This window comes from Antechinus flavipes, chromosome 2 (genome assembly GCF_016432865.1).
Source record: "Antechinus flavipes isolate AdamAnt ecotype Samford, QLD, Australia chromosome 2, AdamAnt_v2, whole genome shotgun sequence".
Classification (NCBI taxonomy): domain Eukaryota; kingdom Metazoa; phylum Chordata; class Mammalia; order Dasyuromorphia; family Dasyuridae; genus Antechinus; species Antechinus flavipes.
In genome coordinates this window covers 253,341,141-253,413,229 of record NC_067399.1, presented here as the reverse complement: position 1 = coordinate 253,413,229, position 72,089 = coordinate 253,341,141, and the positions used below count along the sequence as shown (strand labels likewise).

The 72,089-nt window shown below is 36.6% G+C and overlaps 1 long non-coding RNA gene across 1 annotated transcript; it reads left to right on the top strand.

Annotated features, from left to right (window-relative positions):
- Positions 1-14,198: 14,198 nt before the first annotated feature.
- On the top strand, positions 14,199-48,019 carry LOC127549000 (uncharacterized). The gene is made up of 3 exons (XR_007950500.1): positions 14,199-14,295; positions 14,784-14,924; positions 47,491-48,019. It is a non-coding gene; the product is annotated as an uncharacterized LOC127549000 (long non-coding RNA).
- The last annotated feature ends 24,070 nt before the right edge of the window (positions 48,020-72,089 follow it).

The following is a 72,089-nucleotide window of genomic DNA, read 5'->3' as shown; positions in this document are numbered from 1 at the left end:
TTTCATTATTTCAAAGTCCATTTCTTCTTGTGCAGCAAAATAACTGTTTGGACATGTATACATATATTGTACTTAACTTATACTTTAACATAATTAACATGTATTGGTCAACCTGCCATCTGGGGGAGGGGGTGGAGAGAAGGAGGGGAAAAATTGGAACAAAAGATTTTGCAATTGTCAATGTTGAAAAATTACCCATGCATATATCTTGTAAATAAAAAGCTATAATAAAAAAATAATACCAATACCAAGGCATTTATAAAGAAAGGGCATTAACATTGGGTGGGAGGTGTGGATCAGCAAAGGCTTCATATAGAAAACAATGCTTGAACATTTTTTAAGTAAGAAGAAGAAGGGTTTTATTTGGTGGCAGAGGGGAGAATGGGCATTCTAATCACAGGAGAGAGCAAATGCAGGGAGATAGGAGATGGAGCTTCACATGTGAGAAACAAAGAAGGTAAATTTGGGTATAGTACAGTATGGGAAAGAAATACACAATAACACTGAAAAGATCATTTAATGCCGGGTTATGAAGGTTTTAAGAGCTCAATGGAGCAATTAACATTAATAGCCTTTAGAAACAAAAGAGAGTCACTGTAGTTCACTGAGTAGATGAGTGATATGGCCACTTAAGGAAAATCTCTTTGGCAAGTGTGTGCAGGATAAAATCTAATGGGGAAAGACTCAAGGCAAAGAAAAACAATTAGGCAATTATAATAATCTGGGAAATAGACAATGAGAGCTTGCACAATGTTGGTAGCTGGACGAGTAGTTAGAAGGAGCCATGTGTAAAGATATTTTGGAGATAAAGATGGCAAGATTTGATAACTGATTAGCTGTGTGGGATGAGGGCAAGTGAGGAGTTCAGAATAAGGCCAGAATTGTGAACTCAGGGAACTGGTGCTTTTGACAGAGAAATAGGGACGTTCAACAGAGTTTGGAGGGTTTGAAGAAATAGATAGTGAGTCACATACTGAGAATGGAAAGTAGGCCATTTGGCCTGATATGGAGAGCATTTGAAGGGTGGGATAGCAATGTAAAATCAATGAGATAAGGCTTGTTGAAGTTGGACTGTGAAGAGCCTTAAGTGCTGAAGTGAGAAGTTTGTATTCTTTTTCAAAAAGGCAGAAGAGATTCAAAAAAGTCTGAGCAAAGGAATGAGATGACCTGATCAGTTCTTTAACAATAACAATTTGGAAACTGAATGTGAGATCATTTGGAGAGAAGTTGTATGTAATGAGACCAATTAAGGAATTCTTGGAATAGTCTAGATGATATGAGAGGAAAGCTTGGACTAAGAGTGAAGAATATACAAATCTAGAGTTAATAGCTCTTTGGGCACAGTTCCAAATTCCCTCTCTTTGTAGTGGCCAGAAACTGGAAACTGAGTGGGTGCCCATCAATTGGAGAATGGCTGAATAAGTTATGGTATATGAATGTTGCGGAATATTATTGTTCGGTAAGAAATGACCAATAGGATGATTTCAGAAAGGCCTGGAGAGACATGAACTGATGCTGAGTGAAATGAGCAAGACCAGGAGATCATTATATACTTCAACAACAATACTATATGATGTTGGATCAGTTCACAACTACACCAACAATGTACTAGTGTCCCAATTTACCCACACCCCCTCAAACATTTATCATCTTTTCCTGTCACTTAGCCAATCTGAGAAGTGGGAGGCAGAATCTCCGAGTTGTTTTGATTTCTATTTCTCTAATCAACAATGTTCCTGATAAAGGCCTCATTTCTAAAATATATAGAGAACTGAGTCAAATTTATAAAAATACAAGTCATTCCACAATTGATAAATGGTCAAAGGATATGAACAGACAATTTTCAGATGAAGAAATTAAAGTCATCTATAGTCTTATGAAAAAATGCTCCAAATGGGGCAGCTAGGTGGTGCAGTAGATAGAGCACCAGTCCTGAAGTCAGGAGGACCTGAGTTCAAATCAGGTCTCAGACACTTAACACTTCCTTGTTGTGTGACCCTGGACAAGTCACTTAATCTCAATTGTCTCAGGGGGGAAAATACTCTAGATCACTGTTGATTAGAGAAATGAAAATTAAAACAACTCTGAAGTACCACCTCATACCTGTCATATTTGCTAAGATGACAGAAAAAGAAAGTGATAAATGTTGGAGGGGATATGGGAAATGTGGGACACATGCATTATTGGTGGAGTTGTGAACTGATCCAACCATTTTGGAGGGAAATTTGGAGCCCAAAGGGCTATTAAACTATACATACCCTTTGACCCAGCAGTGCCACCACTGAGTCTGTATCCCAAAGAAATCATAAAAGAGGGAAAAAGGACCCACATGTGCAAAAATATTTGTAGCAGCTCCTTTTGAAGTGTCAAGGAATCGGAAAATGAGTAAATGCCTATCAATTGTGGAATGGCTGAATAAGTTAGGCTTATGAAAGTAATGGAATATTATTATTCTGTATGAAATAATGAACAGTCTGATTTTAGAAAAGCCTGAAAAAATTTACATGGACTGATGCTGAGTGAAGCAAGCAGAACTAGGAAAACATTATACACAGAAACAATAAGATTGTATGATCAACTATGATAGACCTGGCTCTTCTCAGCAATTCGGTGATACGGGAATAAACTTTGGATGAAAATGCCATCTGGCTCCAGAGAGAGAACTATGAAGACCTACTGCAGATCGAAGAAGACCATTTTCACCTTTTATTTTCTTCTGTATTTTTTTCTCATGATTTTTTCATTTTGTTCTGATTTTTATCTCCTAACATAACTCATATAGAAAATGAAAAAAATGGATATACATGTAAACATTTTTTAAAATAAAAAGCACTACCAAAAGCAATTCTGTATCTTCTTCTGTTTGATTCTGGGACCAGTTCATTGCCCTCTGCCACATAAGTCTATAATTTGTGCTCTGCTAGACAAGTTCTATCCTTGTCCAACTGTCTATCATAGACACTTAAAATAGGTATTTGTCATCCACTTTTTTCTATGTGCCTATTTAGGTTAAACTCTCTTGAGTAATTATGAATTTCACTTAAGAGAATAAATACCAATTCATAGGGTTTAGTGCCATGAACACAATATCATCCTCAGAAGAAGAAGAGGGATCTCAGTTTCTATTGGAAACCTCTCTTCCACTTGAATTTTAGACCAGCCATTCTACATTAACAAATAATTAATCAGCAAATATTTATTAAGTACCTATAATGTGTCAAACACTGTTTTAGATGCTGATAATAAAAAGTAAAGAAAAAAAGAAATAATCCTTATAACCCAAGGACCATACATTCAATTAGGGAATACATGTAAATAAATAAGCATTATAGAATGTGTACAAGTTAAATCCATGAAAGAATGCTCTTGATCAATGAATAGATTATCATTACTAAAATTTTGTAGATGTGGGAAAAAGGCATATATATTGATACGAATTTATAATTTCTTGAGTTTTTTTGTAATGATAAAGTAACATAATATATTTTGGGGAGAATGATTTCTTCTTGCTTCCAAGAATTTAGTATTCTCTCTTCTTACATATATCTTGAGAACCAATTCCTCAGTGTTCTCCAATTTTTGTTGCCTCTAGCATTGTGCTAATGCCTGGGGATCCAAAGACAAAAACAAAACAGTCCTTACTCTCAATGAGTCTATGCAGCATATTTGGGGCTGTGACGTACAATTCAAACAGCATGCTTCTCTTGTCGTTGATAGAATTTATTATAAAAATCTTTAAAGATATTTTTAATGTTTCTATCTGTTGTTCTAGTTTCATCTTTAAATGCTCTAAAGATTATTTGACTTAATTTGGTCTTCCAAAAAATTCTGCAAATTTGTTTTTCCCTCATTTTTTTCTTGTTGCCTTATGAGATACTTTCACTAATAATCCTTCTTCCATCATCTTCTTCTATAAAATTTTGCAAATGAGTTTATATTTTAAACTGGTCCATACCTTGGCTGCTATATCTTCTACATGGCAAAAAGATCAAGTAATCACTGACTGAAGTGGTTTCCAGGCTCTCTGGCATCTGAGACAATTGACAAAATTGATGGTAGCCTTGAAATCTAGGAGACCTCGTTTCAAAGTCAAAGCTCTAATATAAACTGACTATGTTGTAAACACGGGAAACTCAGTCTTTCAGTGTCCAGCCAACTCTCTATGATTATAGGTTGTTGAACACTTGCTGATATTCATTAAGAAAGTTTGTTCAATAGGAATTCTCTATACCCAAGAAGTCACAGAAAAAAATGACAAAAAAGTTTTTCCTTTTAATCTAAGGAGTTCCCATTTTAAAAAGCTCCAAATAGACTGGCAAAAATTCTCTTAATACTATTGCCAGAATGCTTTTTTAAAAAGTTATACTATTTACCATGCTCTATTTCATTCAGAATTGTACTAATGTCTTGGTCATGCTAGAGTTTCTTGCAGTAGTATAACTTATTAATGATCAAAAATTTGACTATGTATCTAGAAATAACCCTGAATTGCTTCCCATCTAAGGAAAGGCTCAGGCACCTAGTTGGTATAATATTGCTTTTCATAGAAGTGCAGAAAAATGTAATTGGTATTTGTGATGTTCAGCAGTTCATGAAATAGGTCCTGTAAATACTGTGATAATGACTTCTTGAAAATGTAATGACTGGCAATCATTCATAAATCCCATACATTCTTTCTGTTAGATGTCATTGTTAATGATGACAGATGAAGGAGACAGAAGAGAGCTTAATTTTTCTAAACTAAGTGGAACCTCTAAATTCGAAAGAGGGCTCATTTGTATCAAAGGAAGTGGAGAATCATGACATGAAAGTCATAAAGTGCACAGACAGTGTAGATAGAGATGTAATGCATAACTAGTTTCTAATTCACTTTGTAGAAAATGAATTGAAATTGTAAACCATGGGAAAGCAACTTTCACCTGGATGAGATCCATTTTGGGTTACTGTGGAATTTACAGATAGGAAGTACAAAGGATCATAGATTTAGAGTTGGGAGGACCAGTAAAAGTCATCTGAGCCATGAGGATACTGAAACCCAGAAAAGCCCAAAGTCACAGAATTTGAGGTAGCGTTCAAAACTAAGTCCTTTGATTCTATTCTGACAATATTCTTTCCATTGCACCACAAAACCCCTCTCCCTAACCTGGAAAATTCCATTTGCTGCTGTCTCACAGAACTAAATGCTACCTTAAAGTAGAAATAGAGTTGTTTAATGGTAAAACCCAAAGACTATTTGTGTTTTAAAGGCATAATCCTCAACAATTTATAAACTTGTAAAAAGACAACATTCAAGAGGTCAAAGTTTGAGGTATAGCATTGATAGATCCTGATTTCTGTTAAATGTCAGTTGTAGAAACTGAATTCCGCAGAATTCTGGTAAGTCCCAGCCTGGAAATCATTGTTGATTTTAGTAAAATGATAAGCAAATATAGAAGGCCTATTAATGTAGAATAATAGCTTACTTTTGTCAGAATGAGGAAGAGGACATGGCAGAAAAAAAATAAAGGCATCAGGGAGGATTTACATCCTCAATTTATACATGCCAACCTTTTTAGTTCACAAAATTTCCAATAATTGTTATAGTCTAAACCACCCCTTTCAAGTAATCTACCTTGTATTGTTGATAGAGTGCTAGACTTGGGTTAAAGTAAAGGCTAACAAACTTGAATTCATATTCCAGTTCAGACACTTAATGTGTGTCCACGAGCAAGTTTTTCACCTTTCAATACAAAATTGTTTCCTCACCTGTAAAACAGGGAAAACAACAGCTTATTAACAAGTGAACTAGATCACATAGAAATATATTGTTTTGCCAGTTACAAGATACTTATCACAGTGCATCTCAGAGTAGGTAGGATCTTAGTAGGGCAGTTAGGTAGCACAATGGATAGAGGACAAGGCCTAGAATTAGGAAAACTGTTCTTTTTGAATTCAAATATGACCTCAGACACTTCCTGGCTATGTGATCCTGGGCAAATCCCTTAACCCTCTTTGTCCCAGTTTCCTCATGTAAACTGGAGAAGGAAATGGGAAAACCATTTTAGGATCTTTGCCAAGAAAACTCCAAATGGGGATTGGACATGAATGATTAACTAAAAGATCTTATCTTTAATTTTCCCTTTGCTAATTTTTTCTCTTATTACTCTCATGTTATTATTTTTACACTTTATTTTAACTCCATGAAAGCATCTTGACAGAAATCTTAAAAAAAAAACAAAAACAAAAAAACCAGACCTTGAACTTAACCCATATCAAATAAAGTGAGTAGAACTTAATCACATCAGATTTCCATATGCAGAACAAAAGAGAAAAAGTGAACTCTCTCTAAAGCCACATCTTGCTTTTTTTCCTTAAGCAGATAATACATTCAACATATCTTCAAAGCTGTCCTTTTTTTCTATTGATCTTCCATCCTGATCTTTTTTTTTTTTTTACACATTTTAAAATATCTCATTGACTCTTTTCTCATTTTTATCTTTAATTTTTGGCAACTTCAACACTAGTTCTTTCCCTCTATCATTTTCCCTCTACCTCCCACCAAAAGAAATAAAAAAAAATAAAACTCTTATATCAGATATGTAGTCAAGCAAAACAAATCCTCATGTTAGTCATATCCAAAAATGTTCCCTTCATTCTTCTCCTTATTGTGGTTGGTTGTTGATGAGATATTAATTAAAAGACCCTCTTCTTGACCAGTTTCTTCTTTAAAATGAGAGTTTTAGTCTTGTAGAGCAGAATGAGGGGAAATGACTTGAATTTGCAGAGGTAGATGTCTACTCTATGTAAAAAAAACATTCTAACAATTAAAGTTGTCCAAAAATGGTACAGGCTTGCTTTAGTAGGTAATGCGTTACTCTCACTGGAGGCCCTTGGACAAAGACTGAAAGATCATTTGGCAGGAACATTGTTGAATGAATTCTTTTCACATTGGATGAGATGTCTGAAATTTTCCAGCTTTAGCATTTTATGACTTGGTGACTAGATGATACCTTCTGGATCTGATTGGTTCTGACTTTTTTAAATTGCTTTTTTGTTATTATTAACAGAAAGAGCTCTTGGGAAGTATTTAATTAGGCTTTAATCTATGCTGTTTTATATCCTTTCTTTTTGGCTACTTCTATCTGATCTCCTGACCCTAAAGTCATTTGTGTATCTAACTTGGATGACATTTGACATGTAGGTTTTATGATGGAAAAGTAATTGATTCATAGTGACTCTCTGTTTCAGTTAGAAAATCCAGAAATATGGCTGGTAGTTTTCTCTCTATCTCTTTATCTCTCTCTATCTGTTTTTCTCTCTCCATATATCTCCATATATACGATAAAGATTTTTGTTTAAATTTTTCTACATATTTTTAAGAAAAAGAACCCTAGATATACAGATATACTATATTGGACCAGAAGATGGCAACAGTGACCATGGTTAGGAGCACTTGTTACTAGAAAGAAAAAATCCTTTTAAGGGCATTCGGAATAAAGGCACGGTGAAGAACAAGTATGATCTCTATGCTTCCAAAAGCAATTGCTCCCATGGAAGTGATGTTTTACAAATGGATAAAGTGTTATTGGCTGAATTTCTCAGCTAAAATGGAGAGTTTTATTGTTATCCTTAAATCAGATAAGTGTTGGCAAAAGAGTCTGAGATCTGGAGCCAAAAGTTATGGATTTGAATTCCTTCTCTGCTACTTAAGAGCTATTCGACTAATGTATATGTTGAAAAAATAAGATGCTGACTAAGTAATCTCTAAAATCTTCTCTAGTTCTAAATTGTTATCCTAAGAAAAAGGGACTTCCATGGATTACATATAGGTCTCCAACCTATAGCCATATAGAACTCATGAAGGGTGTGTGGAATGTAATGATTATTTCATGAAAGAACATAGTTGGAATTTCTTCCTTTCTCCTCTCCTTTCTTCTTTTTCTCTGTCCCTTCTCCTTCCTTCTTCAACATCCTCTCATCTTTTTTTCTTCTCCTGCCCTCCTCATCTCTCTACTTTTTTCTTCTCCATTCCTTTCTCTTTCCCTCCCCTCCCCTCTCTTTCTTTTCTTTTCTTCTCTCTTTCCCTTTCCTCTCCTCCCCTCTCCTCCCTCCCCTCTTCTCCCTTCTCCCCTCTCTCTCCTCCTGTCCCCTCCTGTCTCCTTTATATTTCCCTGCTCCCCTTTTTACAGATGCAATTCCTACAATGAAGAGGACTACATGAGCATTTTCTGGTTCAGGGGTCAGGCTTATTTAGGGAGATACAGAATCCCAGCAGTCAGGTATACTCTTCTCCGCTCAGATTGTTGAGACCAGGTAGGTAGTGCTTTGCTTCTATTTGAGTATCAACATTATTTTAGCATTTTATAATGGGTAGTCTTTTGAGCTTGGAGCCAGGAAGACCTGGAGCCAAATCTCACTTCACATTTTACTAGTGTGACCTTGAGATCATCACTTAACTTAGCTAAGCCTTAGTTTCTCTCAACACCCAAAGATGATATTCTTATTAAACTACTTCCTGCTATATTCCCATTACCAAGAATAAACCACTAAATTTTTTATTTATAAAATATTTTTCAATTTGTAAAATTTTCAATCTATAAATTATGGGGATGAATTTGATAGCATCCAAGGCAATTTCTATCTCTAAATCTATAGTCCTGTGCTTCCTTCTGGAACTTGTATTTCCTAGGAAACATGTTTAAGAGTCAAACTATTCCTTACTATATGGCTATGACAAGTAAACTTGCGAAAAAAAAAAGCATGTCTTTTTTTTACATCGCTTTTTTCTCTTCCCACAAGAGTTGATGGAATAATTTTCCACTCAGGAAGAGAGTAAATCTGTGTAGGACAATTGATTGCTTTGTATTGACCACAACCTTTTTTTAACCTCAGGAGGAATAACATCCCAACCCTATTTATTCCTCCATGATCTCAAGCTTCCTGTTTTTGGTTCCCCTTCCTTAATTCTTTCACCATTATTTCTCTAAATTCTTCAGAAGTTGCACAGCCAACAAGGAGGGAGAGGTATTCGATTGTTTGTCAGTCATGTCTGATTCATTATGACCCCATTTGGGTTTTACTTGGCAGAGATACTGGAACAGTTTGCCATTTCCTTCTCCAGCTCATTTTACAGAAGAGTAAACTGAGTCAAACAGGATGAAGTGATTTGTCCAGGATCACACAGCTAGTGTCTGAGACCAGATTTAAACTCAGGAAGATGGGCTTTCCCAACTCCAGATCTAGCACTCTATACACCATGTCACCTAGCTGTAGAGAACTATCTGCTGAATATTAGTGGGAAAGAAAGTCATCCCGTAGGCTTTTTCCTTTTCCTCCACCTAGGCAAACTTCCTGGTCAGAGTTCCTCTACTTTACTCAAATTCCTATACAATGCATTCATTATCAAACACACATGTGGACTTTAAGAACTTTCTTCACTACAGGGACAATCCAGTGGGATAAGGTAGAGGAAATGTTTTGCAGATGAGCAAGTTGAGGCTTGAAGATAGGAAATTACTTGCCCCAAAGTCACATAGTTGGTAAGTAACAAAACTGGGACCTGACCCCAGGACTTCTGATGGAGCTGTAACTTAGGGATACCCACATCATTTAGGGTCTTTCAGCTGATGGGAACCCCGGGGCTTAGCACACAGGTGGAAGGACTTCTCCCAGACTGGCTCACCCCAAGCCGGGCTCTTCTGATCTCTATCTGGCCTTGCCCTTGTATCTTCCCATAAGAGAGTTTTCTGCCTTTGCATCCAAGGTCTCTTCCCTCTCTTCCCTCAATTTGTCTTTTTTTAAAAAATGACTTGCGGTGCCTTTCCTACTGCTTTTCCTCCAGTTTGGAATCCCTGGTTACAGATCTGGTTTTAGATTCCAAGAATTTTCCATTTGACCACATTTTTCATGCCAGTTTATGAAGTCAATGCATTTTCCTTTACTTTCACATCTTTGCAGAAGTGTTACCGTGTTGTGAAAGCCATGATGGGTTTGGAGTCAGAAGACTTGGGTTCAAATTCTGCCTGTGATACTTAAACTCTGTGGGTCTCAGTTTTTGCAGCTATGAAATGAGGGACTAAGAAGACATAATTCTAAGGATCTATGAGCTATAAAGATCTCATCATCTTCAAAAGGGGCATCTTAACATATATGTGTATTGTGCATCTATGTGTATAATTGTATGTGTGCATATATGATCATATAAAAACATATAGCAATGCTATGTAATATTTTTATTTTATGTATCTATGTGTATACATATACATGTGAATATGTATATGTATGGTGTGTTTTCATGTGTTATGTTTTGTTAGGAATAATGTTATATAATAATATTGTATATGATGAAATATAATATAATATAAAATGTAATCATATACAATATTTTTATTTATATATGTGTGTGTGGGGGGCGGAGTGTTCCAAAAGTTTTAGTGCAATATTAAGCTATTATTGGGCAGCATGGCACACTGGGTAGAGTTCTGGGTCTTGTGTCAGGAAGACTTGAATTCCAATTGTGTTCCCTCACTATTTACTAGCTGTATGACTCTGGGCAAGTCAGTTAATCTCCTTACCTCAGCTTGCTCATCTGGAAAATGAGGATAATAATGTCACCTTCTTCCCAGGGTTGTGATGAGGGTCAAATGAGATAATAATTATAAAATGTTTAGCACAGTGTCTGGAATATAGTTAAGTGCTATGTAAATGTTAGCCATCATCGTTATGATTAATTATTAGCTATTAAAGCTTAACACTGCACTAAGATGTTTGCGACATCCCTCTTCTCCACCCACCTCACTACTTACTTTAGTTACATCACAGAGTTATTTTGGGAAAAATATACCAAACCCTTATGACACTATATAAATGCGAGTGGTGATAATCAGTTTTCCCAAGGCCTGGGCTTACATGGCCTTAATCCATCCTTGGAGGCTGCTGAAGGTAGATCAGACCAGCTCCTAGAAACAATTGTGAAATTTTCAGTGCAAGCATTTACAATTCAGAAATTGGCAAACACTACAAATCATAGCTTGATTTATTGTTTTGTTTATTTCTAGACTTGAGGAAGTAAGAGAAAAAAAAGATTAATGCAGATCAAACTTAAAAGTGTGATATATGTAATTTTTCTCCCCCATCCCCATCCAGAGCCAAATGTTAAACTTTTACCAGCATACCACAGAGGGCTACTCACCAAAAGCATTCTCTTTTTGGCTCATTTTCTTCTCAGACAGTTTTCCCCTGAGAAACCTCAAAATGCAAATCAAATATAGGTAATAAGGTTGAGATATAAATAAAGCAGCCAATTCTCAGACAATTGGTGGAGATAATAATGGACATAAAAGTCAGCCCTCTTTTCACTCTAGAGAAAATATCCAAATCCCATAAAACAGATTCACAGGAACCCACAAATAACTGGTGCAGTTCTTCACCTTTTCTAATGTACCCTTCCTTCTCCAGGAACTGGACTGTTCCCCAGACTCATTCTTGGCACTATCCTGTGGTTTGTGCTCTCCTCAGAAGAGAACACGAACTTGAGGTTGCAAAAGAGGCAATTTCCTTCTCATTGGATTTGCACTGTATCAATAACTAATAGTGGAAGCTAAGTTCCAAGTCTTTTATTTCCTGTATCATGGCTTACACCCTCCCACTGCTCCTTCAGCTTCAGGGATCATGTCTATAATTTTATTTTCCTTAGGAGGCTAGCATAACGCTTGGTTTTGTTAGGAGGAATCCTCAAACTCTCAAATCGGTGGTTATTATGGAAGCAACACCAAGGTTGGTACTGATCAGGGATTCCTCTCCTCTCTCTCCAGAAGACTTGAGTTTAGAAACTCCTTGGCTATATACCTCCCCCTCTCTTGGAATCATGTGGTTGGGAGCATGGCATCCTACATGTCCCCACCTTGGCCACTCCAAGGCTGGCAAGAGACATTCGGAACCTAGGAATCCAAGGTCCAAAAATTCTTGTTGCTGCCCCAATGCTGAGCTCCAGCTCTTATACCCAATATATAAATTGTTATTTTAGTAATTTGTTTGCATAGGGGGCTGGGGACATTTTTATCCATTTCTATATAATCCCTCAGGAGATTTTATTCAGGGCTAAGTTCTCCCTGGATCTCTTTGAAAAGGAGAAGAAGTAGGGCAAAACAGATTTCAACCTTGTCACAAAAGCCAAAACACAAGTGCTGTTCCCAACTCACAAGAATCTAAACAATTCATCCCAATCCCTATATTTTTGCCTGCCCGCATTTTGGATTTCCTTCACAAGCTAATTGTATAATATTTCAGAATCCAATTCTTTTTGTACAGCATGTTTAGTCATGTATACTTATTGTGTATCTAATTTATACTCTAATATATTTAACATCTACTGGTCATCCTGCCATCTAGGAGAGGGGGTGGGGGGAAGGAGGGGAAAAATTGGAACAAAAGATCTGGCAATTGTCAATGCTGTAAAATTACCCATGCATATAACTTGTAAATAAAAAGCTATTAAATAATAAAAAAAAGAATCTAAACAATTCAGTTCATCTTCCAATGATGATGATAATAATGATAATAATAAAACAACACTAACTAATATTTATAAGGCACTTTTATATAAGAGTAGCTAGGTGGTTGAACAGATAGAGTATCAGATCTGGAGTCAGGAAGATCTCAGTTAAAATTTACTACTTTATAAGTTTATCAAGTTGATCAGCGAATTCCTCTTATTTTACTATAATTAACTAACTAATGTTACATTAACTAACTCCTTCTATTGTTCTTCTAGAATAATTACCTTAACTTGGAAATAACATTCCTAAAGTCTAGCAAATGAACTCCTGACATCTATTCTTAGACTTGGGTAGAGAAGAGTAGAGGTTGGCTCTATACCTTCTTACTTTGCAGATGGATTACTATTCTTCAATTCAGCTAAGTGAACTTACCCATTTAACACTGAGGTATGGGTGTAGTAACCGTTGCAATAGAAGAGCTTCTAAGGGCAAGAATGCTTAACAGTAATAAAGAGAACATGTGATTTTTCAGGAGCAAAACTTTAGTAATATAATAAGGAAAAAAACAGATGAAATTGCAAGAACTTTCGACTTTTCACATTTCAGAGTTCTGTATAGCAGAATGAACATCCTTTATTATCTTTTTATTTTATTTTTATTACAGTCAGACTTCATTTTAATGCCAAGGTTTAGTTTGTAATTATATGGTCTAAGAACCATAAGCAGTGGGCAAAATGCTGGGTCCAGAGTCAGGAAAACTCATCTTCTTGAGTTCAAACCTGACCTAGCTGTGTGACCGTAGCCAAGTCATTTAATCCTTTTTGCCTCAGTTCTTCATCTATGAAATGAGTTGGAGAAGAAAATGGCAAATCACTCCAGAATCTCTGCCAAGAAAATCTCAAATGGGAGTTGGACAATTGAACAACGGAAAATCACTATAGAGTATTAGAATGGGAAGAAATCTCAAATGTCTTAGGTTCATAGATTTAGATTTGAAAGGGACTTTAGAGGTAATTTAATTCAACTCCTTCATTGTATAAATCAGAATATTAGGGAGCAGGGAGATTAGAGGATTTGTTCAAAGTCACATAGTTAATAAATGACAGAGCTTGGATGTGAATTAGGCTTTCTGACAAATTCAGGATTCTTTCCCTTGCTCTTTGCTATGTATTTGGTCATTTAGTCCAACCTATGTCTGAAGAATAGTCTCTAAAACATCATCAATCATTGGTTAACTATCCTTTGCCAGAAGACCATCATCTGTGAGAAACTCATTACATTCTGAGGTGGGACAGCCATAACTTAAGTTTTTCCTTAAAATCAAGCAGAAATAAGCTTCTTTGCAGCTTCCACCAATTGTTCCAAGTTATTTTCACTAAGGCTAAGCAGAATGAGTCTAATTTCTCTTCCAGATGACAGTCCTTAGATATTCAAAGATGACTATTATGTCTTTTCTAAGTCTTTTGTTCTTCATATTAAGCAACTCTGATATTAAACACTCCTTCACCTGATCTTTGCATGTCATGGTCTCAGTTCTCTAATGACCAAGCCTATTCCAATTCATAATATCTTTCCTAAAAGTTGTCATTCTAAATTGAATGAAATAATCCAGATATTGTGTAACTGGGACAGAAGAATGATAGGAACAGTGCTTGAAAACTTTAGGAAATCTTAAGAGAAGTATCTAATCCAATTTTCTCATTTTTTTGTAGATAAGAAAAAAATGATGCAAGAGGAAAAGCAACTTAAGAAGCTGTAAATGGATTCAAGCCAGGAATGTTCTAGGGTCATTCTGGGAGCTGGTTGTTAAATTTTTGGTGTGAGCATTTATATTCTAATATACCTCAGAAATCATCAATGACCTGATTTATTGTTTTGTTGATTGTCTAGATTTAAGAAAGTGATGGAGAAAATGTCAATGATGCAAATTATACTTAAAAGTATATAGAATATATAAAATATATAATATATATTTTTAGCACATCCTGATTTAGAGGCAATTCCTTTGCCTCCAAATCTAACATTTTATATTATATTAGGTGGCCTTTTATTATCATTTTCCTGATTTTGGACATTTATTTGCTTTTATGAATTACAAAGGACCTACATTGGGGTATGAAATCGATCAAGCAGACAGGCAATAGATGTATAAACAAAACTTACTTTAAACAAGAAGCTAATATTCTTAACATGGGAATGGCTAATGAAGATAACCTCAGCAGCCTCACCATTGATTGATTGGGGGGAGAGATATTCATTGATTCCACATCCGCAACTACTTTCCTCTTCTTTGCTTATTGTACCCAGGTTAAATTAAACAGACAACGGGCTGCTGCCGTCCATGCTAAAAAATCAGTGGGGATTGTTTTAATGGGGACCACTTTCAACTGGAAAATTGGTGCTTATATTTTTATAGCTCACCATGTGGAGTTCTTTCATCCAGCCAAGGTAGGTAGGTCACCTTTAATTATCAGGGGTGAAATCCAAATGGTGGGAACCTCATTCTATCTCATTAATAAAGCATGAATATGGAAATTCATGTCCTGGAATCTGGGACTATGGAAAACACCCCTGCATATGTGGAATGGTTTATTTAGATCTGAGGGCAAAGAACATTTTTAATTCTGAGAGCTAGGGAGATGGTTGTGAATTTCAAACACAGAGCATCATTGCATGACAGGCTGGTTAGCAACCCAACCAAGGAGGAATCAAGAATCTTTTCGACATGAGAATAGGGGGACTTGCCGCATCAGTAATGTTTATTAAACATTCTCTTTTAATATGGCTACTGAAAAACTGAGAGGATGCTCTATATTTTCCTCTTCTTTGAGCTATGACTTATAGAAAGTAATGAAAAAACATTAGACTTGAAATCAGAAAACCTCGGTTTGAATCTTAACTTAACTATTTAGTACCTAGTTTAAGTGTTTATAAAATGTAGTAATTGGATTTGATCAATCAATAATAAATATTTATTAAGTGTCTACTATATGCCAGGCACTTTACTAAGCAGAGGATTGCAAAAAGAGACAAAAGATATTCTAACCTCAAGGAGCTTACAATATAATGGGGGAAGATATTGAAATCAAGGCACTGGAGTCAAGAGAGATTGGGGAAGACTTTCTGTTTTACAATGAGATTTTCGTTAAGACTTAAAGGAAGCCAAGGAGATTAGTAGTTGGAGCAGAGGAGGGAGAGTGTTCCAGAAATATGAAATAGCCAGAGAAAATGCCTGGAGCAAAGAAATTGAGTGTTTTGCTTGTGCAAACTAAGGAGTCAGTATCCTTAGATCAAAGGGTCTGTGTCAGGGAGAAAAGTGTAAGAAGACTGGAAATGGAGATTTTGAAGGGCTTTGCCACATAGAACATTTTGTATTTGCTTCTAGAAGCACTACAATTAATTAAGGGGAGTAATATAGTTGGACCTCCTATAGGTCCAAAAAATCACATTAGTGACTTAATGGAGGATGGACTAGAATGGGGAAAGACTAGAGGCAGGCAGACTCACTAGCAGGCTATTTCAGTAATCAAGGCAAGAGGTGATGAGGGTCTGCAAAAAAGTGGTAACAGTGTAAGAGGAGAAAAGGGGACATATTTCAGAGATGTGACAAAAGAAAAATGTACAGGCCTGGGCAAAAGATTAGATATTAAAGATGAGAAACAGGAATCCAGAATGACTCCTAGGTTGTGAGCCTGAGGAAGGACAATGGTTCTGTCCTCTATAGTAATAGGGAATGTAGAAGAGCAGCAAAGTTTTGGGGAAATAAAATGAGTTCTATTTTTGGTCATATTGAGTTTAAGATGTCTACAGGACGTCCAGTTTGAAATGTCCAAATGTCCAACCCTCCACTTGGAGATGTGAGATTGGAAGTCAGCAGAGATTAAGGTAGGATGGGTAGATGTGAAAATCATCAGCACAGAGATAGTAATTAAATCCAGGGGAGCTAAGGAGATTGCAAAGTGAAGTAGTATAGAGGGAAAAGAGAAGGGGACAAAGGATGAAAGCCTGAGGGACACCTGGGTTAGAGGGTGTTATCTGGAGAAAGGTCCATCAAAGAAGACAGAGAAAGAGTGGTTAGTTAGGTAGAAGAACAAGGAGAGAGTGGTATCCCAAAGACCTAGAGAGAAGAAAGTATAAAGGAGAAGAGAGGAATCAATAGTGTCACAGGCTGCAGAGAGCTTACAAAGAATGGGGATTAAGAAGACATTAAATTTGGTAACTAAAATATCATTAGGAACTTTGGAGAGAACAATTTTGGTGGACTGATAAGGTCAGAAGAGAGTGAGAGGAGAGAAAGTGGAGTTAAGAGTGGAGTCAGAAAATGAGTCAGTAAAGAGGGAGATAAAAGTGGAAAAAGTAGCAATGGCAGAAGGGGCAGTCTGTTGGAGGAGATGGGATGGAAAGAGGAATAGCATGAATATTAAAGGGAAAAGTTTACTGAGTAAAGGAGGAGAGAGGGAGAGGGTTGACTGTTCTGCTTTGCACTGGAGATTCTCTACATCCTAGTTAGGATTTTGGGAGGGCAGCAGGAGGTGGAAGATGCCTTGTGGTATCACAAATGGAAGTAGTTGCTTGGGGCATATAGAAGATGCTGTCTAGCAGCCTTTCTTCAGGGGTTGCACTACACCCAGAAGGAGATGGAAGACATCAGGACACGATCTGAAGTCTTCTCACTTGAAAAAGCTGATTATGATGCAAAAACAAGAAGAGATGGACTGCCTGAGCAAATGGAAGAGACGCAGCTTGTTCATTAGCAGCCTTTCCTCAGGGGCTAGATCTCTAATGTCTTTTCCTGCTGTAAATCCAAATAACATATGGAAGATATATAAGCTTCGTCCTTTAATAGGCTGAGATGATCTCATCGTGGTACTTTCTGGAATCAAATGTATTCTGGATCAAAATTGTATTTACTTAAATTATTTGTAACCTTTGAAACAGCATCTAAGTGCTGGACTTAGAGGTTCACAGTTTTGATTTTTCCACAGTTGCTTTCTTCAGACATTTCTATTCCTTCTGCAAGACAATATTATAAGCTTGGATACGAAGAAAATAATATTGCAAGGGGCAGAAGAGCTGATCAAGAGAGGTCCTGACCAATTTGATAGTCTATAATCAGTCTGATGAATTTTGAGAGCTACTGATTCTTTCTCTTGGATCCCATCAGAAAGTGACCATTTGTATTGCCATTTTGTAGGAAGCTACAGTCAGCTTTGGACTGGTATCCAAGGTTATAGGCTGGTTGGAAGTCAGAATTTTTATCATATGAACCACCCCTCTCTGTGTTCTCTAAAAACAAGTTAATATGTAAAGAAGGGAAAGGGACCTGTATGTGCCAAAATGCTTGTGACAGCCCTGTTTGTAGTGGCTAGAGGCTGGAAATTGAATGGATGCCCATCAATTGGAGAATGGCTGGGTAAATTGTGGTATATGAATATTATGGAATATTATTGTTCTGTAAGAAATGACCAGCAGGATGAATACAGAAAGACCTGGAGAGACTTACATGAACTGATGCTAAATGAAATGAGTAGAACCAGGAGATCATTATACATGGCAACAAGATTATACGATGATCAATCCTGATGGACTTGGATATCTTTGGCAATGAGAGGATCCAAATCCGTTCCAATTGATCAATGATGAACAGAACCAGCTTCACCCAGAGAAAGAACACTGGGAAATGAGTGTGGACCACAACATAGCATTTACACTCTTTCTGTTATTGTTTGCTTGCATTTTTGTTTTTCTTCTTTCTTGTTCTTTTTACCTTCTTTCTAAATTCGATTTTTCTTGTGCAACAAGATAACTATATAAATATGTATACATATATTATATTTAACATATATTTTAACATGTTTAACATATATGAGACTACCTGAAATCCAGGGGAGGGGATGGGGGGAAGGAGGGGAAAAGTCGGAACAGAAGTTTTTGCAAGGGTCAATGTTGAAAAATTACCCATGCAAATGTTTTGTCAATACAAAGCTATAATTTTAAAAAACCAAGTTAATATAACAGCTTGTCCTTTTCCTTTTCCTCCCTACATTTTCCCTAGTTGGAGGACAGATTGGAGTTCAACCAGAGCCCAACTGATCAGGCCTTTGTTGTAAAGGAGGAGGACCCTGGGCAAACATCTTTCCCTCCCCTTCAATCCCACCCCCCTCCCCAACTCCATCCCATAATCTGGTAATGGCTGTTGTGGGGCAGACATACAGGCAAGCTCCATAAATTTACTTATATGACATGAGGAGAGCTTTTGACTGAACTTTCCAAGCCCAAGTGATGGCACTGCCAGGGCATAGACAGATTTCTTGCAATAGCTTGTGGAAACTGTGTATGTGCTCAGCCCCAAAGCAGCACTGCGGGACAGCACTTTCCTGAACTCCAGGCATCTGTATAGAGGGAGGGAATTTTAACCACTTTGTCACTGTGAATCAGAATCTAGTTGTCTAGATAAATAAAGTACCTTTCCTGAGTAGCAGCAGCCCTGAGGATTGCCTGGTGGGTGAGCAGAGAGTTCAGAGATTGGACATTCTGGAGGAAGAAAGGCATTTCCTGCTGCCTCCTGGGGAAAAAAAAGAATGGCCAGATGGTTCTCACTCTGGAGGAGCGGAGAAGGGGAACTCTGACCTGAGGAAAGGAGGGACTGAACTTGGCCCCATACTGTGACAGGGGGTTAGTCAAACCTTGTGGGTCTGGCAGGGAGTGCCCCCCCCACACGATTGTCTTTTAGAGACATTTTATTGCCACCACCGTTACTACTGCCAACTGCTACTACTACTATTGTTGCTGACACTACCACCATCACCACCAAAAACAATCAAAACCAGTTCTTCTTTTTCTTCTTTCTTTCTTTCTTTCTTTCTTTCTTTCTTTCTTTTTTCTTCTTTCTTTCTTTCTTTCTTCTTTCTTTCTTCTTCTTTCTTTCTTTCTTTCTTTCTTTCTTTCTTCTTTCTTTCTTTCTTTCTTTCTTTCTTTCTTTCTTTCTTTCTTTCTTTCTTCTTTATTTCTCCTTTCTTCTCTTTTTTCTTTCTTCTCTTCTCTTCTTCTTCTTCTCTTTTTTCTTTCTTTTCTTCCCTCCTCCTCCTCTTTTTTCTTTCTTTTCTTCCCTCCTCTTCCTCCTCCCCTCCTCCTCTTCCTCCTCCTCCTCTTCCTCCTCCTCCTCTTCCTCCTCCTCCTCTCCTCCTCCTCCTCTCCTCGTCCTCGTCCTCGTCCTCCTCCTCCTCCTCCTCCTCCTCCTCCTTCTCCTTCTCGTCCTCCTCCTCCTCCTCCTCCTCCTCCTCCTCCTCCTCCTCCTCCTCCTCCTCCTCCTCCTTCTTCTCCTTCTCGTCCTCGTCCTCCTCCTCGTCCTCCTCCTCCTCCTCCTCCTCCTCCTCTTCCTCCTCCTCCTCCTCCTTCTTCTTCTTTTCTTCCTTCTCCTTCTTCCTCTACTTCTACTTATAGTATATTTTTATATTTACAATGTACTTAAGATTTGCAAAGGTTCACAAACACATTTTACAAATATTATTTCATTTTATTTCCACAGCAACCCATAGTAGCGTAGGGGCTATTATTAACTCCATTTTGCAGGTGAGTAAACATCTTTTACCAACAAAGCCAAAAGATATTAAGGGACTTCCTTATAGTCACCCATATAGTAAGTATCTGAGGCAGGATTTGAATCCAGGTCTTCCTGACTCAAGGACCAGCACTATAATCTGGGGCCACCTAACCTTTATGCTTTCTCTAGGGTAAAATAAAGAGTATTCTGTTCATGAAGCTTTTCTGCTTCAGCTTTTTTTTTCTGACACTTTATTCCATTCCCTCAGCTTCTAGTGCCTCCTCTCACCAAACTACCCTGTATTTATTTTTATATACTTTGCATATGCTATTAGATAGACATGTTGTCTCTCCTAATAGAATGAAACCTCTTTGTGAGCAGGGACTGGTTCATTTGTCTTTGAAACAACTGCTAGAACAGTGCTAGAACAGTAGCTATTATTAAATGCACATTGCTTGATTAATTGATCCAAAGAGATGCACAATGCCTGAGATCTGTGCTTTGTGGGAAGTCACATTATTTCATCTTGTATTCATTGTGTCGTTGCATACTTGCATTTGCTCTCTCTACTTTAGATTTCTTCTCTTGCATTCCCCTAGTCATTCTATGACATAAGTACAGAGCATTAACCTCCTTACACTAGAAATCCCACCAAAGGATGAGCCCCAAGTCCCACTGTGATGTCCATAGCTGATGATGCATTATGTACTGGCTTCAAGTAGGTTCTCACTACAAAGTTTCAGTCCGCAAAACAGTGATTCAAGTGTCTTTAACTTAGTTTGGTCCCTGTACCAGGAACTCTTTAGGACTTAGTGGGCAATGAAAAACATTGCAAAATGTATTATAATTTGATTCCAATTAGAGTCACAAAGCATAGAAGATTATCTTCGATCTAGTCTAATTTAAGTCAGGCTACACTTTTGACTCTCAAAATGGCATTTTATCTAACATGCTATTACCCCTGAGCTTCTTATATTCAAAGTACTGTCTGCCTCTTCTTCCAACTGGCTGGTTCCTCCCTGAGCCCTTCCTTAAAGAATCATAGCCAGGCCAGCAGGAAATGCTCTGGACTTTCTGAATTTTCTCTCTACTATGCTCCCTACTGTCAGTCTTTTCTCCTCCCCTTCCAAATTTCATCTTCCTGTTATATGTTGTCTTCCTCTATAAAAATAGAAGCTCCTTGAGCATAGGGACTGTCTTTCTGTTTGTATTTGTAACTTGCTTTAATCACTAATTGGGCATTGCCTCAATCAACTTGAGACCTGTTAAGGACCTCAACTTTAAAAACCAAGGCCTTTCATTGCATCCAGGGTCATCTACAGTCATCCTGATCTATATCTGGCCATTGGACCCAGCTGGCTCTGAAGGAGAGAGTGAGGCTGGTGACTTTTCACAATCCTCCATCACTTAAATCCAATTCACTTCCATGTCATGGTATCACCTCCCTGATATCATAGAACAAACAACAGAAATTTTCCTTCTCTTTGTGGGATTAGGAGCATGGAAATCCTCCACCCTCTCTCTCTGGCAATCTGGAAAATCCATGTAAAATGTTTCGACCCTCCTTCAAGTCAGAGAAGTTTGAATTATTGTGATATGAAAAGATAAAACATGTTGATATCATACAACACTGTACATATCTATTATGCATTTCTGAGTTTCTAAACTTTTTTTGTGTCATCTGTGAGTCTTTTTTGCATCATAACAAAACTCTCCCAAAATTCCCATTTAGAATTCCCATTTAATTTCTTATGCTAACTCTCATCATATTGAAATGTGATGGGAAAAGGATAACTGCATTCCCAGTACTTAGCAAAGTGTCTTGAAGATAGTTACTTAATAAATGCTTCCTAAAGCTAAGAACATCCTGAAGTGGAACAGCTAGTGACCCAAGACTGGGGCCAATGTTTTTAATTCTAGTGTTCACTAAAAATGCATTAGTGATGAAAAGTGATTCATATTCTATATATACTACCAGTGCTATCCTCATTAGGTAACTTGGTGCAGAGGAAAGAGTGCTAGACTTGGAGTCAGAAAACTTCTAGTTTAGAAGACATCTAACACTATCTGTGTGGCTACTGGAAATTCTCTTCACCTGCCCATGAGCCTCACTCCCTTATTTGTAAAATGAAGTTAATAACTGCCATGTTTTCTTTCCAACTAAGATGATATATGCAAAGGATTTTTCAGTCCCTAAGGTGCTCTATTCTACTCTCAATGTATTTTTTCTTGATTTAGACAGCCTTACTCTATCCCCAATTTTTAGAATTCCTGGACAGCTCCTCTCAGCTCTCAGCCTCAAGCAGTGGGATGGTTAGTGGGGCACGACTTTATTTAGCTTTCCATCAGTTTATTTTCCTTTTTCCTCTTTGCCAAAGCAAATCCTTTAACCACAATGTTTTGGTAGATGGGAATAGCAGAGACATCATTGTTCTCTTTTCCAAATGCAGTTGATTTTTCATAAACTCCTTCTGTCAGTACTTATGAGCACCTGGACTAATTATTCTGCTTCTCTGATTAACAGTCTTACCCTCCAGTTTCTAGGGAATTAAAATTGAGGACTCCTAACAAACTGAGCCAATAATTTAGGGAGGTGACATAGTCACACAGCAGGATTTTAACATAGAAAGGAACATGCAAACAGGAAGAGCAGTGTGATATATGAAAGAAGGAAAGAAATAAGCCTTTCCTAAGCACCTGTGCTAAACATGATACAAATTTATCTGCATTTGATCCTCACAGCAACCTTGGAAGGCAGATGTTATTATCCCAGTTTTACAAGTGAGAACATGAGGCAGATAGAGATTAAGTGACTTGCCTAGAGTCACACAACTACTAAGTGTCTATGAGACTGGATTTGAACTCGTCTCCCTGACTCCAGGCCCACTGCTCAATCCACTGTGCATCTTAGCTGCCTCACAAAAAGCAGTAGTTGGGATTCAAAGCCCACTGGGCAAGATGACCTCGGATGTACATATCTGGGAGATAGTGTTCTTATTCTTTTTTAAAGGTAGAGAGGATTTGGACTTTTAATTTGTCATTTCCCTTCCACCTTTGCAATTTTATTAACGATATAAGCTTTTGCTATTAATCTTTGTTCTTGAGAACACCTTCACTTAGAGGAAGTATTTGAGGTGATTGCCTCCAGTCAGACGCTAAAATTCTTACCCATAGGCCTTCAGGGGACATTGAGGGGATTCTGGGTTCTAGGAAACATTCTACACCACCTTTTTTTTTTAAAATAATTTTTTATTGACAGAACCCATGCCAGGGTAATTTTTTACAACATTATCCCTTGCACTCACTTCTGTTCCGATTTTTCCCCTCCCTCCCTCCACCCCCTCCCCCAGATGGAAAGCAATCCTTTACATGTTAAATAGGTTACAGTACATCCTAGATACAATATATGCTACACCACCTTTTTTGCTATTTCTTTCCATTCCTCTCTTGAGGCTATCAAAAAAAGAATAAAACTACTCCAGGCCTTTTGTTTGTCCTATTTAATTTTGTTGGGGATCTTTAAACACATTAAGATTTTCAAGGTATACTGGTCTCTTTTCCCCCTTTAGCATGCAAGTGCTTGAGGTATAATTAGGGATAGTGACAGTTTCATTTTGGGAGTTTGAAAATTTGTTCTTTGGGAAGGAGTGGTCAAGAAGCATTAAGTTCTGAGTTCTAGAAGCTCCTACTAGCCTGGAGAGGCTTCAAGAATGGACTCTACAGTGGACTATATACTCTCATTTTTGGATTAATATTGGGGACTCTCATTACCAGGAGGCTGAATATCATGAGATTAATATTTTCTAGCCCTAGCAACCCATGCAAATAACCAATTAAATCAAGGAGGGGTTACCTGTGGAGGAGTGGCCACACCATTGTTAATATGGGAATTAATAAGTACATAACCAGGAATTAATTTGAGGGCAAAGACTGTTTTTCCTTTAGTCTTCAGGTCCACAGTATCTGCCAAAATACTTTTTCTATGCAGCCATACTTAATAAAAGCTTGCAGAGTAGAACTGAACTGAATGAAGTAAAACAACTTAACTCATAGGCCAGCAATGGGGTCACCAGATTTTGATTTCACCATAAATTTCAGAGCTATGTGGACCAGTGAGAGAGACCAGCCTGGGTCTCTACTCTCAGGATCAGGGTTAAAAAAATGTAGAAGATTACATTATTCTCATCATTCTAGCCATGGAACTTTCTCTAGAATCGCCAAGTCCAGGACAACAGAAAGCTTGTGTACAGATTCTCTGATTTTTTTTTCCTCCAGGATTGAAATCCTGAAACTGAATCATATTCTGATGCCTTTGCTTCTTTTTTGCATTTTAAACCTTCTTTTAATGTACAGAGTTCTGTTTTACTTTTATGTTTTTTTTCCTTGGCTTGGTAATTATTTGTTTTTCTCTGTCTCTCTAACCCAGACTCATTATATTTTACTGTGATCTATTAAATTCTGCCTCTATGTCCATTTAGCCCCTGTTTATATCAACAACCCTCACTACTAGTAGGCCTTTCTCTACACTTGGGGTCTTTCTTTACATAGGCACAAATATCTTCATGTTTTTAATGAGACTATTTGCTTTTTCATCTCTAAGTTATTGTGCATAAATTATTGGCCATTTCTTTCCTATTCTTTTGTTTTTTATTATAGTCTTTCCCCTTAAATTGCATTCACATCATTAACACAAATACTATACCAATACAGTGGGACCGCTATAATAATCAGTATTATATTGCATTTAATTTAAAAAAATGCTTCTACACTATTTTCTTTCTTTGATTCATCAAACTTTCTTTTGAAGTAATGTACATTTAATTCAATTCAACAACATGCTTCTTCTGTACCTAGTAGTATGTTAGGTGCTCTGGGGAAGATATTTCCTGCCTTCAAGAAGCTTGGTGGTATTCAGTTATTTCAGTCATATCTAACTCTTTGTCAAAGATAGTTGAGTTGTTTGCCATTTCCTTCTCAAGACATTTTATAGATGAGGAAACAGGTAAGTAACATTCCAGAGTCACAAAGCTAGTAAGGATCTAAAATATGATTTGAACTCATAAAGATGAGTCTTTCTGACTTAGGTTCCAGTTAAATACAGATGTTTAAACATTTGGTACAGAGACTTCCTGCCTCCTCGTATGCAGCTAAACTAGTAATGTGTCTATGAAGCAATAATTACTTCTATTTGACCTCATAGTATTTCATTGATAGGCATCTGTATGGCATAATACATATAATCCTGGACTTGAAGTTAGGAAGATTTGAGTTCAAATTCAGATTCTCTTAATAGCGGTGTAAACATAGGGGCAAGTGTAAACTTCTATCTCAGTTTCTTTTTTTGATAATAAAAATAGTGCTTGCCTCCCAGTTTGTTGGGAGGATAAAATGAAATAACATGTGCAAAGTGCTTTGTAAACTTTAAAGTGCTATAGAAATGCTAGCTATAAATGTTGGCAGTGGTGACGATGATGGTGATGATGGTGGAGGAGGACCAGGAGAAGGAGGAGGAGGAGGAGAAAGAAAAAGAAGAAGGATAAGAAGGAAAAAGAGGAAGGAGGAGGAGGAGAAAGAAGAAGAAAAAAGGAAAAAGAAGAAATAATAGTAATTGTAATAGTAACAGTAGTAGTAGTTGTCGTTGAGTCATATTTAAATTTATGTTTTGTTGGCAAAGACATTGGAGTAGTTTGTCATTTCCTCGAGTGTATTCCCATTTTATAGATGAGAAACGGAGGCAATTTTTTTGCAGTTATACAGCTACTAAGTATCTGAAATCACATTTGAACTCATATCTTCCAGCCTCCAAGTCTGATACTTTATCCATCTGCCTGCCCATAGCAGTGATGGTAGTGGTGGTGATAGTAAACAAAGTGTTCAGATCCCCACTTGCATAGATCCAACTAAGCGCCGAACAGGGAGTAACTGGCACATCAAGGTTAAGGGCCACATAAAGTGATCTCACTGACATGATGAAATCTTCCCCACATATACCCATCTGCCCACCTTCCTTTCTGCTAGTTGAATGACTCTTGCTTGGCCATTTGGATTTGTTTGCATTGATCAACTCTCAGACTTTAGTGTACATATTATTATGGCATCCTGGATGCCATAATTGTAATCAGGAAGACCTTGGTTCAAATCCTGCTTCTGATATTTTTTGGATGCCCTAGTCAACTTCCTTAACCTCTCAGCTTCCATCTCCTCATGTACAAGATACAGTATATAATAGCACCCATTTCAGGATTATTCTGAGAACCTGTTGGGATAATATATGTAAAGTGGCTCATAAATCTTAAAATATTATATAAACAACATCCATCACTAATACCCATTTGGATCACTACTTGGACCTTCTTCCCTTCCTCACCTCATCCCTTAGGCTTCTTTTTTTCTGCCACGTGCTCCAATCACCACATTACAAACCTGGGTTAGTAAAACTGCCTGAGGATCAGGGTTCTGGTCCATTTATTTTTCTAGGTAACTGAAGGTTAAACAAGATAAGCATTTTGTTTTCATGCTTCTTATTAAAAAACAAAACAAAGCAAAATCCTTTCCAAAATGTCTTTGTTCCCTTTCACTGAAGCCTCTTTAAGTCCGTCTGATGAATGCTCATGAATATGCCTTTGATGATTCAGGATCTTTGACACATGTTATTCTGGGAACAGAATATACCACATGCACTGTACATGCAATGCTGGGAAGAGAGCCTTGTTTGCTGGCCAGTAGTGGATGTTACAGGAGCACTGAATGTAAGTGATTTCTTGACCTCTGGTGCTTTTAAAGAAGCACTCATTCCAAGGGTTTCATTTTAAGCAAATAGATATTGGTTCCTCCATAAGATGATCCCAATCTGCTCTTCTCTCCTTGCTTCATTCATTTCTTTTCCTGAAGCTTTTCCAGCTATGTTAATCCCAAACACAACTCTGCATTCCCATTCCAAGGCTTGGAGTCATACTTTCTGTAATGGAACTCTCCTTCCTACCCCTTTCTGCTGCAATGGAGAGAGCCCTGAGCCTGAACTCAAGAAGACTTGGATTCAAACTTGGTCTCAGACTCTGACTTGCAGTGTGATTCTGGGCAAGTCACTTAATTAACTTCTGTCTACTTCAGTTTCTTCAGTTATAAAATAAAGATCATAATAGTACCTCCATCCCAGGGTGGTTATGAGAATCAAATAAGGTGATAATTATAAAGTGCTTAGCACAGTTGCAGATGCATAGTAGGCACTTAATAAATACTTATTTCCTTCCTTCCCTTCTTCTACAAAGTCCTGCAAAGAAATCACTTTTTAGGTTCCTTAAGAACTTACCTAATTATGTTGTAGTTATTAAGAGCAGAGAAACACAAAACCTCCTCTTCCATTTTCTTATGGACTGCACTTGATGGGTCATAGGGAGAAAGGATATTAAGGGAGAGGAAGAAAGTACAAGAATTAATAACCTTTGTGTCTTTGTGGCTATTTGGGGGATTACTGTGGAAAATACATTACACTTCTCATGGAAGAGGTTAATGATTTCCATACCGTAAGCTTGAAAACATTTTGTGTTAATGAGAACACTGTGTAGCATATGGAGGATAGCAATAACTTTGAATTCAAAAATTCATATGCCCTAATCAAATGTCAAAATGATGGATTCAAATAACTTGAACTTTTGAGGTTTTTTTCCTCCTTAAGTAAGGAAAAATAACAGGAAAGAGACCCAACTGACACCTTTGTCCCTCTTTGAGATAAATGCAATGGATTAGACAAAATCTCCATTATCACAGTAGAAATGCTAGTTCTTCTGTCTTTTTACCTGGTCAGGTCACATTTAGACTTTGTATTCAGTTCTGAGCATGATATTTTAGAGGATACCTTGATGTACCTTGCTGTTCTTTCTGCATGACACTCTAGTTCCAGTCTCCTTATTTGATTGCGCAAAAATTCCTAGGACTCCCTCTCTTCTTTTCTTTATCCCTTATCTCTATCTTTTCTGAAAGCTTGTATCAAGAATCACACAATATATTTGCTCAATTTAATAAGATAGGACAGAATTGTTTTTTCTAAAAGTAGATAGTTGTTTATCTGAAAATTAGTGACCAAGAATATATATTTTGAACTCAAAACTAAGCCAATGATTAATTTTCAGGCTTGGGTTCTGGTTGTACATTGTCTATTACCAAATAGATTTTGATTAAAATTTCAAAACAATTGGATAGCATTTTATTTAATGAAAATATCTTCATCATTTACATAGAATCATGGAAAATCTTTAATAACTTGCCTTCTAAATAACTTCAAGAACCTTCTAAAAAAGAATCACATGAGTCCTTTTCTGAAAGTTCTCCCCTAAAAACAAACAGTTTTCTCCCCAAATTATTTTGTGTTCATATATTTATTTCGGATATATTTTCTATGTAAAACAAATACATATTGTTGCTCCAATAGAATGTAACTCCTTGAGGGAAGGGAATTTTTTTAACATCCAGTGTTTACCACAGTGCCTGGCACAAGTTAATTGAATATGCTGAAAAGATGCAGAGAATCTAGAGAATGGTGACCATTTTAATTATAGGACATAAAACCTTGCCATATGAGACTCGTAAGAGATACCATGGTATAGGCAGGGCTTCTTCTTCTTTGTCTCCCCAATAGTATTTTGTTTTTCCAAACACATGCAAAGATAGTTTTCAATATTCATTTCTGCAAGATTTTGCATTCCAAATCTTTCTCTTTCCCTCTCTTATCTACCCCTTTTCCAAGACAGCAAGAAATCTGATATAGGTTAAACATGTACAATCCTCTTAAATATGTTTCCATATTTATTATGGAATTACATAAATGAATATGGGAGTCATGAAATCATGAATTATTATTAATAAATGTTTGATTTGTATACCTATATATTAGGGGTCATGTAAAAAATTATTGGGTAAAAAGGGATCTTGAGTGGAAAATTTTTAAGAAGCGCTGCTTATCTTCTCAGCAGTGTGGTGATTCAAAGCAATTCCAATAGAATTGGCCTGAAAAATGGTATCCCCTTGCAGAGAGAAAACTGTGAAGACCTATGATTGTGAATCAAAACTTACTTTTTCACCTTTTTTGTTTGTTTTTCTTTCTCTTTTTCTGATTTTTCTTGCATAGCATAACAAATTTGTCACATAAAATGGGGATGGCAAATAGCAGCTATCTCACAAGACTGCTATGATGATCAAATGGGATAACATAAAGATTGTATTTTGAAATGTTAAAGAGCAATATAAATGTAACCCATTAGTACTATTATTATAAGCTGAAGCAACAAAAGACAATTGCTGCTCTAGATTTTTAAAAGGTTATCACATAGAAGAAGGTTTGGAATTCTCTTGCTTGATGCCAGGGGGCAGAACTTAGATCACTGGGCCACAAAGGGATAAATTTCAACTCATAATGAAAACTCTTTCAATGGTTAGAGCTATCCAAAAATGAATAGAACTAGTGACGCCTCTATCACCAAAGGTCTTCAAAAAGATGCTGGGTGAAAATGTTTTAAGAAGGATTTTGTATTTGTTAGTTCTGTTGAGCTGCTTTTAATTTTTTTTAAAATTCCATTGTTATCAGACAGTAGCTCTCAAATATTTAAAGGATTGAGGATTTCCCTCCTCTAAAAGCTTTTGTTCCTTTAAGTTATCCCTATTGATATTTACTATACAGAAATTAAAACAGTATTACTATGAAAATAGTTTCAACTTTGTGCTCTCTCTGAAAGGGTTTCAGGAACTCCCTGAAGGTCTTCAAACTAAACTTTGAGAATTGTGATTATAAGGAATAGTTCTCTGGGTAAATACAAGAAAATATATTGGAAAATAAATGTGTTATAAAAACAAAAGTTCTCTTTTTTTTTTTTCAAGAAAAGGCTGTTGTAGAGGACATTTATACTTCAGTATAATGTGGACTAGATGAACTTAAATGTTCCTTCCTATTGTAAGATTCTTATTTGTTTTCTCTCAGTAAATCAGATAGTAGTTAAAGAATTGAAAAAATTTATCCTTGATGACAAGGAAATACTTAATATTCAAATATTCACATGGATCAAATAAATGACAGTTAGGTGGTACAGAACATAGAATGCTAGACCTATAATTTAGATTTAAAGAAATTAAACTAAAATCTGATCTCAGATACTACTTGTATGACTTTGGGAGAGTCATTTAACTTCTGTCTCAGGTTCCACATCTGTAAAATGAGTATTATAATAATATAATTTACCTCCTTGGATAGCTATGAAGATAAAATGAGAAAATATTTATAAAGTGCTATGCAAATTTTAAAATGCTATATAAATGCTAGCTGCTACTGGTATCATAATAGATTTCCTTGATTTGGGTATTCCCTTAATATTATAGATTACAATTTGCTCATATCTATACTTCCTGTGCAACTCTTATCCATCCATGTCTTCCCAAAAATTACCAAATGGGAATTTACCCAAAGAACTAGAGGTCCTTCTTGCTTTTTCTTAACATTTTAAGGTTATCAGTGGAGTTAGCTCTTGGGCAATCCACTGAGGATATCTACTATCATCGCCCACTTTTGTCACATGACTACACCATTTTCTCAGTCATTCATTTCCTTGCTTTACTAGTCTGCTTATATCCACCACACATCTCTTCTTGTTATCCTATTTGTTATTAATTTTCAGCTCTTTAGAGATGGTTGTGTTCCAAGATTCATAAACACACAATAACACTGATAGAATGTTGGTATGAACCATATTTTATAACTATTGATTGCCATTAGCTGCAGTCTTTCCCTGGTTGGGAAATATCCCCAAGTGTTTTCCAAGTAAGGATTGTTTTGGGCCTTCTTGTTATGGCAATTGATTTACACTGACTTCTTTTCCACATTTTCATTTTAAAGTATATGTCAAAATATATTTTGATTTAATTTGGATGGTGTTCTCAAGCTAATACTATCCACTTTATTTTTTTAAAAAGAAAAAATTTCATTATTTTTTATTTTGGGTTGTTTTTTCCCCTCATTGAGTATATTATTTTTCCAGGTTCTATTTATTTTATTTTGCATCAGTTTATGTTAATTTGTTCTATGCTTTTCTGGATTATTCATATTCATGGTTTTATATACTGCAGTAATATTCCATGATATGTCTGTATTATGTTTCATAAGTTTATCTGTCTCAGAGACTAGCACAACACACGTGTAGTCGGCATTCAATAAAAGTTTAATTGATTTTTTTGTTTACTTGAATCTATAATCCAGATTGCATTCATAGTCATGTGGTTATTTCTATGTACTTTATAACCAAATTTCCAGGATTCTCCAACCTTTAACTAAGGCCCTATTACTTTGGAAGAAAGTTGAGTTATACCTGGATGACCAGCATAGGAAAAATTACATATTTTGTGTTCACTTAGAAAAGACAGAAAGAGACATAAAGAAATATATTGTTCATTTACCTCTTCATCCATTCATTTGTTAAAATTATTTCTTCATCAATTTCAATCGTAAGGAAATTATTATACCCATTCTATTTTATGCTTTTCTGATTGTTTCTCCCACCTTTGTTATGCTAATTAACAATCTAGATTCTGATGGTAGCAGAAAGCATGATGTGTATCTTCATTAATCAGGATGTTTCCCTGTCTAGTTAAAGTGTATGATTTTTTGCATTATGATGTGAAATAATTCAATATAAAAGTAATCTGTAGAATAAAATCAATTGGTATAGAAAAAAGATTTATCAGCAAGTTGGCCAAAAGACTGACTGGTATATTTTATGAGAAAAAATTACAGTAAGAAATTTCATCATGGTTAATTGACTCAACTTATATTTATTTAGTTCATAGCTAAAGATGAAGAACAATAATTCTGTACACTTACATAGCGCCTTTTCATCAAGGGTTTCTGAACTCCCAATACAAATTACTTGCTTAAATAATTAATTGAGCACTTCATAGTCTGTGGAAACATGTGAACAGCCTTTTCCATGAAACGCACATGTGGAAAGTGATCAAATGGATTGGAAAGAAATTAAAACATTATTTCCTCTGTCCCTTAAAAAACCTCAAACCAAACAAACAAACAAACAAACAAACAAAAAAACCCCTCAAATTGTTCTTTCCATGAAAACCATGGAAATCACATGTGTTTATGTAGGTATGGGTGGGTGGTACATGAGCTAATACTTTAATTCCTCTAATTCCTTTGGGGTTCATTAAATATCCTCTAGGGATCCTTTAAGGATCCTCTTGATTTCTTTAATTGGGGAGGGGGGGGTATATTCTGTCCACATGGAGGCAGTATAGTATAATGGAAAGATCACGGGCTTCAAATCTTGCTTCTGATGCTTACTCCCTGTGGCCCCTCGGAAATGCCATTCATCACCCTTGAGTCTCAGCTACTTCACGGGCTAAACAAAATGGTCAGATTTTGTGCTCTAAGAGCCATTCCAGCTCTAGCTCCAACCTAGCTCACAGTTCTCCTGTGCCTAAGTGTGTGTATGTGTGTGTACTTTTACCAAAAACAATCCCTGCCCAGTTGTCTTTTTTGACGATGACTCTTTTTGAACTCAGCTAGATTGCTCAACTAAAGATATGTTAAAAATATACAAGGTATTGTACTTGGCACTGGGGATACAGTGAAAACAAACAGACAAAACAAAAGAGTTCTGATATCAAGGGGACTTGCATTCTTCTGGTCTTTGTATAGCATGTGTACAGTACAGTTATCCCTTCCACATTGTGACTTTCCCCAACTCGGTTTTTCTATATGGTAGATCAACATAAGAGAATGGGAATTTTGGGAGAGATATTCAGAAGCCATAGATGACATATGAAGGTCAGAAGTCACAGAAAAAGTATTTTTACTTTTATTGACCTACATATAGTCTAATATCAAATACTTAATCCAGAATTTACAAAACAGTTACTGTAAACACTATATAGAAGAAAAAAAATCTAACTTTTTTCTGGTATGAAGTTAAAATATTTAATATATATTTTCCACACCATGGGAGCATGATTACTCTTCATGATGTGGAAGGAATATTTGTTTATCACTGACCTTGCACTTTAAGCCTTTCCCACTTGGTAGGAACTATCAAAACTTGAACTCTGACACAGCCCATGAGAGCTCAAGGTCGTCTCCATACCATAAAAAGATGCATTGCCACACCCCATTTTGGCTAATCACATAAATAATAGGATAAATGTTTGCTAAACAAATCTGTAAATATTGTGGACTTCCCTTGAATCTTGGGGTGCAAACCTGCCCTGCTTTCTAAAGAAGGGCTCTTAAAAAAGTCCTTCTCTGAGTTCTTCATTATGCATGGACTACACAAAAAAGAAGTGACTTGTGGAATTTCATAAATCAAGAGTATTTTAGTTTCAAGGATTGAAAATTGATTAAAGCCTGAACCATCACCCATATTATAGATCTGTAAGACCTGTCTTTCTCATATTCTCTTTCCCAAGATAGTTCCACATGTCAGCAGTTTTACCGGAAAGCAATCTTTTCATGTTTAGCATCATCGCAACCTATTACAGTAATGATACTCTGCCTGCCACTGTTTGGCAGCTGTAGGATGGGGCAGGGTAGTGGTTTTGGCTGAACTCAGAGCTAGAGAGCTGGATTCCTGCCAGACAAGTAAATTGGAAAGGGAAAGCGTTCAGATTTTGGCTTCTCTATTGCTCCAGGTACCACCTTCTACTAAAAGTCTGTGTTGCCTTGAGGCTATTCAATCTCATTCTGTGATTATTTCAGGGAGGAGTCAGGGATAATTCTCTTCTGGAGACCTCTTATTTTTAAGTCAGGTTGGATCTCTTCTACCTTAATGTTATGACAAAGAAGGCTGTTACTTCGAGTCAAGTCCTCCAAGAAACATTCCTTAGTCCTTGATCTATCCTGGCCATTTCCTTATGCCTAGGTGGTGTTTCCTTTTTATATCTGCCTCATAAAAATCTCTTGCTTCCTTTTCAGATATAGCTTCAGTATCATGCCCTCCTTCCCTCACAATTTTGTAGGAAGGAAGAAAACAGGCGTATATTAAACACTTACAATATCCCACTGTGGTAGGTACTATTTTCCACCCCCTACCCCATTTAATAGTTGAGAAAATTGAGACGTCAATTGACTTGCCCAAGATGACTAGTCAATAAATCCTTAACCCCAGATCCAGTGTTCTGATAATGTGCCATCCAGCTGACTAACTACATTATAGTTACTTCCAATCTAATTCCAGGGCTATTTATTCTGCATATACTTGTGTGTGTGTGTGTGTGTGTGTGTGTGTGTGTGTGTGTGTGTGTGTGTGATCACATACCACATTAGAATACAAGATCCTTGAGAGCAGGGATTACTTCCTTTATATTTATGCCCAACAATTCTGAGCTTCCACAGCAGACACCTAAAAAGTATTTACTAATTAACTGATAGACCCTCCTCCTCACTCCTGAAAAATCTCCCTCTCTCCCTCTCCTTCCCCCCCCCCCCACTTATGAAAGAATTACACGTGTTTCATGTGGTTTCAGAGGACAGAGCTTAGAGAAATAGAAAAATTGAAAAAATGATAAATTTGGACTTGATTTAGGGAGAAAACAAATTTTCTAACAATTAGGACTTCCTCAAAAATGGAATGGATTCCTTGAAAGAAAGTGAGATTTTCCTCATCTAAAATCTACAAGCAAAGGTCGTGTGCTTTTTCATGTATGAGTTTGATTAGATCACTTCTGGGGTCCCTTCCAAACCTGAAATTCTATGATTCTACACACTTACTTCTTTACTTCTTACTTCTTGTCACTTACTTTCTCTGTAACACTGAGAAATCATATGTTCTTTCTAGGTTTCATATCCATAAGATAAGGGTCCTTCCAACTCTAAATCTATTATATTAGGAAACTTCAGCTCCCCATTGGTGTATGGATAAAGTGCAAACTTAATTAGTCTGGCATCAATAAACTGGTTCCCAACTGCCTTTGTAGCTTTATTTAACTCTTCACACTTCATGTGCTTCATATTGCAGCCAAACTTTTTTATTCTCTCTTTACCTCTCCTCTGTGCATTTTTCAGGATGCACCCCTTCTCATATCTGTCTATTAAAATCTTTTCTCCTTCAACAAAGAGTTCAGGAACCTCTTTCTCCATAAAGTTTCACTTTTTTTCTGAGTTAATGGTAATTTTCCCCTTTCCCAACCCAGCCATATTTTCTTCATATTTTGTAGCACTGGAAAGAGCATTGACTCTGGAGCTAAAGGATCTCACTTCAAAACCTGCCTCTGATACTTTCTACTTGTGGGAAATGAGGCAGGTCACTTAACTTCCCTGGACCTCTGTTACCACAATTATAAAATTAAGAAGCTGCCCCAGGTGGCTTTTGAAGGCTCTTCCAGTCTATTGGATCTTGTCTACCCCTACAGCATTCAACCTGTCAGGTTGACTGTCAAGTGACTCCTATTATATTCTGAGCTCTGTGAGAGCAGAGACTTTGTATATTTGTATTTGTATATAGTAAATACTTAATAAATATTTGTTGAATTAAATTGGTGGAAGTTGCCGGGAGAGAAACTTGGGATTAATATAAGAAGAATCTTCTAAGCTATCAAGTGGTAGTTTCTTGATAATAAAAGCATTTAAAAATTTTTTGATTTTACATCCCCATTATCTAACATGGACCCGAAACACCAGATGTTTAATCAATGTATATTGAATAGATGAGTGAATAAGCAACAAATAACCTGAGTTCTCGAAAAGTAGAAAGAATTGTTGTAGGAGTTCTTGGAAAAAAGATTGGCTAGTAACTTGTTGGGTATATTGAAGAGGAAGTTTTTAGGTATGAAGAGGACTAAGATTTTCTTCTGGAATCTCTTCCAATACTGAAATTTTGTGAGTGAAGTTTTGTTGGATATATTGTAGAGGAAGTTTTTAAAAATTTTTTTTAAGTATGAAGAGGAATAAGGTTTTGTTCTAGAATCCCTTCCAACTCTGAAATTTTGTGAATCTGAGTTTTTGTGCTTGGTTCTGCTTTATTCTTATCTGTAAAATAAAGATCATAATTCCCATAAAATTCAGCTGTACTCTTTGAAAGCTTAATAATCACTGATAAAAAACAAATGACCAAAATTGACATATTAAAATTAACATGATCAATACATACAATAATATACTCAAAAATATACAAAAATAGACATATAACATAAGAAGCAAAATAGAAAAAATTTCTAGCCCATTGAGAAGGCAAAAGGGAAACTAACATGTAGAAATGCAAACAAAAATGATTTGGGGTTCACAGACCTACCCACATTCTTACTGTCTTTACCTGGTTTTCTTTCTTCCTTTTATTTTATCAAAATATAAATATATGTGTATAAATATATATACATATTTCTAAACAGTTTTAATTCTGCCTATTTAGTATCATTTCATATATATACACTTGTATGCTTAATTGTCCTTTTTCAGTCAATCAACAAGCATTGATTTACGCACTATATTATCTGTGTATATGTTTATGTATGTTTTTGTAATTTCAGTGTGGAAAACTCTCTCCACAATAAGAAATCATCCATAACTTATAATCTTCTAGAATTGCCTTTGGGTTTTGAGAGGTTATATGATTCACCCATGTTCACAGAGCCAGTATTCATGGGAAGTAGGCTCTGAAACTGACTCTTCCTGTACTCAAAACTGGCTTGTTTCATTATTTTTCTAAATTAACCAAATTAAGTAATTAACTTAATACCATAATTTATTCAGCCAATCTGCACTATTAGTTTTATGGAATGTTTCTTGGTAGGCAGTGGGTTCACCCTTACTGGTAAGATTGGTTTAAACAGATGTTGAATGACCACTTGTAGGGTTTATGATATCAAAAATTCTTTTTCAGGTGTGGTGGGGGTTAGGAGGTCTGCTCTAACCCTAAAATTCTTTGATTTTGTGGTCCCCAACCACATCACAGAGTTGTTATGAAGATCAAAGGATATAATATATATGATAAGACTGTATTTATACATGCATTGTAAGCATTATGAAAATGTAAGTATCATTTTGAGCCAATGCTGATTGAGCATATAAATTGTTTACCTTAGAAATGATCTATTAACTAAGGACTCAGAAATCTTCACTTCAGGAAGATGAGATGCAGATCTCATGGGATTACAGAGGGAGTACCATTGACCTTAGCTGAGCAAAGAAAATTTGGCCTGGAACCTAATATTTCCCTCTGGAGAAAGTAAAGATCACTTACTTTATTTGTCCTTTAGAGAAAGGGCTGATCTTACAGTATTGAACATTCGCCCAAACTACCAAATAGTAGAAAAGCTGCCTGCCCTTCACCCAGGTGAGGCTTTAAAAGGAGAACCAGGCTGTCTACTCTGGGCAAAAGATGTATCATTCTTCCATGCTAGAGTCATATGATTCTGAAACTTCTTAATTTGAGACTACTAAATTGTAGTGTCTTTAGAGCCTCATCTTTTCCCTGAAACTTTGTCTAATTATGCCTCTGGGTTATGAACAAAAATTATTAGTCTTTACTCTTTGCTCTCACTTGGTCAAACAATGTGGATATGACTTTTGAGCCAACTGGGAAGGACCAAGTTAGATTCTGAAGAAAACTGTCATGAGGCTATCATCGGGAACCACTTAATTTCTTTCAACAAATATCCACTAAGCATCTACTGTATACTCAGAGGTTTAAAAGATTCTAAAAAGCCAAAAAGTCTTAGTTCCTGCCTTCAAGGAGATTATATTCTGGCGGAGATAAGTTACATGTTATTAGAACTAGAGCAGTAATCAAGTCAACAAATCAACATTTATTAAGTTTTTATTATTATATTATTATATAGTATTAATTACTATATGCTGGGCACTGAATTAAATTCTGGGGATACAAAGAAAGTAAAAAATAGTCTCTGTTCTCGAAGAGTTTACATTTTGATAATGGAGACAACAGAGAAGTAGAATTTGGAAGCAATTTCAGAAGGAAAACCGTAGCATTAAGGGGGACCCAGGAAGATTTTTGTTGAAGAGACATTTTAGCTGAAGTATTAAATGTTCTAGGAGAAATAAGAACAAAGTTCTGTGAGACAGACAAGCTTGTGAGGGACAAAAACAAAAACAAAAGACCCTTAAGTGTCATTTATTTATAAGAATTAGATCCCACATTTCTAGCAAATATTTAAAAATTGTTTCCTCATATAATTGGGATTATCAGGGGCCAATTATTATGCAAATTTCCTAATATGTGGACAAGAATGTGTGTGTATGTACATAAGTTGGGGAAGAAGAGAGGTGATTGAATATATTAAAGAAACAGCATAGTTGGGAGGAGAAAAAGTTTAAAACAAAGTCAGAGCACGTTAGACATCAGGATATCTATAAGAATTCCATCACCCAAGGAGTTATAGGTGATAAAACTGGTTCTTAGAGTAAGGATTAGACGAGCATGATAGAATAGAAAGGGCATGAGTCTGAATGGGAGCCAGGAGATCTGGTTCTGACAATGGTGCCATCCAAACCAGATTGCAAACCCCTTTTTGATTTCATATTCCCTCTCCAACCTCTGTGCAATTATGCAGTTCAGTCCTATATCTGAAGTGTACCTCCTCTGTACTGAAATCCTTCTAGATCCAGGTCTGGTATGCCCACTTCTATGAAATTTTCCCTAATTTTCCCCAGCTTAGAGTCTTTTCTTTACAAATTTCATATTCTTCTCTGTCACATTTTAATTGTTTTAAAGTTGTGTATATATTTTACCAAGCTACCACTTCTCACAACCATCATCTTCTTCCCCTCCTCATAACTATATAAAAAGCTATAGGGTTTGCAAGGTGTTTTACATATATAATCTTAGGTAAGATAGGTATTAGCATTATATTTATTTTTCATGCCAGGAAATTAAGAGTAAAAAAGGTCAATGTGATTTGCTCAGTCACACAGATAAGGGGGAAACTGAACACAGATTTCCCTGATTCCAATCCCAGTACTACTATAGCAAACAGAGACTTTACCATCTTCCAGATTTTATTCCCAGTCAAGCACAGTACACTTTACATACAAAGGACACAAATGTTTGATTGAACTAAGTTAAGTTGAGTCTATGTTTTTGTCAAATGGCATTTTCTATTAGCACACTCTTTGATACTAAGTAAATCATTTTCCCTCTCAAGGTTTTAGTTTCCTTATCTGTAAATTGGGGGTAAGATGGGGTATTGGGCTAGATGATTCCTAATGCCCCATGTCATTGTCATTCTGAAAACAAATTGCATAGTAAAATACCCCTGACTTTGATCTTTGGGCTTCAATTTCTTCACCAATAAAATAAAAGGTTGAGCTTTGGGTTCATTTTTGGTAATAGATCTTATGAGGATCACTAGTCACATTTCACTTAATCTAGAGAAATCAAATGCATTAAATAAAAAGACATCTATAATCTTTGATTTGGTTATACTCAGTCAAAATCTGTCTTTGGAGTAAAACATATATTTATGGAAATCTATATGTTGTAGTAGTGTTGGGTAGCAGGGTATAGTGCAAAAAGCCTGTGCTCTGTTGAGTAGGTAGTCCATTGTGACCTATAAAAGAGGTTCTATAATATTTAGCAACTTTAGCATTATATCAAAGTTAGTTCAGAGAATCTTGAGAGAAACAATTTGAGTTTTCAAAAGAAATATTTTCCATTCTTTCAATTCATCTTTCTTTTCCAAAGAGAATGTATATTAGAAATTAAAGTCCTAGGATAAAGACTTAGGAGAAATCTTGAAGATCATTTAGATCAGCCTTTTATAATATTTTTGTGTGTCATGAACAATGTTTTTTTTAAAGTCACAATGGGAAGAAATGCTAAAATTTCAGTTAGGTGTTAGTAAAAATAAAGATATAATTTATTTTTCATCCAAAATTCACAGTTCCCCACTGCCTCCAAAAAACAAACAAACAAACAAACAAAAACCTAGTTAAGAAGGTCTGATCTAGGCCAACCTCTTCATTTTACAGATGAAAAAGCTGAAGCCTGAAAGGTTAAGGCAATTTGGCCAAATTGCTAGTTAAGGATGGGGCTGGGATTTGAACTCCACTCTTTTCTAAGTCTCACTCTCTAATAATTCTTGCAATTAGTAGCTTTCTCAGTAGTTGGGCCACAAACTACAGTAACAGCTGAGAATCCTCCAAAGTTCTTAAGCCTGTTTTTCTGAGGGGCTCTTAAGAAGAAAGAGAGGCTGGTACTCATATCATTTTGTTTCTTAGAGCTTGTCTTTGATCTTTTTTGGTGTTCTTAGGCTGTATTTTATTCTTTGTGCAGTGACAGTGGGGCCAGATCAGAGAAATACTTGATCTGATTCCAGGGAGTAATTTGTAAGTACAGTTAGCTCTCAGAGCTCTGACATGTATCCTGGATTGCTCAGGTGCAAGGGAGACCAACCACCTCATTCCATCTTTGCAGAGCAGTTACAAAAGAAGTCCCAGAGCTCCCTTTACACTTTGAACAGGATTTCCCTTCCCCCAACCTCACCACTGAGATACTCATGATGATATCAGAATGCAGGGAGCATCCTCCCCCAAGGGAGAGAATGAAACCGGCAGGGAATTCTGATGTTCATTCTTGTTCCAGCTTACTCAGAGTGAGATTGAATTTCCTTCTGCCTCTGGGTCTGAGGTGCCCCAGCTGATTTGTGTGGCTGCCTTATCCCCTTTCCCAGTGGGGCAACTTGAGTGGGAATTGCAATTCTTTCTCAGTTTCAATCTCTGCTGTTATGTGCATTTTTTTATTTTGAGGCAGTGGAAGGTGCCTCTATGTGTATATGTGAGTTGGGGTCAGGAATGAGGAAATGAGATAATTGAGATTCTAGGGCTAGAGAAAGACTGATACCTTCCTCAGGCTTGTTCCTGATCTCAAATACCTCCCCCTTCCCATCTTGCTGCTAACAACAGCAGCCCTTTGGAAGCAGGAACCTTCAAGCCTCCATTCTTCTAGATAGAAAAGAAGGGTTGTTGCAGCTGATGATTTTAGTATCATTCCCCTCCTAAAAGAATCTAGTTCTTCTACTGAGTCCCTGAAAGCTATTCCAATAGAATATCATCACTGGCAAGTTATAGAAACTTTTGGGTGTTGTACTAGTGATAGGTTGAGAGTCTCTTTATCTGAGGACAAGTCTGACTAAGCAGAGAAAGGCTGATTGTTGGAAGGGTCATCACTGGGAGGTAGATTTATTTTTGGCCATAGCAACTCACACAGATAGATAGAACAGTTGGAAGGAAAAAAAGGAAGGAGGGAAGAAAGGAAGGAAGGCAGGGAGAGAGGAAGGAAGGAAGGAAGATAGGAAAGAAGGAAAGGAGAGAGGGAGGGAAAAAGAGAGAGAGAGGGTAGGGAAGAAGAGAAGAAGGGAGGGAAAGAGGGAGGGAGAAGGAAGAAAGAAAGGAGGGAGGAAGGGAAAGAGGGAATAATTTATTTAGTGCCTACTATGTGCCAGGCACTATGCTAAGCATTTAATAAATCTTATCTCATTCAATACTCACAACAGTCCTGGAAGACAGATTTTATTATTATCCTTATTTTATAGTTAAGGAAATTAAGATAGGCAGTGTTCAAATGACTTGTCCAGGGTCACACAGCTAATAAGGTCAAAGTCAGATTTAGACAAGGGTTTCCTGACTCCAGATTCAGCATTCTGATGTTAGACTTTAAGGGAAGAAGACTTGAATTCATCGTCAGCCTAGCTATCTGCAAACTACACAATCTTGAGAAAACCACTTAACCTCTATCTCATTTTTCTCATCTGTAAAATGGAGATAATGGTATTACTAAATGCCTGGGATATTATGAGGATAGTAAAATGATATATTTCTAAAAGGATTTGAAAACCTGAATGCATTCTAGAAATGCTATTATCATTGTCTACTCAGGATGGTCTTTAATTTGCTTCAGTGGAGGGGTTGTCTATCCTGATGATATCACAGATCTTTTGAAATACTTAAGTATCACTCTTTTGATATCATGCATATTCTCAGCTGGCCATGCTCATACCCCAGGAGACTGATTATCATAGGGTGGAGCCATTAACCATTCACCCCCAAACATGAGGCTCTCTCAGTGCTTTGAGCTTACAGGGCATATCCTTGGCTGCCAAATATCAGGACCCTCTCTCTTTTATAAACTCTGGGGTCTTGGTTCCCTCAAATTGATAGGATTTTGAAATTTTAAAATTAAATAGTGCATTTCAGTTCCCAGATCATGCACAATGGAAGTGCTGCTGATGGGATTTTTACCTCCAGGTTTTTGACTTTCCTCCCAATTTGCCACTAGGATTTCTATCACTTATGCTGGTCTTCCCATTATTTCTCAAAGGGAACAAATACACACCCACCTTGTCAGAAATCAAAGCATTGGGTAAGATTAAAATGTAAATGTTATAGTTCACGTTTCCAAAATGCATTTTATACTTTTGACTGTCTAAGGAAATAGAATTTTTATAACCCCATGAAATGGCTGCCACCCAGACCCTTCAGTAAATGCCTAAAAACCTTAATAAATAAATCTCATGTCAGCTACAGCTGCAGTGAGAGGTGCTCCTATGATTTGGAAACCAGTCTGGGATGAGGATTTATGATTAAGGTAATCATTTCCAACACTTAGTTTTCTTTTCTGGGGGTGGTGGCTAGTGGTAGGAAATCTCTAAAAGAAAGATGACCCAAACTCAATTTCATTAGTGTGTTATCAAGCAATACATTTATGGTGCATATACTATGTTTTAGGTCTGCACTAAACACTGAGGATACAAATCAAAAATAAAATAGTTCCTGCTCTCAAGGGGCTTACATTTTACCAGGAACATCACTTTTTTTGGGGGGGGGCTAAAGAATACTTTTATTTATCAAACAAACTAGAGAGGCAATATTGTACAGGGAGAGTGCTGCTACATTTGAAGTCAATGGACATGAATTCAAAGCCCAACTCCTCTGCTATGAAATACAACAGACAGCATTTTTACTGATATCCTCTTGGGTAGATGTAAATTTTGGAGCCATCCAGATTTGTCTTAGTACTTGAAGTGCCATTCATACTCCTTGCATCTGTGCAGTTAATGTTTGTGTTCACTTCTGCAGAAGATCATGGATAAGCATTTTCTTTTGTGATCTTTGGGTATTTGATTACACGAAGGTCTGAAGAGCAAATCCATGCACCTTCATGCCCCACTGCAATATAAATATCCAATGATTATTATACCATCAAAAATATGGGTGGTGAGGAAATGAGATGAGATGGTCCCATAGTAAAAGTAAGGGGGGAATATGCCCAAGCACTACATTGATACTCATTCAATATTAAACAAAACCAGAGGAACGCCTCCAGCTGATTGAGTGAAGGAAGATGGATGGAACAATAGACAAAAATTGTATAAAATAAAAAAGTGTAGCGTGGATACCATGTGTATTTGTAGGGAGAGTCCCCTCACCTTGTGTTCACAATATATTTTCCAGTGGAATGGAAGCTCCCTGAGGGTGACAACTCTCTGGTTATTGTTGTTGTTTTGTATCTCCAGTGCCTAGTGTAGTATCTTGTGCATTATTGATGCTTAAGAAATATTTGTTGAATTGAGTTCAATTGTGTACAGGGGATTATTGAGTGAACAGACAGGTCACGTTTTAACCACCAATGATTCTATAATTCTAAATAGCCAACCTTTTGTTCAGGATGAAAATTAGCCATGTGTTCAGTAATTTCTTCATCTCCAATATAGAAGGCGTGGTTTCTTTATGCAACTTAATATATACACAGATGCAAAGGGTAGAAAGTAACAGCCCCATAAATAAATCTCAAGTCTCTCTGTCTGTCTTTGTGTCTCTATGTGTCTTTCTCTGTTTCTGTCTCTCTGCTCCCCTCCCTCTCTCTCTCTTTGTCTCTCTTTCTCTCTTTGTCTCTGTTTTTGCCTCTTCTTATTCTTCTCCTTTCTCTTCTTCTATATATTCTTTCTTACAGTTTTTTTCTCCCCTAGAATGTAAGGTCAGTCCATGTTGGTTCCAATGATCTTCTTAGAATTAAGTTCCTAGAATTAAAATACCTTCTTCATTTCCTCTCTTGGCTTAGAGTCTCAGTTTTTGTCTCATTGCTGTGGGGAAGAACCCCATGTGTCTTCCTGTCACCAATGGATGATTGGGGTCTTTCTCTCCTTCCATCCATTTGAATTTCTGTTGACTATTTTATTCCTTTATATAGATTGTTTAGCTCCCTTCTCCTTGGGATGGCAAATGCAGTGATGCCCATTTTCATTTTTTTAAACCACTTTTCCCCATGTATCCTGGATTTTACTACTAAAATATTGTTCTTGAGCTTGAAATAATAAAATCATATGAATCTTTTTCAAAAGTAAAATCTAACATCTTTAATATAATAAGACCTCTGATTCTAGAAAGCATTTTTGGAAGAGAAACAGCATGTCTTATAGTTATAGAACTGGACTTGTAGTCAAAAATATTTGAGTCAAAGATTCTTTCTGATATATACCTAAGGAAGTCATGCAAACTTTATGTGCTCTTAAGCAAATCTCTCAGATTTTAAACAACAGATAAGCTATCAGTCTACATTGGGGTGGAGAATTTCTATATCCATAAAATCATAAAATCTTTTTGGATCTGGTTAAAATCATAGGATCATAGAACTAGAGGAAAACTTAGGTATCCTCAGAGATAATTTCTTCATGTTACAGATGAATAAACTGAGTCACAGAGAGACTAAATGATTGCTCAAAGACATATAGCTAAAAATATTTGAGGCAGAATTTGAAACCCAGGCTTTTTTTGATAACCAGTTTATAACTCTATCCATTACATCATGCTGTCTTTTACTATGCCATTGTATTTCCATATACCCTGTTCAACTTTTTCTTTACATAGTAATATAATTTTGCATCTGAAAGAGACCTTGGAGATCATTTGAGCCAATCCCTCATTTTTTTTCGCAGAAAACTGAGGCCCAGAGCTCTTTTTCTCTCTTTCTATCCCTTCCTTCCTCCCTCCCTCTGTTCCCCCCTCCTCTTTCTCTCCTTTCTTCTTTCCCTCCCTCCCTTCCTCCCTCTCTCTGTCTCTCTTTCTCTTTCTCTCTCTTCCTCCCCCCTCCTTCTTTCCCCCTTGCCTCTCTCTCTTCTCCCCTCTCTCCCCCTTCTTTCTCCTTTCCTCTCTCTCCCCCTCTCTTTCCTTCCTTCTTTCCTTGTATCCTCCCTTTCTCTCTCCCTCCCTTGCTCCACTCCTCTCTCCCTCCCTCTCTTCCTCCCCTCTTTCTCCCTCTTTCATTTATTTTCTTACTATAAAGAGTACTTGTCTGGAATTCCAGGTCCAAAAGAAGCATAGGATGAAAACAGTCAAAAAGGAAATATTCACTTTTTCTTTGTTGTTTGTTTTGTTGTGTTTGCTTCTTTTTTTTCATTGGCTGATGCCTATACTGATTGGCATGAAAAGTTTTACTTGTTCCATATTTTTTTTTCTGATCTGGTCTTATTTATCTTTCCTTAGGCAACCTGGTGGTTTTCTTCCCCTGGATATTCACCATATTTATGCCAGACTTAGTTTGGATACCCAAATAACTTTAGTCTTACTACAACTCAGAACTCTTGAACTCATTATCAGCCTCAGTTTTCCCTAATGGAAGGGATTATGAGCCTGTACCACCACATTACAATACAAGTTTATTTTGAAGACTCCTGGATTATATTAAAAGAGCTGGGACCAGACCCCTTAGGTCTTTAAAATTCTCATTCAGTCCACTTTCCATGACATCACATTGCCTCCCAAAAGCAGAGATCTATTAATATTATAAGTGATAACTAAGTGTATGAACTGGCATGTGCCCCTGGAAACCCTGAACAATTTCATGCAGGCTAAATGATCACTCTGACACGTGGAACATATGGAGCAGTAGAGATGACCATAGGCATAACATAGACCCAGAAAAGAAATCCCTCAATAGATACTCCTTTTTTTGCTGTTTTCATCCTGTGTTTTTGGACCTGGAATTATAGGCAAGTGCTCTATATGGTCAGAAGAGAAACTAATATTATTGAAGCATCTCTTCTAGATTTATGGGACATTTTATTAGGTCACTCTCTGATAATTATATGGCTTGGGCAGCAGTTTGTTGAGTTTTCACTATAATTTTCTGTCTAGGGGCAATAAAGTCTCTTGGGCTTAGAAATGATAGTGTAATCCTCCTTGTTTTAAGGAAACCACTTGATTTTTAGACTTAGGTGACAGAATGCACATTAAGAATATAATTGGCAATATGGGCAATGCTGCTTTCAGAGGTTGCTCTCTGAGCACCATTTTAATACATCATGCCTTTTTCCTTTTAAGCAGTGACAGTTTTCTAGTTCCCTTGGATGGTTCTCCCAGGGAATGCCATATTACCTAGAATTAGTCCAGATGGGAAAGGACATACTCTAGACAGCAATTCAGTACTCTCTTCTCTAAGAGCATCAGAGAATCATAGAATGAGAGTTAAAAGGGCCCTTTGAGGCCGTTTACTACAACTCTTTCACTTTACAAATGAGAATATTGAAACCCAGATCTCTTAAGTGACTTACCCAAAATCACATGGAAAATATACAAGACAATCTGAGATTTAAACTCCTGATTCTTGGATACCAAATGCAGTGTATGTTTTTGCTGCTGGACACATTTTGAACTGTATTTAGTCAGGATTAGTTTTAAAGCACAATTTGCAACATTTGATCATGTGTCTAGTGCTGATCTGGTAAGAATTTGTATTAGCCAGGGTTGAGCTGTTTTAACAAATGTGGCTTTTCTAGTGGAATCAGGCAGACTGTGAGAGATGGCTCCATGTTTCAGCAAATTGTCAAGGGTTTCTTGACCTTTGAAACTAGTGCAAATGTTATTATACCAGCTTTACTCTCTCCTTCAACTTAAAATTAACCTGGAAAACTCATGGATATGGCAAGTGCCTTGATCATGATATGAAGCTAATAGTATTCCGTTAAGCTGGGAAAGATTGCAGATTCACAGAAACAATGAAGAGGGACTCCAACAGTCCTATGGGATTGGTGAAATTCTTCCAGAAATCCTCTTTCCCAGAACACTAATAAGGAAGAGTGATGTGTTTATGGTGAACTCAGATTTGATAATGCATTTTAAACAGGTAAATATCAATGATTTGGGGAATCATGCAGAAAGCACCATATTATTCTAAGTGGGAAGGCTAACCCAAGTCTTGGTGGACTGCCAACTAGCTGAATAAAATTGCTAATGAAATAACACCAGTTACAAAATGGGCCTACTATCAACTTGGGAGAGTGCTTTTCTGGCCCTAGGCCCAGATTTTGCCAGCACAAGGTCACTGATTGGACCCTTAGAGCTTGAGTAGCTCCTGGCATCCTTGGCTGCCCCTCCCACACATTTTGCTTTGAACATGGTTCTTTTCTTTTTTGCTGCTGTTTGCTTTTCTTCTGATATATTTTTTTAAAGGATGTGTTTGTGGTTTTTTTTTTTTTTCCTAGAGAGGAGAAATCTCATCAGGTTCAAGGTTCCTGTTTTTCTCTGTGGTTCACACATCCAGCATAATGTTTCTTCTCCTCCTCCTCCTCCACCCCATGGAATTGAAGATGACTCTGCTGCATTTGAATTAAAACCAAATGAGTTAATCATCACTTTAAAATTAAGGTGTCATTCGTAAATGCTTTATTCATTATTAATGAAATGATTTATGCTTGCAGTAATATCCTTTATTTGTGCATGAAAAAGTAAGTTATGAAAAGCAACAGAGGAAAACTTTAGCAGATAAGGGTATGTTCATTTCTTCCCAAAAGCTGCTCCAAAATATATCTTGCAGAAAAGTTACTATGCAAATGTCTATGGGGAGAGCGGAACCAATTATTCATCAGGCCATAAAGTGACATATGAGGAAGTTGTTAATAATAAATAATAAGATAATATTGTTAATACTAATGATGATCATGTACTTTGCCAATGGCCCATTAATAATAAACGCTATCATTAATACAATGAATAATAAAGTATTACAATTAGTCATTTGTAGATCTCACCCAGGAAGCTACAGAACAAAGAACCAGAGCTGAAATACACTTGCCACTGAGCTGTCCATGTACCAAACAAAAGTAGAACCTAAAGAAAAATACATATTTAGATTTTGTCATCAAAAATAGAAGACCCTGAATTATAAGATAATATTGTGGGTTTTTTTAAGTCTTTTGTTTTCATATCACAATTATTTATGATATGCTATATACTGACTCATTTCCATCACCATCCAGTAAATGAATATTTTCTTTCTTAAAGGAAAACACATTTGCAAAACTACAATGCAGGCATGTAAGTATACTTATAGTACTATCTTGGTTTTGTTGACTGCAATCCATATCTGTTTATACAAGTTGTAAGAGTAAGTTTTAGAGCTGTTGGGCAACTTCTCTGCTCTCCACAAAACTACTCCCAGCCACATAGGAGAAGTTGTTTTCAAAAGTGAAGGGCATTCTTTCTTTCTCCTTCTATATTGTTCTTTCTTTTTCACTTAATTTTCTGGAGGATTTTTATTTTCACTAGGGTAGGAGATTTATGTTTTCTTTCACAATTTGACTTTTATGGAAATGTTTTGCATAACTCCACATGTGATTTCTTAATTGTGGGTGGGAATAAGGGAGAGAACTTAGAACTCAAAAATTTTGAAAACAAATGTCAAAAAATTATTTTTTAAATGCAACTGGGGAAAATATTAAATAAAAAAGAATGAAGGGCCTGATTTCTATTTTCTGTTCTTAGAGTATAATATGCACTCTTCTATTTTTGGAGAGCAAAGGATTGATGCTAGATCTTGAAGAACCCCAGGAATCAAAGCTATCCCTGAAATGGGAATATAGAATCTGTGGGACCAAACAAATAGAAGGCTGATGTCCCTTTAGCAGCTTAAGCATCATAGGGAGTGTGCTTTCATTTATGGTAGAGATTTCAAGTATCAGGTATTCAGCCTCCTTAAGTGTCCCTCCCCAACTATCCATCAGGCTGCTTTGAAATTCCTCCCTCTCCCCACAAAAACTTATGTGTATTTAAGTAAGATTTCTAAAATGAATATTATAAATATATCATGTATGGATAAAGTTAGGAGCTTCTGTGTCATGATATCAAATAAAGCCTAAGGACAGATGAAAGAGAAAAGAAGATTCCCTTCCCAGATCTGCTCTGACTTTGTTTCTGACATTCAGCAAACCCCTTTCCCCTCTCTGGTCCTTGGATTTCTTATCAGTAAAATGAGTGGGTTGAATTATATGATTTAAAAAAAACCCGAAAAATTTTATCAATACTGTTTGTTTGTATATCATCAAAACATCTCCCTTCATTTCTTTCCCTTCCCCTATCCTATCCCCAGAACCATTCCATATAACACATACTATTTTAAAGGAAAAGAAGAAATGGGAAGGAAAGAAACAAACATTTATTAAGCACCAACTATGTACAAGGGACTTTGCTAAGCACTTTACAAATATTATTTCATTTGATCCTCATAACAGCCCAGGAAATAGGTATTATCATTCTCCCCATTTTACAGTTGAGGGACAATTAGATTGCTCAGTGGCTACAGTCCTGGACCTGGAGTCAGGAATATCTGAGTTCAAATTTAGCCTCAAATACTTTACTAGCTGTGTAATCATGGACAAGTCATTTAACCCTGTTTCCCTCAGTTCCTCATTTCCAAAATGTGCTAGAGAAGGAAATAGCAAACTACTCCAGAATCTTTAATTAGATCTACTAGAATCTTGAAGAATTGAACACAACTGAATACTCAACAATAAGAACAAAAATTTTGCAGTTGAGAAAACTGAAACAGGTAGAAGACTTTCCCAGGATCTCAAAACTAGTAAATGTTTGAGGCTGTATTTGAAAAAAGGAAAGAGGGGAAATCAAAAAACGCTTAAATTATATGCAATATTTCTCACCTGAAGACTTCTCCCCTCTGCAAATGTGTGTGTGTGGGGAGAATTTTTTCATAAATCTCTTTGGGGGGCACACTAATTCTTTGCAATGTTGCAACAATAACTTTTGACAGCTTTGTTGTGGTCGTTTTTTCTGCTTAGATTGTTGAATTCCATTATTTCTAATGTTGCAGCCAGCTCCGAAGTTCTAGGAACAGTGGGTTAATATGACTTGAGAAAGAATGGGCATCTATGAGGCTTTATCTTAAGAGAATGCCTGAGACTTTAAACTGCTGTGAACTTGTCTGATATCAGCCTCTTAGACTTCCAACTAAGTTATGTGAGTTGAGAACTAGGTTGGTGTAGACAATGAAACAGCCTTAATAACAAAGAATATAGTAGAGTCTCTCACATCCCACTTCCTACTGGCAGCCTCTGTGGGAGCAATAATAATTTTACGAGATCAATTTAAACTAGGTTATAGGAGAACAAACAGTTCTGCAAAGGTCCTTAGAGACCAACAAATTCAATCTCTTCATTTTACAGAAAAAGAAACTGAGACCTATGCTAAGTGACTTTCACCGGGTCATAAAAGTAGCAAGTTTCTCCAGCAAGGATTTGAATCTAACTCATCCTGACTCCAGGCATATATTGTAGAATCCCAGGTTTATTGATCTTTTTTCCTTTCCTGTATTTTTTCTTTTCACATGGAGAATGTTAGGGAATTTAAAAAAATGAAGTTCTCATTGTACACAGTGGCAACAAAATTACATGATGATCATCTCTGATGGACATGGCTCTTTTCAACAATTAGGTGATTCAGGCCAATTCCAATAGACTTGGGATGGAGAAAGCCAGAGAGAGGATTGTGGGGACTGAATGTAGATCACAACATAGTATTTTCACCTTTTTATTATTGTTTGCTTGCTTGTTTTTTTTTTCTCATATTTTTTTTGGCTTTTTGATCTGATTTTTCTTGAGCAGCATGATAAATGTGGAAATGTGTATAGAAAAATTGCATATGTTTAACATATATTGGATTATCGCTTGCTATCTAGGGAAGGAGGTGGGAAGAAAGGAGGGAGGAAAACTTGGGACACAGTTTACAAGGATGAATGTTGAAAACTATTTTTGCATGTATTTTGAAAATTAAAAGCTATTATTAAAAATAAAAGGAAAAATGAAGTTTTCAAGGAATGTTAATGAAGTAATGGTGTCTTTATGAAAAGACTGGTTGAATCAGAGATTAGTTAATTTGTCATTGAAGACAATTGGTTGGAAACAGAGTAGAGTTGGAGAAAGATTCAGACTGAGTTTAAACAGGGAGAACACTTTCTGTAGCCTAAAGAACCCTCTGTAAGGAGTCAGGTATACCTGAGCTCTATTTGCTATTGAATCACTTTCTTTGTGACCTGCAATGTTCTTCCTTCCTGAACCTTAGTTTTTTTCTGGTCAAAATAAGGACATTATATAAAAGATCCCATAAGGCTTTTCTAGTAATAAGGGAAGATGATTTGATGTCTGTTCAAAGCTATTCCAGCAGGGTACAAGCAGTTGGAGCCAGGTGCAGATTCGCAAAGAGGTAGGTGGATACTGGCATATGTTGGGCTTAGAGAGCACACATTAGATCCTCTGTCCCTCCCAATTTAGGCTGTCTCCAGGCCAAGACCATTTGGCACTTCATTAATGTATGCTGGTGATTTCAGAGTACTCAAAGCAAGTACAGGTGATCCTTATTTTTCAGGGATGAGTTAACTCTACCACAGGAATATTGATTACCATCTAAGAGAGGATTTAAAAAAATAATACTTTTTATTTTCAAAATATATGCAAAGATACTTTTCAACATTCACTCTTGCAAAACCTTGCATTCTAAATTTTCTCCCTCCCTTTCTCCCACTCCCTCCCCACATAGCAAGTAATCCAATCTACGTTAAATATGTGCAGTTCTTCTACACATATTTCCACATTTATCATGCTGAACAAGAAAAATCAAATCAAAAAGGAAAAAAAAATCAGAGGAGAAAAAAGCAAGTAAACAACAACAAAAAGATGAAAATAATATGTTGGGATCCACATTCAGTCCCCACAATCCTAAAAGAGGGATTCTTAATTTTTTTTTGTCTTTTTGGTTTTTGTTTTTTTGTCATAGATCTCCATGACAATCTGGTAAAACCTGTGAAATCCTCAGAATAATGTTTTTAGATAATTGAAGGAAATGCTAAATTTTAGCCAGAGGTTCATGAAAATAAAGAAGCATTTTTTTTTCTCATCCAAATTCACAGACTGCCTGAAATCTATTCACGGGCCCCAGGTGAAGGATGTTCAGTCTAAAACGACTAGCAAAAAGTGATCCATAAGAAATAAAAGAATTAAGGTCTGAGCCCAGGAGAACTCCCCTGGTTTACTTTGCCATAGCTGAATCCTTTGATCCCATTTCTGCATCCCAGTTCTATAAATGAATCCATCATCTCCACTGTCACAAGACCAGTTAGTGCTAGTGATAGCTTAGCTCTCAAAGTGTGCAAGACTGCCTGTATGCATGTGTGTATTCTGGGGATCAAAACAAGGGGATGATTATTTAGGATTAAAACAGACCGAAGAAAGCTCATGGTCTCATCCCTTTATTTTATAGACAGAGAAACTGAGACCAAGAGAAGGGAAAGGATTTAAGTACATACATAAAAACAAATAATGTTTAAATACATTGTTTAAATAAATACATACACACAGAGAGAGACATACAGTGGTAGTAAGTATAGCAAAGGGACATTTCCAACACAGAAGATTCAAGTTCAAATTCAGAGTCCCCCCCCATTCTGTCTATGTTAAATTATGAACTCCTTGAGAGAAGGAACTAATATTTGCTTTTCTTCCCCAGTACTTAGCACAGTACTTGGACATAGGAGGTACTTAATAAATGTTTGTTGATTATTAACTAACTTCACCCTCTTTCTCAAATACATGCTGAGCAAACACTATACAGATATTCTTTTTTTTTTCTTTTAAAAAGAGAGGACAAAATTACATGACTTTAATTATGCACACAACTTGCATCATTAATGAATATATATACAGATAGGCCTTTTCCTTCTGAAATTCCTATTGTCTCTAGAATTTGTCAGGCTGAGGCATTTAAATTTGTCAATTTGACTCATTTCAATGAAAATTCAAGAAATATTCAGTAAGTAGTTACTGTGTGAAGGACACTCTTCTGGGAACTAAGGGGAAAACAAAATTTGATTAGGATCTTTGTTGTCAGGGCTAGCTAGGTGGCAAGTTGATAGAGAACTAGCCCTGGAGTCAGGATACCCTGAGATCAAATCTGGCCTCAGACATATGTCACTTACTAGGTGTGTGACCTTGGGCAAGTCACTTAACCCTGATGGCCTAGCAAAAAATCAAACAAGTTTAAATCTCTTTCCAAGGTAGCTTTAAAATTTCTTGCTTGTTTCTTTACATGCTTATGCTACTTCTATGATCTTAGGTACTAAAGGGTATATCCTTTGATCTAGATACCCCTCTTCCCACATACACACTCATTGCTCCTACTCTTACCTTCAGGGCCAAGCAGAACTCTTGTCCCATCATAGAAATGAGAATGTATCATGGAACTCAGGATCTGAGAGAATTCAGCAAGTTGAATTCAAATTTTAAAAAAAGATGCAAAGCCTCAGTCCTTCACTTTTCTGGTCTCTGGCTGCTGCCCAGTGACGTTCTATGCACCTGCAATAAAGTCCTGGGAAGACTTACAGAAGAAAGAAAAGGAGATATTTGAGGTATGGAGGGTGGAAGTGGGAAGAAAATAATGGAACACTGGCAGTATTTTGGGAAAGGGCTTAAGAGCAAGCATCCCTTGGCCATTAGGAGCCTGGTCCAGGCCAGGTATAGTCTCATTTGGAGCTCAGCCCAGACAGAAGGGCAGGAGACGCTCTCTCCACCCAACCCCCCCTTCCTTCCTGTCCTAGTCCAATATCTCTGTCTGAGTGCTTTGGCATTACAGTACAAGGCGCCACACAAATGCCCCCTCTGAATAGAAATGAACGGATGCATTTCTCTCTTGCAGCTCGTAAGTTGTGCACAGAGCTCAGTCTCTGCCCCCCAATGCCTATGGAGACTTCCACAGGAAAGAGTAATTGTAGGACCTTCTCCACTTAGAGCTTCTCCCTCTCCCTAGCAAATTTAGAAAATCTTTTAACCCAACACCATTAAGCTGTCATGCCCCATACCTTTCACTGGCTTGCTCTCCTCCCTGCTATTCATTACCAAATGGGCTGTGTTTAAGCATGAGCTCCCTGGCTTCTTCCTCCCAACCAAGCCACTGGCCCAACCACATGGCAGCCTCTGAGCTCATGCACATTATGATTAATTATTTATATTCAGAAATAATTCTTCTTAGAGCAGGAACTAAAAGAAAAGAAAGTTTTGATCTTTTTCTAGGATGGGGGGCTTAGCATAGGACTTACTTGGATGCCTTTATCTAATTTCAGTTCTACTATCAATTTACCATATTAGGACATTATGGCACAAAAGATGGAGTATTGAATTTGGTGTTTGCTAGCTCTGGATTCCATTCTTTCCTCAGTCATTTTCTAGCTGTGTGATCCTAATTAAGTTACTTAACCTCTCCCAGAACCTTAGGATAAGTAGGAAATAATTAATAGAGAAATAGTATTAAAAATAAAAGAGATAAGGAAGGAAGGAAGGAAAGAAGGAGGGAAGGAAGGAAGGGAAGGGAAGGAGGGAGGGGAGGGAAGAAGAAGAGAAGGAGGAAGGAAGGAAGGAAAGGAAAGGAAAGGAAAGAAGGAAGGAAGGAAAGTAGAAAGGAAGGAAGGAGGGAAGAGCAAGCTGTGTTGCTCAACTGACCACTTGGGTGGCTCTACTTACAGTGATTAGAATCCCATTTGGCAATAGTTTTAATCCCTCTTCCACATGACAATCTTTCAAATACTTGAAGATGGTTTTCAAATACCCATCACCCTTTCTCCTCATCATCCCAGACCAAATCATCTCTTCTCCAAACTAAACATTACTTGTTCATTCAATTGATTCTCTTGTATATGCCTACACAGATTCATATTGTCTCTCCCATTGGAATTTGATGTCCTTGATAGGTGAGACTATTTTTACCTTATCTTTGTGCTTATCACAATACCTGGAACATAGTAGTTACTTAATAAATATCTGTTAGTTCATTGATTATGCCACAGTATTCCCATTAGATCCTGGTCATACTCCAAAACAGTTGTGTTCTTCCAAAAATATGACACCAAAACTAAATACAATTCACCACCATGGATTGACTATGGGTAGAGTGCTGTGGGACTATCTCCTCCATTCTGGACACTATACTTCTGTTATTGATATCATCATATTTGATTGTTTCCCTCCTATGTCACATTTGACTCATATTAAGCTTGCAATTTACTAAAAATTCCAGCTTTTTTATATAAACATTTGTTTAGCAATGTCTCTCCAATCCTATGCCTATGAAAACAAATATAATAATTTGCATTAATTCTTATTACATTCCATCTTTTTGTATTCACTTCATTCTTATAATTTATCAAGGAAATGTTGAATTCCATCTCTGTGATCCAATATTTTATTTAACTAACCCTCCAGACTTGCATTATCTTCCAATAGAGTAAGTATGACATCTATGATGTTTATTCAAAATGCTGAGAGATATATTATATATTTTGATATCAGAACCAAGGACAGATCCTGCAGGCATTCCACTAGAAATTTTAATCTATTATGACTATTCTTTGGGTCTGGTTATCCAGACCCTCTACTCTCATCTGTCCCCTATCTTTCCAGCTTGACCATTAGGATAACACAGTAGACTTTGTTAAAAGGCTTGCTAAAATTTGTGTATGCTGTATGTGTGGTGTTCTACTACTAGTCTATTAATCCTGACCAAAAAAGAAAATAGTCATTTTCAAATTTTCTTCCTAACATCTTGATGCTAGTCACTCTTACTAAAAAGTGTTTTCTCTAAAAAGTGGTAGCAATAGCCAGCCCAGCTTAGAATCCTAGATAGAATCAGCAGTATTGGGACATAGAAAAGTGAAAGCATAGGGAGGACAAGTGTATAGGGTAACTGAGTAATCATAGATGCTTAGTTATACTTAAAGAATACTTTTAGGACATCTAGTCAAAACCCACTCATTTTACATATGAAAAAACTGAGATTGTGAGAGGCTAAACTTTTTGAGATAATATTTGTAAAGCACTTAGCACAGTGCCTAACACATAGTAGGCCTTAGCACATACCTCTATCTGTCCTTCCTTTTCCAGAGATACACAGGAAGAAGAGGAAGGGGTTTTGCTCCCTTCCCCATTTCTAAAAAGAGTGTTTCACCTCCCAGAAAATTGAGCAAAATAATCTTTAAGGTTCCTTCTCCTTAGAAAACTTATTTGATTATTCTTTATTTTTCTCTATGGATTGTCTGCTTTTTCAGCTCCTTTCTTCTAGTTTCTCTGAGTAAGGGGCAGATAGTTGCTTTTTCACTGTATGACTTAGGAGACACTTTTGAGTCAATACGGAATAGGTGACTGCTATCAGAGAACAAATACTGGCTCTATCCTTGACTCTGTAGAGAAAGACTTTGAGCCACTTAAAAGACTTTGTCCTGCTTAACTCCTTTCAGACTCCAGAAAGAGGAAGAGTTTTAGTGAGTGCTCAAACTAATCTTTAATAGGAATTCTTATCCAGGTGTTCATCTCCCTTCTTTATTCAACAAATATTTACAGAGCCTTTGTGATTACACAGCACTATATTAGGCAAGAAACTGCTATTTCAACATTTTCTTACTCTGTGGTTTTTAGTAAGTCACTAAACCTCTCTGAAACCTTATTTCTCTTACCTTAAACATGAGAGATAAAAATACTTTCATGACCTAATTTCTAGAGTATTTTGATGAGGAATTAAATATAATACATAATTAATATTAATCATGCTGCAAAATATGTGCAATTTTATCAGTGTGGAGATTCTATCCATTCTTTAGTGAACAGTTTTCATCAGTTGCTATAGTCAAAAATATTCATCAGTTAGCATTATTTACTAGTCTTCTACCTATCAACTGGGCTAGTATTGGATGACAAACACACTTCTATGGAACATTTACTAAAAAATACAGAATTTCAGAGCTGGAAAAGACTTTCCAGGCTTGATAATCTATAACTGAACAAGAATTTTTGTCATAAGAATCCTGATAATTGGATATCTGATTTTTCAAGGAGACCTTCAGTGAAGATGAACTCATTATCTTCTGTATATCTTGAATACTTTCCATATAATGGTATCATATAGCAAAGCTATTGTTCTTCTGTCCTTACCTTGGAAAACCCAATGTCATTTTCCTCTATGACAGGAATTTTTAACCTGGGATCCACACACCTTCAAGGGGTTCCATGGATAAAAATTATAGAGTCCATGAACTTGAACTAATTGGAATTTAGCTTTTCCTTACATTACTTAAAAGCATTATTCTTAGAAGAAGTCCATGGGCTTCACCAGCCCACCAAAAGGTCCATGGGATACACAGAAATGTTAAGAACCTCTACTATATATCATAAGCCATCATAGGTTAATCACAGATTAACAGCTGAAAGCATTTTAGTAGTCGCATAACCTACCCCTTTCATTGCAGAGATAAGAATAGTGAGGCTCAGAGATGGGAAAGTACTTGTTCAAGGTCACACAAATTATAATAACAGCTCTTCTAGCTCTAAATCTGATACTTTTTTCCTTGTACCACAAAGGAATGATTTAGTGCAGGGAAAACAGATATGTCACTGAAATGTTGCATGCAAATTGAATCTATGTAAATTAAACCCTAATTTCTCAGTGATTTACACTATTATTTCCTGTTGTGCTAAATTAATTTCACTTTCTTTGTCAGTTTCAGGGGCTCCTAGCAATTTAGCCTGAATTTTCTAAGCTCCTTATCCAAAGACTTAGCTTCTTTGTCAAACACTGTCCTGTACATAAATGATTGAAAGCATCCAGAGAACGCTTCAGTGGAAAAAACACTTTGGTGAGCTTTCTAATAATGGAAAGAATCATTCCTTTATTTCTTTGTAAGTTCAGTTCCTTACAATATCCAATGTGCAGTGGGATCTCCTATATTATACAGTCTCTCCTTTCTCTGTCCTCGCAGAGCCAAAACAGCCTGGAAGGATATAGGAAAATGGGGTCAAAATTCCAGTTCCTGTAGAATTAGAGGTCATAGATTCAGTTCAATTAACTTCCACAAAATTTGGCTGTATTTTGTTCTTTTTCTTGGTCCTTCAAATTCTGTAGTGCCAACTACTGGAAAGTAGAAACAAAACTCTTTTAGTTCCTAACTTGAAGATATAATATTTATGGTTATGCTAGAAGGACACTAAAGAAATATCAATGTGTGCTTTATTTATTAATGTATTAATAAATTCTTGCTGAATTGGATTGATTTACCCTAGTTAAGACTTTTGGAGTCTTGGATTAGAAGGAATAATACTTACAAAAGTACTTTGTAAGCTATAAAATTTTAGTGTATGAATTACCATTGTTTTATATTGCAATGGGAACAGGTGGTACTTAATAAATGCTTTTTGATTGACTGAACTTCTTTTCTATTAGATGTCTGGGGGAAACATCATCATTCAAGTCACATAAATCTCTATTTCTAATTTTTCAATTGTCATGTCATACTCTTTCTCACAGAACAGTAGGCTTACTTATGAGGACCGTACTGGTATGGATAGCTAAGGATGAATTTTGGAATTATAACAATTTTTAGATATTTAGTTCACATGGTATTTTTTAAAAGATAGAATTTAGAACATTTTAAAGTGAATTTAAAGAAGGAGCTTAGAGACTCAGTAGATAGAATTCTGAAGTCAGGTAAATCTGCATTCAAATCCAGCTTCAGACACTTACTAGTTGAGTGACTCTGGACAAATCATTTAACTTCAGGAAAAGGAAATGGCAATACACTCCAGTGTCTTTGCCAAGAAAACCTCATTGACAGTACTGGTATGCTGAAGAGTTGGACACAATTGAATGATTGAACAACAAGGAGAAGTGCCTCTAAACAAGGTGTTGGCTCCCTTCTGGAAGGAGGTCAATGCCTTCAGAGAAAGCTGGTACATTTTAATATCTGCTTTTGTGGTATCTAATCCTCTTTTCCAGACTTACTGATTGCCCAAAGATGCTAATCCTTTGACAAGGGATCTGTGCTTTAATATTCCTCTACTTACTGCAATTCACTCCCCCATCAATCCTGGTGATTCCATGCCAGTTGAAGGCATGATGCTCATTTGTAACTTCCAAGTTGTCTTGGCAGGGTCTTAGCTATTTCCCAAGTTGAGATTTTTAGTTTAATGGGGTTGCCTCTGGTTTAATGGGGTGAGGACTGGACCTGTAAGAACAGCTTTCTCCAAACCTAAAAACATTTCCAAGTGTGGCCTCAGGAACATAATCAACCCTATTATACCCTAATTTCACTGGAGGATTTGGCCTGCAAACAGGGCTGAGTGTTTTATTCAAACAGTAAGGCTATTAGCTCAATTAGGGAGATTAGCTAAATTACAGGTTAATTTTATTGCCTCTTAGCTTCCATTTTCTTTTATAATACTCTCCTACTCTCACTGCCATTTGCATTTTAAAAGTTGCCTACAGTATCAGAAAGATGCCACCTGGGAGCAAAATCTTTTGGATAGAAGACTGTGCTATAACGAGAGAACTTTTTATTTCAATACTTTCTGCTGTTTGATATTTCATAGTTATGACAGAGAACTTTGTTTCTCAAAGCTCATGACAATAGAACATAAGCTCTGACAGATTCACCCAAATAGAATAATAATAACAATAAGAACTAACATTTACATAGTGCTTCCTATATGCTAGGCACGATGCTAAATACTTTACAATTATCATCTTATTTGATCAAGGTAGGTACCCACATTTTATAGATGAGGAAATTGAGGTTAAAATGATTAAGGGACTTTACCAGGATAATGCAACTAGCAAGTGTCTAAGGCTGAATTTGAATGTAGATCTTCCTCCATTCCAGACTTACTGCTCTGTCTACTGTACCACCAAGGTCTCCAATTTCATCCAGGGCCATTTCCAGTTCCTGATCTATATCTGGATCCAGATGGCTCTTGAGAAGAAAGTGAGGCAGGTGACCTTGCTCAGCCCTCCCTAACTTAAATCCAATTCACTTGCATGTTATGGCATCATATCCTTGATGTCATGGTCCTCTGAGAATGAAGGACAAACAACTATTCTGTTTACTATACCACCCATCTGCCCCTTGGAATATAGTCTGGATAAAGACTTCTGATATGTCACACTAAGACCAGTTCTTGCAGAGAGGCTCCCCACCAGATTATGATTTTTTGGAACTCACAAATCTGCTGGGGTGTGGAGAGACCACGATCTACAAAAATGGAGGAAAGACCCACATCAGAGCCTCCTCTAAGAACTGATACTGCACAGACTAAAAGGGAAGCCTTCAGGCAGTAGACAGAGATTTTGTCTAGAGTCAGAGGACCTCAGTTTGGATCTTGTCTCTGTCACATACAACCTTTTTGCCCTGGGTCAGTATCTTCTTTGGGCTCTAGTTTCTCTTCTGAAGAATGTGAAAGTTGGGCTATATGGCTTTTAAGATTCCTTTCAGCTCTAAGTCTATGCAACCCTATGATGTCCTGGGGAAGTATGGAAAGGTCTCCAAATTTGGAGTGAAAGGGCTTGGGTAAAATCTAACCTCTGACATTCACTGCCTGCATGCTGTTAGGCATTTAATACCTCCCCCAGGCCTGAGTTTCCTTACTGAAATACAGGAGCAGGACCATGTGGTCTTTAAGGTCCTTTAGAGAAAGGAATGTACTGGAATCATCTCTGACCAATTTGTTAAATTTTCATTATGAGCACTTACATCTCAAAAATCAGCAAAATGTTATAGAATAATCTTCAATTTATTGATTTGTTAGCTGTCTAAAGTTTTTAAAGAGATGAAGAGGGTGCTAATAGTGCAAATTAAATTTAAGTGTTTCTTAGAGAGCTGGTTGTTAAATATTTCTCAGAATACCTTTGTCTTAAGTTCTCAATGTGCACAGTGATCTCTGAATTGTCACAAAAAAGTGAGTTTGACATGCCCTAGAAAGAGAAATTGTGCCATTCCCCTGTGGTAGAACCCTGGAACAAAGTCCCATTCTAGTTACCTCTCTCACCCAGTAGAAGAAATCCAATTCAACAAATTATAAGCATCTATTATATTCAAGGTATTATACTAAGTGCTAGAATTATAAAGACAGAAAAAGGAAAGAGTCCCTTCCTTAAGAAGCTTGTATCCCATAGGGGGAATATAAGAGAATAAATAAATATAAAGTAATACCAGGAGGAAGATAACATTAATAACTGCAGAGCTGGGAAATGATTTTTATAGGATGTGGCATCTAGGGTGATTTTAAAGGAAATTAAGGATTCTAAGAGGTAGAGATGAGGGACTGTGCAAAGAAATGGAAATGAACAGTCACACATGGAGTTCAGGGAATAGCCAATAGTTCTGTTTATCTGGAATACAGAGTACACTAATGGGAATAATGTGGAATGAGTTTAGAGTAGGAGTCAGGTAATAGAAGACATTAAATGCCCAGCTGAAAATTTTCTTTTTCCTAAAGTCAATAGGGAGCCACTGAATATTTTAGAATAGACAAGTGCCATAGTCAGGTTGGTAGTAAGAATTATTTTGGCAACGGTATGGAGGATGCATTAGAAAGGTGAAAGATAAAAAACAGGGAGATTAAGTAGGAAGAAATCATGGATGTTCTAAAATACTAAATAAATTCCCAAAAAAGCAAGTTTTGGGGAAATGAGGCAGATGTTTAGAAACTCCAAATTGAAGATGTTATAGAGTCTATACATGAATCCTCCAAAGGGTTCCGTTAATATTCTATATCCCTGGTTAACTTAGCTTTCAGGGGCTTCTCATTCCAACTGAGAATGATCCATTTTCTTTTCCTGGGACTAGAACTATTGTCATTTGTTCTTCATTCCCCAAGAGGACTTTGACATCAGGGAGATGATGCCATGACATGCAAGTGAATTGGATTTAAGTAAGGGAGGGCTGTGCAAAGTCTCCTGCCTCACTTTCCCTTCCAGAGCCTTTTGGGTCTAGGGATATAGAGATAGATCGAGACAGCTGGAAATGGCCCTGGATGAAATGGGACACCTTGGCCTTTTTAAGCTAAGATCTTCAACAGTTCTCAGTGTGACTGAAGCCAAGATACCGCTGCCACTGACAACCTATTACAAGTTGAATAACACAAGGGTTTTTAGGTAAATTTACTAAAGCATAAATAATTAAAATCTGAATCAAGTGAACATGTTACCTAGCTCAGTGCAACACAGTCAGTGCTGTCTGAGGCCCATTCAAACATATTCATTACTAGACTTGTTTTGATCTAGAAACCTAAAAGCTTCCAGTTCTATTCTTAATTGAACCCGATTGAATAGGTGGTAATGTTGGAATTTCCCTCCTGAGTTATCCAGGAAGGAAAAGCAAATGAGAAGTCTGGATATTTTTCCCGTATATTTCCTTATCCACTAAGGCCGAGTCTTCCACTGTATCTGGAGCCATCCCCAGTCATCCTGACCTGTATCTTGCCACCGGACCCAGATGGCTGCAGAGGAGAGAGTGAAGCTAATAACTTTGCATAGGCTTGCCTCACTTAAATCCAACTCACTTGCAAGTCATGATATAACTTTACTGATGTCATGGTCCTCTTGAAAAATGAAGGACAAAAAACAAATGGGTTTTCAATGACTTCATAGAATTTTATACTTCAAAAGAACATTGGGGGTCATTCAATCCTACACCATTATTTTGTAAATGCACGAGGGCTTAGACTGTAACATATTTTGTTAGAGCTAGGAGAGACTTGAGAACATCAATGATTGGATCTGGATGGGACCTTAGAAATCATTGATTTGGGAGAGGATTCTGGGAAGATGAAGGAGTTGATCGGTAAATTTTAAGCTCTCCAGATCCCCCCCCCCCCAACAGAACAAATTTTTGTTGTTGAAAAGGATTGGTGAAAAAGTCAAAAAGATTTGGGCAGAACAGAACTTCTCCAGGTACAACCCAAGAATATATGACCCCAGGCCAGGGGATTAACCAGTGAGAAGTGCAAATACCTTTGGGTTAGCTCCACAAAAACACCAAGTGGGAAGCTCTGGGATGAGCTGGGTTTGGCTGGAGTCTCCGCAGGAACTACAGAAACTTTTCCCTCCTGAACAGTGTGAGGCTTGGGGGAGTGGGTAGAGAGGTAAAGAGTAATATTAAATAGTACCCTCAAAAATCTATTAAAAAAAAAGAGGGAGAAATGGGCAAAGAGGAATGAAAAGGGTGGGGGAAGAAGACAAGGGGGGGATCCTTAGATAGGAGGAGGTTAATTGATAGCAAGGCAAGGAGTAGAATTAAAGTAGAAGAGTTAGCAAGGATAGGAAAGAAAACATATACATAAACACTACAACAAGAATCAGGAGTTGAATTTATTAGAAAAAGTATGGCTAATAATTTTTGGTCTTAAAGTCAAACAAAGATTCAATCAAGAGAGAAATCTACATTATATGTCAGTCATACTAATATTGTTTTAGATGCATGTTTATATATGGGAAAATGCCTATGTGTGTGTGTGTGTGTGTATACACATATATATGTTGTCTGAGTATATATAAATATGTATATATTCTATATTTTTGCTCTCTATATGTGTGTATATAGCTATATATATGTGTGTGTGATCTGTGTGTTGGTGTGAATAAATGTGTGTGAATATTATATGTGTGAATGCTTGTGTGTGTGTATATGTGTGTATGTATATATATATATAAAGAGCAAGACAAGTTAAGAAACAAACTATAGCAGAAGAATTAGCAGGGATAGAAAAGAAAAGAGAAATCAAACTTAAAGATTCCACTAAAAGAGAATTCTACATTATATGTTAGCCATACTGATGCTATTTTGGATTCATGCTTGCATATGGATGGATGCGTTTTATATATATGTCTGAGTATTTGTAGATATGCATTCGTGTTGCTCTATGCATGTTTGTATATAGATGTGTGTATGTGTGAATAGGTCTGTTACTTTATATGTGTGTGTGTGTGTGTGTGTGTGTGTGTGTGTGTAAGAAAGAGAAAAAGTAAATATATCTGTGCCTACCTCTAATCTGCTTGAGGTAAGTGAGGGGGAGGGGGATAAAAGAAAGAACACAGAATAAAGTAAAAAAAGTGCCCAGCAGGGAACAAAGGAAAATTCACAAGGAAGTAAAGAAAAGATAGATATTATGAATATAATTGCTTCTACTATTGTATATCATTTCTTGAAGTGAAAATGTATTGTTACATATTTTGAATTCTCCCTGATGTTCTGCATGACAATGTTCTGTTCTGTTCTGTTTTCTTTTCTTTTTTCTGTCTTTCTTTTAATAAAAACAAAAGAAAAAATCATTAGGTCTTATCTTCTCATTTTACAAATGTGGAAATTGAGACCCAGAGAGCTTCAGTAAATAAACCAAGGTCATGCAGTTGGTGAGTGGTATAACCAAGTCTATTAATCATTCAAATCATTGATAAAGAGTATAGTCTTGGCTTCTGTATCTTTTGTCTGCACATTTCCATTTCTATATATTTTTAATTTATAATTTTATATTTCGGTCTTTTGGTAGTGGTGGGGCAGGGAAGGAGGAAGATTATTTGTTTTCATCTAAATTTCCTTTAAATCATTGCATTAGCTCGAATCCTCTTTGATTCCTGTTGCTTTTAGTTCAGTTTAACTGTTTTTATATTATTATATAAATAACATTACATAATATATAATGATATAGTTACACATTTCTTTTTTATTGGTCTCTTCTGTTTTTAAATTTCTCAATATATCTCTCTTTTTCTATGCCCAGGAAGCCATTCTTTGGAATAAAGATTCCAAAGAAAAAGAAGAAAGGGATAAAAAAGTTCAGTCAAGCCAAGTCAATCAATATATCCATTTTGTCTAATCATATATGTATTATTCTACACCAACAGTCCTTCACTTCCATAAAGGGAGGTGAGTTTGTTTTTTTGACTCTTCTCTGAAATCTAGTTTAGTCATCAAAGTTATACAGTATTCATTAACCCTTTGTTTTCTTCATCAAACAAAAAACCAGTCAGTTGCATTTGATACTTAGGAAATTCCTGGTTGTAGTTGGCTGCGGAGTCCAAACTGTCCCCTCTCCCTCACATCCCCACTTTTTCTAAAGCCTTAGACCTTGGATTGTGCATTTAACTTGCAAAAGGGCTAAAGAGGAAAGAGAGAGTTGATCTCTAGTTTTCATAGTCACACTTAGGACAATGCATTCATTTATAAAAATATTTTTGCCTTTGCACTACAGGGAGAATATTAAAGCAAATCTCCAGGGCAATGGGTTCAGGTTTTGGAACTTGTCAGATGATAAACATGAATTGGAAATAAGGGTCCTGATCTTCCGATTGTTGGTATTTAATATGATTATTCTCTGCTCAGCATTTTCAGACCAAATCTGATTAGGCAATGGGGATCCGGGGTTGAAGGACTAGAAATCTGGATTTACTGAAGCAGTTTCTCTGTTATATCCTTTCATCTCTTGGAAAGCATCGACAGGAGAGTTCTATTTTTTCTTCTGGAGGGATTCTTGATAGGGACTCCCCTGCTTCCATAAAATCCCATTTCCAATACATATCCAAGAATCTAACACAAATCAGGAAGAATTATGTTTGTCTGGGTATTTGCAATACAAGGACTCATCAACTCTCAGCTTCTAATCACTAGTTAATCAAATATTACTGCTATCCTCCAGGCATGATTAGTAAAGTCTTAAACACGGATGAAATATAAAGCCCCTTTCTCTACCACTGGGTTATCGGTTATTACAGAAAAATTTTCTGCCTAGAATGTGCCTGGAATATAATATATATCCTGTAGCCTCTTGGGAGGATCCCACAAAGTACCTATTGTCATGATCCTGAGACCATTGTTAACATGGTTAACAGCTATTTCTTCTAAAAATTATATGTGCTCATCATACCAGCTTGGTTTGTTATTGTGTTTGCACTGTACTCTACTTGGATTATATAGCCTGGGAGAAACTTCTCATATAGGTTTCCTTCCCTTGCTTTTCAACTTGCACACTACTCTCAAGCTCAAGACACCTGTAGGTATTGGTGTCTTACAGGATTCTGGTGCCCCCCTCAGGTAAGAACTATGGAGATACTTAATCACAGCTCTTAATTTTTTTTTTTTTTCTTTTTGGACTTGGAACAAACTAAGAATGGAGATAGGGAGCAGAGTTGGATCTGGTATGTATTGGAAGTGTGTAGTTTGAATAAATCACAACTTCTATGTACTTCAGTCACCTTAACTATAAAAAGAGGGGGTTGGACTTAATGAGAAATCTTTTAAAATTAGATTGAAGGTCTGTGGACACATTTCAATGTTTCATGAATTTACATGGGAATATATATATGTGTGTGTGTGTGTGTGTGTATTTATATTTATTTATTTATTTTCACTAATCTCTAAGTAAAATTTAGAACTTCCTAAAATTATAATTTAAAAAAATTTATGAGAAGAGCGATCCATAAGTTTTACCAAGATATTAAAAGGGTCCATCACCCCAAAACAGTTAAGATCCTCTGCTCTTGATCTATGATCCTATTTTAAATAATTATTTTTGCTAACTAAATTCTCTGCTCATTTGTTCCTAGGACTTCAAAATTTTGGTATTCTGAAGCAAAGCCCCAATTGCTCTTTCCACCCTATTTTAGCACTGTACTAAACAAATAAATGGCCAATGTTTCTTATTGTTTGTTTGTTTGTTTTAAAGTTGTCTCCAAGTGATAGACAATTTTCTGATTGAAAACTATCTGGAAGTTGTATTTTTTCAAACCAGGATTCAATTTGATAGATCTTTGGTGAAAGAACTTGATATTCTATGGCCAATCTGATCATGTAAGTACATTACCAAATTCTCAAGGTTGTTTGGGTAAGTCAAGTGAGATAAAATATGTGAGATAAAGCACTTTATAAACCTTAAAGTTTTATATAAATGTCAGCTCTCATTATTACTTTTATTGTCATGATTATTATTTATATGAACCCTACAAGGAGCCAGATGTGACATAAATTAGATTCTTGATGATGACCTCAGCATCCAGAATGAATTTCCCAAGTTAGCTCCCCTGTGAATGGTCCAGGGTAGCTCAGTCCCAGTTCTTGTCAGTGAATAGCAGTAAAGGGCACTACCAATAACACCTCTTTTCAGAATACACAATGAGCAGATCATGGGTCTCTGAAGACACTGAATTCAGGGTGAACAGTTCCCAGAAGCTTTAGCTTTCCGGAAAGTAGTAAATGGCTTCACAAGGCAAGATGAGAGCATATAAGAAGAGCTCACAAGTATTGGAAATGAGCACAGAGAATCATTTCTTTCACAGAAATGAAGAGTATGCTCTATACAGGCACTGGGGACATGGTGTGCAATCTATGGCCTGCTTTTTCTGAGTCAGCTGCCCTGACTTCAATAAATTAAGGGACCAGTCAGTATATTAAATGCTTTAATATATGCTGAAGTTTTGCCAGCTATTTCTCATGAAAATGCCCTCCAAAATAAAAGGCAAAATAAATTAAGCTATAGAGAGCCATTTGTTGTATGTTCTGGTAAATGCTTCTGCAATGATATTTATCTATTACAGTAATGAGGTTGTCTTCTTTTATCTCCACCTGCACTGTCTCCAAACTTTTGGGGGAGAGGGGAATGATTTGGAGTTTGCAGCTTCCACAAAATCTCCCTATGATGCCTCATCATAGTGTAGCAGTGACCTAGACTTTTGCAAGCTAAATCAGTGGAATTCAAGATCTGGCAGGCTTTAGCAAGCTGGGAAAGCTTTGGAAGTAGAGACTAGGCAAGGCCAGCCCAGCTAAACTCCAAAGGATTCATCACTAGATTACCTGCAGGATTATGAATTTTTCCAGTAATAGTGCTTCTTAAAAGATCATCCACTAAGTCATAGAGAGGTTCTAACAAACACTTATGATAGGAGTATCCAGGTCAATTAAATTATTATAGATGCTAAAATGATTGAAGAATGGGGACCCATGAAACAGACAAAAACATAATTCACTCTCAGTTCTGGGGGGGGGGCATCCTTCCACTTCTGCAGTGATAGAATATAAATTCCTTGAGGGCAGAAAAATTTCAATTTTATATCTTTGTATTTCCAAAGTTTCTGATACATAGATAAAGTAAATAAAATTCTAAGGATCCCCTAATTCTCAGATTACAGAGAAAAGTCAATTTAACTATTGGCATTTAATGTCCTTGTCCAATGACTAACCAATTAGAGGAAGCTAACTACATTTTCATTGATACTCTCTCTATAAATGAAAGAATATGTATAGACAAAAAAGGAAGTAGGTTAGTCATGTAGCAGGAATCAGAAATAAAATTGGTCCATTGTTATTAGTAATATGCATAATGACTGATACATTTCCCAAGTGTTGACAGTGGTCATTGAAGGGTGGGTGTGGTAAACAGAAGAAAGATTTTAACATAGTGGATCATTGATAGAAATACAAATGTGGAAGAGCTGTCATCTGCCCCAGTAAAAGATGCATTCAATTCAACAGGGATTTATTAATAAATGCTTAATAAATATTTACCAAATTGAATCCACACTAATGAGCTAACAAGTTCATCTCTGTATCAAAGTCAGGAATTTGCAGAACATTTGGGAGACATATCTTAAAATTAAAAAGAAAAAAAAAATGTTCTTCTGTCTCCTCACCTACCCCCTGACTTTCAGTTCTCTTGAAAACATTTTGTGGGTTTATTTTTTGTTTGTTTGTTTGTTTTTTGGCTACATCGTCCAGGCTTTTGCAACTCTTTTATATTATGACAACATCCTAAACTCTGGTGCCTTGTCTTAATGGTTTTCTTATAGTGAGTAAGAAGATGAAACTTTTCTCTTAAATGGGCCTAAAGCCTTGGGTAAGGCGATGATAACTGGACTTAATTTTCCCCTTCCTCTACTCCTTAAAATAAATACATGTTCAGAGTGACTAAATCTTGGAGAAAAGATAGAGGACAACTTGAGAGAAGAAGGGTTATTTGTAAGCTGTTAGTAGCTTATTTCTGTCATATATCCTCCAGTAGGTTTTCGATTCTTTTCTGACATTCTCAGTTGGAAAAGTGAGAAACAAAATTTAAAGCTATTTGATCATCTTTTTTGCTTTTGCATTGTTTATCCTATTATTTTCTGCTGTTTTTCACCTCCTCTATTTGTAAATTCTTTCCAAAGGATTTAGAGTTTCTTAATGTTGGAATATTCCATTTCAATACAATTGGTTTCTTTTGTAATCTAATATACTTTATTATATTTATTATTTATTTATAATTTATTATAATTTATAATATTATTATATTATAAGTATTATATGAGCATATAGGTGGTTCAGTGGGTAGAGTTCCAGGCCTAGAATCAGAAATATCTGAGTTCAAATTCAACCCCAGACCGTTACTACTGTGTGACTCTGAGCAAGTCACTTAACCCTGTTTGCCTCAGTTTCCTCATCTGGAAAATGAACTGGAGAAGGAAATGGCAAACTACTCCATATCTCTTCCAAGAAAATCTCAAATGGGGTAATGAAGATTTGGACACAACTGAAATCACTAAGCAATACTATACTTCACTCATGGAAGAGTGGATTTTAGATAGGCTGGGTGGTTAAGCTAAGTGATGGGGGGTGAAAGGCCGGGCGGGGAAAGAAAGAGAAAGGTGAGAGAAAGAAGAGAGAAAGGGAAGAGAGAGGGAAAGAGAGGGGGGGGACAAAAAGGAGAGAAAAGGGAGGCAGGAGAGAGGGGGAGAAAAGAGAAAGAAGGGAGAGTGGCAGAGACAGAGACAGAGAGAGATAGAGACAGAGAGAAAGAGAGAGAGACAATGAGAGAGAAAAAGAGACAAAGAGACAGAGAAAGGGAGGGAGAGAGATGAAGTTGAATACACCTGGAATAAGTTAAAACATCAAGAAACCTCAATCAACAGATACAGAGATGGATTTCACTTGTATTTGTAACAGACTTGTTGAGGAGATCTGCCTACAATGCCCAAGGACAGATTAGATAAGGCAGGATCAGGTCTGGACTGATTTGGAGGGCAGTTAGGTCATTATCTCCCTAGTGTGACTCAAAATTCACTGGGAAAGACCCTACATGAATTACACCTGAAATCCTCGCTCTAGAATCATAGGATATCAGAGGGCATCTGGACCAATCCTTGCTGAAAGCAGGCACTGCCTTTACAACATCCCAGAGCCCCCTCGAATCTATTCTTGTTTTGACTGTCCAAGTTGTTTCCTTCAATCGAGGTCTGCTCAGGTCATTTTCCTATTCAGTAAGGAACTGTCATGTAGGAAAGGCCAAAAAGGATAGAAGTAATATTAATGAATGGGGGATGCCAAGAAGCAGATTTAGGTTCGAGAGAGGAAATGCTTCCTAACAATGCTGTCCTACAATGGAAAGGGTTGTCCCAGAAGGGAGTGGCTTCTCACTTACTAAAAGCCCTCAAGCACTTGACAGAATATCATAGGATTCTTGCACAGGGAAGGAATAAATAAGATGATCTTTGAGGTTTCCTCCACCTCTGTTGAGTCAGATTCTATGACTGTTCAGTGACATAACACTTTTAAGCAATTATGTAATCCTACATAATTAGGCAATTGCATTATCAGCACTCTAGCTGTTGATTAGATACCTCATTTTCCTCCTCAGATCCCTAAGGAATCTGACCCAGGGATACAAAGGAGAAGTTTACCTCAATATCACATGGCTATCCCTGAAATATCAAAAAGATTTTTCATTCAATTAAGAAGGAAAAGAAAAAGAAAGTTTTGAAACAAATGACCATTGGAAAGAACACTAGATTAAAGGTCAGAAGAGTTGGATAAGAATCAAATCTGCTATAGACCAGTTATATGCCCTTAAACAATGTATTGCCCTGTTCTGGACCATTTCCTCATCTGTGAAGTATAGTTGTTGGTCTAGATGATTTCTGAGGTCCTTTTTAAGCAGTAGAATTCTATGATTCCATAATAAATATTGAGTATTTATGTAATCAGCACTGAGTAACTTGTTACATATGTACATATATTACATATAGAAACATGTGCTCCATAACTTGGACACATTGTTATATGTTTTTATTCTTTTGTGTTTAGAGGTGACCTTGGTTAGGATGATTTCTCTCTCACATTGTATCCCTAAAGGGAAAATATCAGAGCTAGCTATAAGCAGTAACAGTATGTTCTTACTAACAACACACACACACACACACACATCCCACAACCCACAAACCCAAAGCTTAAGTAAATTGACTTTTTAATGACTTCCTACAAGAAGTATTTTGATGACTTTCATTTGGAGAACTGTTTGAGCTAAGCCTTGGTGTTGATGAAGGAGCAACTTCTCTCAAAGAAGCAGACCTAGGGCACATCCTCTAAGGAGGTCAAAATCAAAAAGAAAGGTTCTCTCCATATGAACCAAAATATCCACAGCTAAACATTTTGTGATTGCAAAAACTGAAAACTAACCTGGTGCCCAGTGATTGAGGAGTGCTTAAAAAGATTATGATACATGCATGAAATGGGATATTGTTATGCCATAAGAAACAAAGAATATGAAGAATTCTGGGGAACATAAGAAAAGTTATATGAACTATAGCATATAATGAAATAAGAAGAACCAGAACAGGGATACACAGTGACTTTGATGATGCATACAAAAGAAAGATTAAATAAAAGTAAATATTATATAATCATAATCACCAAAGCTGAGAAAATGTACTCTCCTCCTTCATTGGAAAAATGAGGTGGTAAGCTAAGATTGGAGAACTGCTTAGAATATATTTATATGTACAGGCGAAATGTATGTATTTCACATAACATATGAAACACATGCAGAATGTATTTTCAGGGAAAGGGACCTGTATGTGCCAAAATGTTTGTGGCAGCCCTGTTTGTAGTGGCTAGAAGCTGGAAAATGAATGGATGCCCATCAATTGGAGAATGGTTGGGTAAATTGGGGTATATGAATGTTATGGAATA